Source organism: Ambystoma mexicanum, chromosome 6q (assembly GCF_040938575.1).
Source record: "Ambystoma mexicanum isolate Mex_15411 chromosome 6q, UKY_AmexF1_1, whole genome shotgun sequence".
Taxonomy (NCBI): Eukaryota; Metazoa; Chordata; class Amphibia; order Caudata; family Ambystomatidae; genus Ambystoma; species Ambystoma mexicanum.
In genome coordinates this window covers 1,616,177,875-1,616,249,963 of record NC_090937.1, presented here as the reverse complement: position 1 = coordinate 1,616,249,963, position 72,089 = coordinate 1,616,177,875, and the positions used below count along the sequence as shown (strand labels likewise).

Here is a 72,089-nt window from a genome sequence, read left to right as displayed (position 1 = left end):
GAGGAGAAAATAGGATATTCTCCTGCCATGCCTTCTGTTCGCCTACAGGGATGTGCCACAGCATGGAGTAGGGTTTAGCCACTTTGAGCTTCTGCTTGGACACCCTGTACGAGGCTCTCTCAGTCTAGTGAAGGCGGGATGGGAATGCACTTGTATTCCAATCTGTTCAGATCCCATATGGTGTACTAGAGGTTTGGGGTTGATTGATGGTTTAGAAACCGATATTCATCCCGGGACCACTGTTGCCCCGGAAGTTGATCCATCACAGCATCTAAGGGGCACATTCTGCCAGATATCAGCATGCTTTTCACAGCATCTTGAGGGCAGATATCATATCAGCAACAGCAACTCAGTGGCAGATACTACATATTTACAGCCTACATTGAACAGCATCTCAGGGGCAGAATCTGCATCACATCAAAAGGCTTTCCATCGTATATCAGGGGTCAGAATTGCATAATGTCAGCAGACTTTTCACAGCATCTGAAGGGCATCTCATGGGCAGATTCTGCATCATATCAGAAGGCTTAAAACAGCAACTGAGTGGCAGATACTACATATTTGCAAATAAGAAACCTGAAACAGGGAAAGTACCAAGACGTCTGCGTTATTAATATTAAGTATTAAGTGATTCCGTACAGGACACCTCACCAAATCTTTGACTCCAACGAGGGGGACGACTGGCTTTAGCATTGTCCATATCATGTAATACTTACTTCAAAGGAACGTTCCGATCTACTTATTGATAAACTATAGAAAAACAACATTTGGGTAACGCAGAGAGATACCCATTTGCCTTGAAATGACTTTTTAGTCGAAACACGTGTTGGCTGTTTCTGCTAACCTATACTGAAATACCAAGCAGTTGAAGACTTTGGGACACTTTGTATCTGGAAAATTATTGTGAACTTTACTGACTAAGCACGGAGCGTGAGTGACTTCATCACCTTTGACTACTACATATTTAGAGCCTACATTGAAAGGCATCTCAGGGGCAAATCCTGCAGCATATCTGCATGCTTGCCATAGTATCTGAGGGGCATATCCTGCATCATATCAGCATGCTTTCCACTCTATCTCAGTGTTAGATTCTGCATCATATCAGCATGCTTTCCACTGTATCTCAGGGGCAGATTCTGCAGCATATCAGCATGCTTTCCACAGCATCTCAGGGGCAGATTCTGCAGCATATCAGCATGCTTTCCACTGTATCTCAGGGGCAGATTCTGCAGCATATCAGCATGCTTTCCAGTGTATCACAGGGGCAGATTCTGCACTATATCAGCATGCCTTCCACAGCATCTCAGGGGTAGGTTCTGCAGCATATCTGCATGCTTTCCACAGCATCTCAGGTGCAGATTCTGCATCATATCAGCATGCTTTGCAAAACATCTGAGGGGCAGATTCTGCGTCGTATAAGCATCTTTTCTAGGGCATTTCATATTTTGAAGGTACATGGCACAGCTTCTCAGGGACAGATGCTACATCATCTGAGCCTACACTGTACAGAATCTTAGGGCCAGATTTTGCATCATCTCAACATACATTGCACCACATTTCAGGGGCAGTTTCTGCTTCATCGCAGCCTATATTGCACAGAATCTCAGGGGCTCTGCCACATATCACCAAGCTTTCCATGGCATCTCAGGGGCAAATACCTCATAATATCAGCATGCTTTCCACAGCATCTCATGGGCAGATTCTGCATATTGGCAACATACACTGTACTGCATCTCAGGGTCAGATCTCAGCATACATTGCACCACATTTCAGGGGGCAGGTTCTGCCTAATCTCAGCATGCGTTCCATAGCATCTTAGGGGCAGATTCTGCCTTAAATCAGTATACTTTCGACAGTATCCCAGGGGTTGGAATTGGATAATATCAGCAGGCTATCCACATCATATCAGGAGCAGATTCTGCATAATATCAGCATGCTTTCCGCAGCATATCAGGGGCAGGTTCTGCATCATATTAGCATACATTCCACAACATCTATGGGGAAGATTCTGCATCATATCAGAAAGCTTTGAACAGCAGCTGAGTGGCAATTTCTGCATCATATCAGCATGCTTTCCGCAGCATATCAGGGGCAGGTTCTGGATCATATTAGCATATATTCCACAACATCTCAGGGGCAGATTCTGTATCATATTAGCATACATTCCACAACATCTCAAGGGCTGATTCTGCATTATATCAGTATTCTTTCCACAGTATCTCAGGTGCAGATCCTGCATCAGATCTGAATGCTTTCATCTGTAAAAACAAGGAAATATCGGGGCTGAGTACCACAAAAGGAAATACACCAAACACGGGCTATAAAGATTCACAGATCTTTAATTCTACTGTACAGTTTACAAAGAAACATAGAAACAGATAGCTATCTGGCTCTCAACACCCCGCAATGAGTACGAGCACGTCAGAGAGTGGAGAGAGAGTGCTGGACACCTAGACATTCCCGTTTTTATACAATTACAACAATATTGTCCAGCCCCTCTACATGTTAATAATCTGCGGTCTAGAGTTTGTGCCGAGTTCACATACAGCTTATACAATAATTTGCAGAAGGATTACATGAGTTTGCATTTCCACCAAGTTACAATGGCGATATCCCAACACAATGTAGTTCAGCCTGTGTCCACGCTTGGCGTTTGTCATTCATTGGTGCCGATGTGTATTCATGGATGAGGCTTGTTAGCGCAGACAATACCGGGACAACAGTTCATACACAGTACAAGGTCTCATTACCTAGTCTAAACAGTCAGCCCTCGGACCGTCTAACCATTAACAGAACTCAAGGTTCGGGAGGCTTGGTTGCAAGTTAGAAACACAGTCCACCATTTTAGAACAGAGAATCAGACGAACAGAAATCAAAATGGTGGATGAATCTAAAATGGTGGCGAAGTCTATCCAAAATCGGAACTTTGCAACGCGGTTTTCTTCGCTGAGCAACTAGGCTTAGGCCAATATAAATCAAAAGGGGGCACAATATGATTTCCCGTTTAACAAACCCTCATTTTGGCCTAAGCCAAGTGCTAAACTACAACTAGTCACTTTACGAGTAACTCCACGTCTGAATGTCCATACAACCTGAATCACATTCATCAGATATGTCAATCGCCATAAGGTCTGCAACAGAAATTTCCTTCAACACAAATTCATTGGTCATTCTTTCCGGTGCGTGTACCTTTGATCCTAACGTTCCCCTAGTCTGTGCACAACATCCCCCTAACATTGAACATATGTCAGGAAGACATTGTATACAGCAACAACAGAACAACAGAATACCTAAAATAATAAGACTGAAAGAAGCTTCCATCCCCAAGATCATAAGAAGTCCCAGAACCAAGCACTAAGATCCCAATTCCACTCGGGAACATGCACTTCTGAACTAAGGACGTGCAGATTTTGTATTGCCTTAAAGATGGTTGGGGAGGAATCTGGTGAGAAGACGCAACAAGCGGACCCCACTAATTTGCATACTCCACCACGCTCAGCCAGGATGAAGTCTAATACCATCCGGTTTTGTAGCACCACTAATATGATTGCATTTTGATCTAGAGTCATGTTATAGAGTATGTCAGTGGTTCGGTTGATGGTTTTCTCCAGTACTCTCGCTAGTCTTCTGATATTCTCAGAATTAATAATTTGCCCCCAAAAAGGTACAAAGGATTTCGCTACGTCACCCAGAATTTGTGGAGGAGTATCGCCTCTCTCCCGCTTTGGACGAGCCCTAGAGATTTCAGTGGTACTAGCTATAAATACCCCTGTCAACAGAATTCCTAAATAACAGGTTCCCTGCCATAGGTAACCATGGGAAAGCATCATTTCCGCAAACAAAGTAGACAGGTTCGCCTACATACAAAGGTCTGTCCTCACTGGTCAAGTTTGCAACATTAGTGCAACCCTTGAAATCACCCATTGACTGAGTACCATTCTTTTGTATGCAAAAAGAAACTGAGTTGGGGCTCTGGTTAACAGTGTAAGAAGGTGGCGTGGCATCCCTATTGCCTATAAGAGCCATCTTGAAAGAGATCAAAGATTGAAAAGATTGGGACAATCTATCAGAAGGCCTAATAGAAGCAACATTAAGCTTGCTCCTATTTGCGAAGAGTGAGCATCCCAGAGGCGTTAGAACTCGCCTCTCAAACTCATTCAAATTCATTCCATCAAAGTTCCCCGAGAAGCTATCATTCCATCGACCAAAGAATAGTGCCCGTAGAGAAGCATAACATGCAGTAGTTAAAGGCAAAGGATGAAAATACCAGCCCAACCCTTTTTCCCCATGTTGAGGTAAATGAGAGCAAACCCAGCAGTTAGACCTGCTCAAAATGGCATGAGTTGCGTTCATTATAAGCACTAAGGTATTATTGTGATAACTCTGTCTTTGTTGAGAGTCGCTAGGAGATAGAGTGTGCAGGTGAACGAAAGGTGTAGATACAGTAGGAACATTCTCAGTAGGCAAGAATGTTTCGAGCGGACGTACTTCTTCCATATACCAAACTCCTAAAGCAACTACTATTGTGAAACCGGTTAACATATTTACAAAAAATAGTAATTATTTGATTGTGCATTGTCATTGTTGGCCACACAGTCACTTGTTTGTTCCGTACGAGTAGGGGCGATAACAGGCATTGTTCCTTTGAAACGAAAACTCCGCAGTCCGTTTGCTGGTGATCTCCTGATCACGCGTTTTCTTAGTCTTTCCCTATCCCCAGCCAACTACTTTCCTTCAGATGCAAAAGATGGGGCGAAGGACAAGCCCTATAGTAATTTTCCTTGTGGGCACAGCTGAACCGTGCAGTAAGTCTAGCTATGTGGATGCAGATTGTACCTTGTGACTCCTGGTACAGTGTGATCTGCGAACAGTGCGTCGTTGCTTCCTGATGGAAGTGATGAATTTACAGCAGAACAGAAAAGGATGCAAAAGGATCTACAGGAGAGTGTGGAGATGAAGCAGCTGTTTCCCAAGGCCCCACGGGCCCAGGGAGTGTCTCCAAAGCACTCTCAATACTGCTCAATGCTGAATGATCATTGGGAGCACAGCAAGTAAGTTTCTCCTTATCTTCTTCGTTGCGTGGCAAAGGGAAAGGTTTCCTCTTTACATGTGAAGCGTGGATCCAGTGTTTTTTCACAGCTACTCGTACTGCAGTCTGTGTGGCCAGGAGGACCTGGTAGGGCCCTCTCCACCTCGGTGCGAGACAGGATGCTCTCTCAAACGATTTAGCGAGTATCCACTCTCCAGGTCGGATGCTATGACCTGGCCCCTCGTATTTAGCTGGGAGGGCTTCTCGCACCTGTTGATGAATCAAATACAGATTTTTAGTTAACCGCTCACAATACTCAGAAAGAAGTAAATGCTCAAAACCCCCAATGCCCAAGGTTTCGGAAGATTCCAAATGTTAGCTGTCCTACCCATTACCACCTCATATGGGGAGAGCCCAGTCCTAGCCTGTGGGGTGGTGCGCATCGAAAGTAACACTATCGGTAAGGCGTCAGGCCATTTTAAATTGGTGCCGGCACACGTCTTAGCAAGCTTGTTCTTCAAGATTCCATTGTGTCTCTCCACCAATCCAGCACTCTGAGCATGTCTAGCAGAATGGAACCGTTTATCGATCTGTAATCCCGCACATATCTGTAGAATTACAGCAGCAATAAAATGTGGGCCATTGTCCGACCAGATGACCCTTGGCAAACCAAACCTAGGAAAATATTCCTTAAGCATGGTTTTCGCCGTTGTCATTGCTGTGGCATCTTTTATAGGAAAGGCTTCAACCCATTTACTAAAAGCGCAAATAACAACCAGGACGTATTCCAAATTGTTACAACGCTCCATTTCAATAAAGTCAAAGTGAATCACTTCGAAAGGGACAGAAGGTGGACCAAAACTACCCCTTGGTGTCGATGTGCCCTTCCCCATATTATGCTGTAGACAGACCATGCAACTCTGGACAAAACGCTCAGCAGTTTTCGGGATGTTAATATTTCTCCAGACAGTTTCTAACATTTTGCACATTTTCCTAGCACAGATGTGAGTGGGACCATGAGCCATTGAAACACCATAGTTTTTAAAAAAATGTTTATTATTAAAATGATTTAGTTTGTTACAAACTTTTCATTTTCAGAACTCAGTGATATAAAAAATTATAATATTTAACAGTTCAATTGGGTACAAAAAAAAGGAATATAAAGACAATAAGAAGATCTCTTGTTGTCACTTTCGGCATCAATGAGGCAAATCATCAGTATCTTCACGTGGCTTTCTTTTGAGCTCTGGGATGTAATCCTAAAGTATGTTGTTAAAATTAAACTATTGTGTAGATTAATTTGTTTTCACGTCCATTCAATAATAATGACCAATGCATTTCCGTGTCCATCTGTTGGGTCGATATTTTAAAAAAGTTACCAAAGCTCAGTCTCTTTAGCGTTAATTCTGGACAGATCATTACTAGATGATATATTGTTTCTGGTACTTCTCTATCTTTGCAGAAACGGCACTAGCTATCAGTTTTAGGGATTTGCCGTGTCATTGCCATGTTGTCTCTTGTAGGTAAGTTATTCAGACAAATCCCCATATACAATGTGCGGATCTTGTCATCAGAAAATTGTTCCATGCACTTCGGGATTTCGTTTAGGGCACGGATATCTGATTGGCTTTGAAGATTTCTTGAGTATAAAGTTTTGGCATGACATGTTCTGATCCAGTCATTATTTGCCAATTTACATTTTGCATGTTATGGTATGTTCATGAGGGTTTTGAGCGATATTTATTCTTTTTTTAATTGAAATAAATGTTCTTTCCATTTCCGTAGAAATGTATTGTGAAAAGCGGTTGGATTATTTTTCAGAATTGCTGTGGCCGGTGTTTCATCATTTGTCAGAAGTTTTCTTAAAAGGTTGAGCTGTTCCCATGTCACTATCGAAGATAGGGATTGGGTTTCGACTTCATAGCAAAATCTGGCCATCGGATATGAGTCTGGGAGCCTTAAGATCTTCCTCCAAAATATAGCTTCAAATTTCGCCCAATTGTTGGATTGTGAATGGATCATTGCATCGCTGCCATATGTAATTACCTGGATTACTTTCTATCTATAGAATGTAATGATGGGTTTAAATGAGAATTTTCTGTATTTCCTGTGTAGGCCACAACCTTGTCTGGCTAATGACTGAGTTTTCATTTCCACGTTGTTGAACCACTGTTTTTCTATTTTTGACTGATTTAGCATGATGCCGAGGTATTTGAAGGTCAATACTTCGTCTAGGGAGAAGTTATCGATAGAGAATTTTAATGCTGGATGTTTCTTGAATGGAAGTTTTATTAATGCCATGACTTTCGTCTTTGTCGTGTTGATCCTTAGATTGTTGGATTTCATGTAGATTCCCATGAGATGTAAACTCCATTGTAAACCCGAGATGGTTTTATCTAGTAGGATAATGTCGTCGGCATAGAACAGTGCTGGGATTGGGAGAGAGTTAAATTTTGGAGGATTCAGAGCCAAGTCATTGAGATGTTCTTCGCAGTCTGCTGTGTATAAATTATATAGAGTGGCTTCAAGGGGACAGCCCTGCTTTAGTCCTTTTGTTGTTTTTATCATGGGGTAGTTGTGCCATTCTTTGAAAGTCTCACAGCAATTGTTGTGTTGGAGTATAGTAATTTTATTGGCTCCAGGATCTCCGCTGGACAATTCCACGCCAACAATTTTTCCCATAGTTGTGTTCTTGGTATGGAGTCGAATGCCATATGTAGGTCCAAAAAAGAGCGTAGATCTGTGTTTTTTTTCTTTTGCTTCATACTTGACCAAGTTCATTATAAGGAGATTTACATTAGTACCAACGCCAGAAGTGAATCCTGCCTGTCTCGCTGCAAATTGCTTTGTCTTCTTGGCCCATTCCTTAGGTTTTTTAAGAAGCAATGTGGCGGAAATCTTGCCCAATGGGTCTAATAATGCGATTGGTCTAAAGTTCTGTGGATTGTCTCGCGCCCCTTGTTTGTATATGGGGACGATTATCGCTGTTCTCCATGATGGAGGAATTGTATTCTGTTTGTTGATGGTTTCTATGAGTTTCATCATGAAAAGAATCCACAGGTCCGCGTTTCATTTAGGATTGCATTGGACAGACCGTCAGGACCCAGGGCACGTGTGGTGTTCAGTTTGTCAAAGATCAGAATCAGGTCTTCCTTGTCATAATGAACATTCCATCATTTATTTACGGTCTGTGAGGCCAGCGGCGTGGTAATAGCAGAGTCATTATATATGTTTGCAAAGTGGTCTATCTGCTTTTGCTTAGTCAAGTTTGCTATCAAGTGTTGTTGGTTGCTTTCATTATTGTGTCAAGATTGCTAACGGCTAGGTCTCTCTCCCGTGACCCCTCCTCACCTGAAGTTCCTGGAGATGTGCTCAATGTTCGTGAGATCCCTCTACTTCCTCTAGTAGTAGCCGTCTGGGTCTTCTTTCCTTGGCCCTTTACCTTCTTATCGTGGAGGTAGGGACGGGCTCCACTGGAGGCCACTTTGGCAACTGAGGAACTCCCCGCCAAGAGGGACCCCCAGTAAGCCCGTCCGAGAATCCAGGGAAAAAGCTTCTGCGGCACCAAAAAACCCTGAAGCACACAGGCAGAACGTGGAGCTTGATCGGACCGGCGGTTGAGATACTGCAGACCGTAGAAATATCCGATTTCAGGGGGAAGCTCTGTGGAAGGTTTTTGTAAATAGGGAAAGGCAGAAAGAAGAGGAAGACAGAACAGAGTGAGGTATAAGGATGAACGCCTAGAGAGGCTATAGTGAGTGCAGAGGCACAGGAAAGGAAAGGAATCCTGCGACCCGAACAGAGATGAAACTGGGAGCCGGAGGCGAGCAGAAGGAGAGCACTCAACCGAAGCCGGGTGAGAGAGAGTGGGAGCGAGGGAAGAAGGCAAGGAAAGATGCCGGGCGAAGCGAGGAGGGGCGGAAGCCGGAGAAAACTCCCGCAAGCAGGGCCAGGACCAAGAGCGAGCAGCTGGCTACTCGAACAAGAGTACCGAAGCCAAAACAGGAAGTGGGAGCGATACAACGCACTGAACGTAGGTTTCAGTGCGTTGTTACAGAAACGCTGCCTGGAAGCGGCCATCTTGGAAGAAGACTAGACCGTACGTAAAGGGACCATCTATGCCAAACCTTCCATGGCCGGAACATAACATATTGTTCAGCAGGTTCCACAGTTGTCTTTGGTTGTGGTTATTGTAAGCCTTCATCATGGCGTCTGCATCGTTTTGTATCAGTGTTGCCTGATATGATTTCCTCCAGTTTGTGTATTTTTGTTTTATTTTTTTTCTTCTGTGCAGAAATTGGAATTCCATTTGTAGGTTTTAGGTTACGGATGTCCTTAAGCAACTGCTTTTTTTTTTTTTTGAGCGTTTGCAGTATTGTAATAATGGTTATGTAGTTTCATTTGGTTCTTCCTTGGCTTTAAGAAGGGAATCAAGAAGGCATCGTAATTGAGTTTGTCAATATCTGTCATTGTTGTTAGTTGTATTTGATCTGTGAGATCTCTTATTTGCTCTTGGGTTAGTTGGAGTTGGTAATTATTGCCAGTGACTTCTGTCTGTATACGGAAGTCGGTCTTTTTTGGCTGTGTGGGTCCAGAGCCGGTGACTATTAGTTGGTGATGATCACTTCTTGTTGATAGATTGATTTGAGTCTCTGTAATTGATTCCAGTAGATCTTTTGACAGATATACGTAATCTATTATCGCCGTCGTCTTGCCACTATCCCATGTAGGTACGGTTGTGCCCATGGTGTCTTTCGGTTGGTCAACTTGTTTCAGATTTCGAATCGAGGTTTCTTTGTGCCATTTTTTTGCACGCATTGACAAATCGATGTACTCCTCCGTTGGCCAAGTTTGTTATATAGATGTATATTTAGATCACCACATATAATGAATTCTACGTGCTGATCTTCTATGAGTGGTTGATCGATGGTTAGAAACACACCATCTAGGAATTTGTTATTGTTTAACAATGCTGGATTCCAATACAGGTTCATGATGGATATGAGACGGTCAGGATTGTTATAACCAGATACTTGTATTCGAATAATGGTATTTTGTATCCACGGATTTATGTTGTTAGTAGCGACGATTGTCCATTGTGGTAGAATTTGGATTAGTGTCAACAGGCCAGATGCTGGTCTACCAGAGAAGCCTTTTATTGCAGGATTCAAGAGAGTGATAAAACCGTCACAGCTTGGTAGGTTTGTTAGCCAAGTTTCTTGTAGGCAAACTATAGTTGTTAATTCAAATTCCAGTGCTTAGTGATTGAATAAATGGGCGTTTCCCCTTGTATTCCAACTGCATAATGACTAATGGAAGTCTTTAAGTATTAGTGGTTATGATACAGAGGATATGTCTTGAGTAGTGCCAAAATCTTCAGCGTAATCACGATGGAACGGGTAATTCTCGTTGCTTTGGTAAGAAGTATCTTCTGGTATCATTTCTTGGGATTCATAATGGTCAGGAAGCCTATAATAAGGATCATATCTTGTGTGAATTGGGAGTTCCCTCTCCAGGTTCCTAGTAGGTAGGAGCATTGTGTATTTGTTCCACTTTCGTGATGTGTCAGATGCTGTCTCAACTTACGTTTGGTTGCAGCTGAAGCCCAGAACAGCTAGGACTTCCGTATGTGCAAGTATTTTTTCCATTGTCACATGATCCCATAGCTCCAGTGACACTCTATCAAGTTGAATATGGTCTTGGAATGTTATAAATTTGATGTCTCGAGACGAGATCGTTTTGAGGTAAGGTATTGTCTTTAGCAGTATAATCATATTGGTTCAATTCAGTATCAAACGTTCATTTTTGATGGTTTGGTTTTCTATCTGCAGTATATATTGATATCGATCAGGGATTGGATTGATGAACTCTGGGCAGCTAATCTGGTTAGTTTTGCGCAGATTTTTTTTCTTCTCCATCATAGTGATGTACGTGTCTGGCAGCATCCATTTTCCCTCTAGGGTATCCACCCAACACCCATCATCATCATCAGCCAAGCCCTCAGCCCATTGCTTAGTTTCTTCTAAAGTGGCATCAGCTTGGATATATAGACTGAATTCCTTCATCTATGGTACAGACATTCATGACTTCCCTTGTAGTGTACATATCTGAATAGAGATCAGAAGCAGTTTGTTTGGCTATCTGGTCAGCGAAAGCGTTCCCTTTTCCTACATCATGTATGATTTTATGATGTGCCGCGCACTTCATAATTGCTAGCTGAGTGGGAAGTGCAAGCGCAGAGAGCAACCGAACTATCAAGATGCCATATTGAATCTTCCTTCCATGTGAGGTCAAGAAACCTCGTTCTGCCCAAAGTCTACCGAAGTTGTGAACTACCCCAAAAGCATATTGACTATCAGTATATATGTTTACTATAAGACCTTCGGAAAGTTCACAAGCTCGAGTCAATGCAATAATCTCTGTGGCCTGAGCGGAGTTATGTGAAAATTCTTTTGGTTTCCACAATCATGCTTAGTGAAGTGATGGCATAAGCAGCAGTGGATGTACCATCCGGAAGTTTGAAAAAGGAGCCATCGCAAAACAGCTCCCCTTGTGGATCGTTCAAAGGTGTATCTTTCAAATCAATCCTGCCTTTAGTTTCTTGTTCTGTGGTATAAAGTCAGTCATGTGACATTCGTCACTGCAATCAGTATCTTGCGGGAGAGGTAATAATTTAGCCGGATTCAATACACAACACCTCTGAATTTTTATATGAGGTGCAAACAAGATCAATTCATATCTGGTTAATCGTGCAGAGGTGAGATGATGATTTTGCGTTCTATTTAATAGAAAGTCTACAGAATGAGCTACCAACTAGGTTAAAGCAGGGCCTAGGACCATACCCTCGCTCTATTTTACAGACGCAGCAGCAGCAGCGACAGCTCTCAGACATCTCAGCAAAGCGCATGCGACAGGATCGAGGCTGGAAGAAAAGTAACATCCCGGCTTATTCTTCTCCCATGTTCCTGCGTTAATATACCTAAAGCACATCCATCACGTTCATGCACCTACAACTCGAAGGCCTTTTCATAATTTGGTGTGCCCAAAACTGGTGCTGAACACAGTGCAGTCTTGAGCAGGTCAAAAGCTTCTGGTGTTCTAAGTTCCATGGCAAGGGCAAAGAAATGCCCTTCTTTGTCAAAGCCAACATTGGTTTGATCACTAGTGAGAAGTTTGTGATCCACTGCCTACAGTAAGAAGCCATTCCTATCAAGGCTCTGACTTCCTTCTGTGTATTTGGGACAGACATGCTAGAAATGATTTAAATCCGTTCAGGCGTCAATCTTATTCCCTTCTTTGGCAGGAGATAGCCTAAATAGGCGACTTCCTGTTGACAAAACTGAAATTTTTTTAGTGAAGCTTTATGTCCATGCTTTTCTAGGTTAATAAGCAACAACACAGTGCCCTCCTTGCAGTGCCCTCCTCCGCAGCTAAAAGAAGATCATCAACATATTGAAGCAATGTACAAGTGACAGGCAACTCGAGTGTATCAAGCTGTTCTTTCAAAGTCCTACTGTAAATGCTCGGACTCTCCGTGTACCCTTGTGGTGCACGGGTGAATGTAAACGAGTAGCCCCCTAGGGTGAACGCAAACAGGTATCTGCCATCTTTGTGTATAGGAATGCTAAAGAAAGCATTCTTAAGATCTACACTAAAATGAGTAGCAGAAGCTGGAATCATAGTTAATATCATCGTTACATCAGGCACAATAGGAAATTGTGGATCAACAATCTTATTGATAGTGCGTAAATCAATAATAAAACGGAAGGGAATTGCATTATCTCCTTTCTTATACATCGGTAAAATTGGACTATTGCACAAACTGCCTGCAATTTCTTCAATTACACCACGGTGTACAAAATCGGAAACTATACACTTCAAAGCATGCTCACCATCAACCAAAATCTTATACTGAGGAATACGTGGCATCTTTACTCCAGGTTTCAAAATGATTTTAACAGGCTCAATTTGTGAAACACTGACATCATTGTCATCAATCGCCTATAAACACTCAGGAACGTCACTAAATTCCAGCAGCAAAGGTCTAGTCAGAAACTGTGAGGCAGAAAATTGCTGTGGTGAAATTGTCAAACGCACTCCATCCGAAGAACAATGAATTACCACATTTTATTCATTCAACAGATTCAGCCCCAACAAATTCTCACCACGGTTTGATGTCAAAAGAAATGGACAGTGATCCGTGAATGGACCCAGTGAAATCGGTACTTGCGAAGAAACCGGACTGACCACTGGCGTACCTGAAAACCCTAGTGAAACATTAGTTTTCTCAGACAGAGGGATATCAGGAACCCGTGAATGGTCAATGGGACACTTATCAAAAATAGATGTTTCCTATTTCCCACTATCATTTCAACGTAGCGACCTTTCTGATTAACGGGAATAGGCATTGGTTCCAAACCCTGCTTCGGGCAATCCTAGCGAAACAATATATCATCAAAGGGAAGGTCTTCAGAGAGATAAGCAGTAGAAGGATGATCAAAAATGTTTCTATCATCCACACTCAGTGACTGATTGTCTTGCGAAAAAGACTGTGAATTCTGGGAAAACTGGCTTCTACCAGGACCCCCTGCCCAGGGCGGCCTCTGGATCGACTACCGATGATACCAACTGTGTTATTCGACCTCTGCTGGAGTATCGGGCATTGTGCTCGCCAATGACCCTCTTGTCTGCAATAAGCACATTTGGTTCGCGTGTACAGGACCCATTGGCACATTACCCTGTGGAATATACTGTCCCCTAAACTGTGTACTACCCCCTCTAGGACCTCTAACAATCTGTTGCAACAACACCTTAGTTTTCAAGTCTCACTTTTTCTTTTCAATCCTTTCTTTCTCATTATTGACTCGGTGTTCATAATACTGAGCCATATGCAACACTTCAGACTGAGACTTAGCTTGCCAAGCTCTCTCAGAAGCCATAATTTGCGACTGGATGTGAGGTAACAATCCACGCACAAATGTATCTACACATAGTCGTTTTCCAGACTCTGTGCTTAAATCTTGTCCACTGAAATCTGAAAACACGTGTTCAAACCAATTAAAAAATTTGGTAGCACCCTCAGATTTTCCTTGGACACAAGCAGTAGGTTTGTCCCAGACAATCCTTCTCTCAGGAATTAAGGCTTTCAGTTTTGCCACTATTCTATCAGACAAAGTCAGTATTACCTGTGGTGGTCTCTCACCAGCTTTCCTTTCTCTATCTTGCCTAACCAAATTATCCCATGAGTCCCCTAACCCTGGTACATCATCTACTGTCCTAATCTGTTTCCACAAATCGGCAGGTAGGAGCACAGGAAATAACAAATCTATATCACCCAGAGTAAATACTGACGACTGCAAGACAGATTCCATTTCTTTATAGAACCCTGTCAGAGTCTTTCTAATATATGGGATAGATTGTCTGATGGTGTTCACTTCCTGTCTTGAGAACGGGATGTGAACAAACTGTGAAACATAATGTGCATTAATGTCATAGGCGGCTACACCCATTGCGGCATTAGCCGGAACCTCAACTTTAGGGACAAGTTGTTGGAGGAACCTCTCTCATAGGCAACGGAGAGGTAGGCAACTCTGAGCGCTTACTGAGCAACAGAGCTAAATCGAGCGCTAAAGCAGCTGAAGGAGTGTCAGACGAAAAAGCTCTCTTATAGATATTCAATAATTCTGCGGGACAACAAATCTTTCTTTTAATACATTCATCCTGCAGGTATTCTACCATAACCTGTATCACTTTCCTCTGCATTTCTGGTGTATACTGACTATACGTGTCATATACTTCTAAGGGAGTTATCGATATGTCTGAAATCCATCTAATTGCATCTATTGTGCAAATTCGTGTCTCTTCACTCATCGACTTACAAAGAGGAAGGAACCGTTTCTGTACAAAAATAGCGTCCAAACTATCACCATCTATTTCTTCATTCTGTAACTCTTCTAACTCCCTTTTATACTCAAAAACCCTCTCGACGTGCTCAAATACTTTCTCCACAGTATCTCTTGAATATGCTAAAACATTCAGATCCCTCAACCCTTGTGGGAGATCTACATCATTCAGTCTGTTCCACATTACAGATAAATGAATTCCCAGTCCTTCAATAAAAACATTTTTCTCAGGAAAACTTTCTAGATTAGAGAGTGTAGCAAAAACATCAGATTGTTCACCTTTCTCCATGCACTGTCTAGCCCATGCATTCAACTCACGCTTTCTCTCTTTAGACAATGTATTGCGAGTTACAATCTTTGATTCCGCTCCCTTATCAACTACAAGCGGAACAGAACCACTTGGAAGAGAAAGAGTAGACAAATCTTGTAAAATCGGTAACAAAGGTGCTATCACTGGTGCAGAAGACAAATCTACCGGACCCATAGCAGTAGGCAAAGGTGGAGGTACAGTTGGATAAACGATAACTGGAGGAAGAGGAGCAATAGGAGGAACGATAGTGGAGCAGGAATTGCTACGGGAGGAGGAACGACAGCAGGAAGAGGTAAATCACCAGGAATAGGAGGTGGCACAGTGGCACCTGGCCTTCGTTCTTTTAGAAGCTTGTCAATTAATTCATGAGACGCATGAACATTTTTTGGATGGGTATACCTTCTGAATGCCAAGTTGAAAAGCCCTATCCATGTGTCTAACTGACTCTGTCTGTTTTTGTTGATCATACAGTAACGCTTTCTTTGCGTTTGACATGTGTCGGCGCGCATGTTTCTCTCTACTTTTAAGTTGCTACACAGCTTCTTTTTTCCAATTTTGTAATACATCAAATGCTGCAGGTCTAGCTTTTTTCTTTAACAATATAGATTCTAAATATTCTATATGAGGAATCTCAAAGCTACCATTGATTGGCCACTGAACTTCGGAAGCATGCCTAGTTTGTCTGTGCCAAATATCATTAAAATACTATGCTACCAATGCCGTTCTTACAGTACATAGTACATGCCGGAGACCCCCCCCCTTTGGTGCCGGATGGCCAAATTGCAAAGATTGTCTCCGCGGAATAATGCCCTGAAACAGGCAGACAATTTCTCAGGCATATCAAATTTCTGGTGTTACCTGGTCAATAATTGTTCTCGCGAGGACAATGTGCCAAATCAAATATCAGGATACTTAGGAATCAGGGCACGACTCACCTGATCAAAGGACTAAGGGAGGTCCAATTGGATTACTAAGGACAACAAAGGACCCTCGTGGTTGGTGATTTTGGCAAAACTGCCCACCTCGATATATGGATCCTCATCAAGATGCCGTCTCAGACCGCGTGCTCACCGTCCAGGGATCGGGTCATGCAGTACTGTTGAGGTATCGCGTCTCATCCAAGATAGGGCCCCCTTTCTCACCGTCCGATCCCGGTCTGATAGCTGCGTCAACACTTCAACAAGATGGCATCAATCTTGAGGGTCCCTATTCGGGTGACAGCTGTAAAAACAAGGAAATATCGAGGCTGAGTACCACAAAAGGAAATACACCAAACACGGGCTATAAAGATTCACAGATCTTTAATTCTACTGTACAGTTTACAAAGAAACATAGAAACAGATAGCTATCTGGCTCTCAACGCCCCGCAATGAGTACCAGCCCATCAGAGAGAGGAGATAGAGTACTGGGCATCTAGACATTCGCATTTTTATACAATTCCAATAATATTGTCCAGCCCTTCTATATGTTAATAATCTGTGATCTAGAGTTTGTGCCGAGTTCACATACAGCTTATACAATAATATGCAGAAGGATTACATGAGTTTGCATTTCCACCAGTTACAATAGCGATGTATATTCTCGGATCCCACAGTAAGCCTTAGTCTATATCCCAACACATTGTAGTTCAGCCTGTGTCCATGCTTGGTGTTTGCCTTTCATTGTCGCCGATGTGTATTCGTGGATTAGGCTTGTTAGCGCAGACAATCCTTGGACAACAGTTCATACACAGTACAGGGTCTCATTACCTCGTCTAAACGGTCGGTCCTCGGACTGTCTAACCATTAACAGAACTCAAAGGTCAAGAGGCTTGGTTGCAAGTTAGAAACACAGTCCACCATTTTAGAACAGAGAATCATACGAATAGAAATCAAAACGGCGGATGATTCTAAAATGGCAGCGAAGTCGATCCAAAATCGGAACTTTGCAACCTGGTTTTATTCGCAGAGCGACTAGGCTTAGGCCAATATAAATCAAAAGGAGGCACAATATGATTTCCTGTTTAACACCACAATTGGAAGGCTTTTCACAGCATTTCAGGTGCATATTCTGAAACATATCAGCAGGCTTTCCACATCATATCAGGGGTCGATTCTGCATCATCTCAGCATGCTTTCCATAGTACCTGAGGGACAGATTCTGCCACACAGCAGCAGGCCTTCCACAGTATCTCAGGAGTAGATTCTGCAACATATCAGCAGGGTTTCCACAGTATCTCAGGGGCAGATTCTGCAACATATCAGCAGGGTTTCCACAGTATCTCAGGGGCAGATTCTGCAACATATCAGCAGGGTTTCCACAGTATCTCAGGGGCAGATTCTGCAACATATCAGCAGGCTTTCCACATTATTTCATGGGTAGGAATTGCATAATATCAGCAGCCTTTCTGCAGCATTTTCTGTATCATACCAGAAGGCATTGAACAGCAACTGAGTAGAAGGTGGTATATATTTCACAGCCTACATTCCCCAGCATCTAAGGGACAGATTCTGCCACGTGTCAGCATGCTTTCCACAGCATATAAGGGGTAGATTCTGCCACATATCACCAGGCTTACCACAGCATCTCATGGGCAGATTCTGCAGCACATCAGCAGTCTTTCCACGGTATCTCTTGGGAAAATTGCATTTTATGAGCATGCTTTCCACCGCGTTTCAGGGGCAGATTGTGCATAATATCAGCATGCTTGGCAAAACATCTGAGGGGCAGATTCTGCGTCGTATAAGCATATTTTCTAGGACATTTCATATTTTGAAGGTACATAGCACAGCATCTCAGGTGCATATTCTGAAACATATCAGCAGGCTTTCCACATCATATCAGGGGTCGATTCTGCATCATCTCAGCATGCTTTCCATAGTACCTGAGGGACAGATTCTGCCACGCAGCAGCAGGCTTTCCACAGTATATCAGGGGCAGATTCTGCAACATATCAGCAGGCTTTCCACAGTATATCAGGGGCAGATTCTGCAACATATCAGCAGGCTTTCCACAGTATATCAGGGGCAGATTCTGCAACATATCAGCAGGCTTTCCACATCATATCAGGGGACGATTCTGCATCATCTCAGCATGATTTCCATAGTATCTGAGGGCCAGATTCTGCAACACAGCAGCAGGCTTTCCACAGTATATCAGGGGCAGATTCTGCAACATATCAGCAGGCTTTCCACAGTATATCAGGGGCAGATTCTGCAACACAGCAGCAGGCTTTCCACAGTATATCAGGGGCAGATTCTGCAACACAGCAGCAGGCTTTCCACAGTATCTCAGGGGCAGATTCTGCAACATAGCAGAAGGCATTGAACAGCAACTGAGTGGCATGTGGTATATATTTCACAGCCTACATTCCTCAGCATCTCAGAGACAGATCAGATTCTGCCACTTATCAGCATGCTTTCCACAGCATATCAGGGTTAGATTCTGCCACATATCACCAAGGTTTCATGGTATCTCAGGGGCAAAGACGTCATAATATCAGCATGCTTTCCACAGCATCTCATGGGCAGATTCTGCATATTGGCACCATATACTGTACTACATCTCAGGGACAGATCTCAGCATACACTGCACAACATTTCAGGGGCAGTTTCTGCATAATATCAGCAGGCTTTCCACATTATATCAGGGGACGATTCTGCATCATCTCAGCATGCTTTCCACAGCATATAAAGGGCACGTTCTGCATAATATCAGCGTGCTTTCCGTAGCATATAAGGGGCAGGCTCTGCATTATATTAGCATACATTCCACAACATCTCAAGGGCTGATTCTGCATCATATAAGAACGCTTTCCACAGTATCTCAGGTGCAGATCCTGCATCAGATCAGAATGCTTTCCACAATTGGAAGGCTTTTCACAGCATTTCAGGTGCATATTCTTAAATATATCAGCATGCTTTCCACAGTATATCAGGGGCAGATTTTGCCTAATATCAGCATGTATCCAACCTCATCTCAGGGCAAATTCTGCAACATATCAGCAGGCTTTCCATAGCATCTGAGCGGCAGATTCTGCAACATTTCAGCAGGCTTTCCATTGCATCGGAGCTGGAAGATTTTGCAATATAACAGCAGGCTTTCCACAGTATCTCAGGGGTTGTAATTGCATAATATCAGCAGGCTTTCCACAGCATCTCAGGGGTAGATTCTGCAACATATCAGCAGGCTTTCCACTGTATCTCAGGGGTTGTAATTGCATAATGTCAGCAGGCTTTCCACAGCATCTCAGGAGCAGATTCTGCAACATATCAGCAGGATTTCCTCAATATCTCAGAGGTTGTAATTGCATAATATCAGCAGGCCTTCCACAGCATCTCAGGGGCAGATTTTGCAACATATCAGCAGGCTTTCCACAGCATATCAGGCGGAGATTTTGCAACATGTCAGCATACTTTCCACATCATCTCAAGGGCAGATAATGCAACATATCAGCATGCTTTCCGCATGTTTTCCACAGAATCTGAGGGGTAGATTCTGCAACATATCAGCGACCAGGGTATCTCCGGGACAGATTCTGCAACATATCCGCATGCTCTCCGCAGCATTTCAGTGGCAGATTCTGCATCATATCAGCACTCTTTGCACAGTATTTCAGAGGCAGATTGTGCAGCATATCATAATGCTTTGCAAAGCATAGCAGGGGAAGATTCTGCTTCATAATAGCATACATACATATCACAACATCACGTGGGAAGATTCTGCATCATATCAGAAGACTTTAATCAGAAACTGAGTGGCAGATACATATGTTCAGCCTAAATTGTACAGCATCTTAGTGTACGATTCTGCATCATCTCGTCATGCTTTCCACAGCACATCAGGGTAATGTTTCGAATCATATTAGCATGCTTTCTAGAGCATCTCAGGGGCAGATTCCTCATAATATCAGCTTGCTTTATACAGCTTCTCAGGGGCAGATTCTGCAACATATCAGCAGGCTTGCCACATCATCTCAGGGGCAGATTCCTCATAATATCAGCTTGCTTTATACAGCTTCTCAGGGGCAGATTCTGCAACATATCAGCAGGCTTGCCACATCATCTCAGGGGCAGATTCCTCATAATATCAGCATGCTTTCTACAGCATCTCAGGGGCAGATTCTGCAACATATCGGCAGGCTTGCCACATCATCTCAGGGGCAGATTCCTCATAATATCACCATGCTTTCTACAGCATCTCAGGGGCAGATTCTGCAACATATCAGCAGGCTTGCCACATCATCTCAGGGGCAGATTCCTCATAATATCAGCATGCTTTCTACAGCATCTCAGGGGCAGATTCTGCAACATATCAGCAGGCTTGCCACATCATCTCAGGGGCAGATTCCTCATAATATCAGCATGCTTTCTACAGCATCTCAGGGGCAGATTCTGCAACATATCAGCAGGCTTGCCACATCATCTCAGGGGCAGATTCCTCATAATATCAGCATGCTTTCTATAGCATCTCAGGGGCAGATTCTGCAACATATCAGCAGGCTTGCCACATCATCTCAGGGGCAGATTCCTCATAATATCAGCATGCTTTCTACAGCATCTCAGGGGCAGATTCTGCAACATAGCAGGCTTGCCACATCATCTCAGGGGCAGATTCCTCATAATATCAGCATGCTTTCTACAGCATCTCAGGGGCAGATTCTGCAACATATCAGCAGGCTTGCCACATCATCTCAGGGGCAGGTTCCTCATAATATCAGCATGCTTTCTACAGCATCTCAGGGGCAGATTCTGCAACATATCAGCAGGCTTGCCACATCATCTCAGGGGCAGATTCCTCATAATATCAGCATGCTTTCTACAGCATCTCAGGGGCAGATTCTGCAACATATCAGCAGGCTTGCCACATCATCTCAGGGGCAGATTCCACATAATATCAGCATGCTTTCTACAGCATCTCAGGGGCAGATTCTGCAACATATCAGCAGGCTTGCCACATCATCTCAGGGGCAGATTCCACATAATATCAGCATGCTTTCTACAGCATCTCAGGGGCAGATTCTGCAACATATCAGCAGGCTTGCCACATCATCTCAGGGGCAGATTCCTCATAATATCAGCATGCTTTCTACAGCATCTCAGGGGCAGATTCTGCAACATATCAGCAGGCTTGCCACATCATCTCAGGGGCAGATTCCACATAATATCAGCATGCTTTCTACAGCATCTCAGGGGCAGATTCTGCAACATATCAGCAGGCTTGCCACATCATCTCAGGGGCAGATTCCTCATAATATCAGCATGCTTTCTACAGCATCTCAGGGGCAGATTCTGCAACATATCAGCAGGCTTGCCACATCATCTCAGGGGCAGATTCCTCATAATATCAGCTTGCTTTCTACAGCATCTCAGGGGCAGATTCTGCAACATATCAGCAGGCTTGCCACATCATCTCAGGGGCAGATTCCTCATAATATCACCATGCTTTCTACAGCATCTCAGGGGCAGATTCTGCAACATATCAGCAGGCTTGCCACATCATCTCAGGGGCAGATTCCTCATAATATCAGCATGCTTTCTACAGCATCTCAGGGGCAGATTCTGCAACATATCAGCAGGCTTGCCACATCATCTCAGGGGCAGATTCCTCATAATATCAGCTTGCTTTCTACAGCATCTCAGGGGCAGATTCTGCAACCTATCAGCAGGCTTTGCACAGCATGGCAGGGAGCGATTCTGCATCATATTAGCATACATTCCACAACATCTCAGGGGCAGATTCTGCATCACATCAGCAGGCTTTGCACAGCAGCTGAGTGGCAGATACTACATATGTTCAGCCTGCACTGGCCAGCATCTCAGGGGCAGAGTGTGCTTCATTTCATCCTGCTTCGCACTGGATCTAAGGGGCAGATTCTGCAGCATTTAGTGGACATGTGCAGCATCTCGGGGGCAGATTCCACTGCATCTACGGATGCACCTTTTCGGATGCAGGTTCTGCTGCATCTCAGGGTGCATTCTGCCGGGCCTCAGGGGCAAGTGCTGCAGCATGAAAGGAATAGCGGAGGAAAATGTTGCAACAGCCCTTGATGTCAGCGCTGAACCCCTACAGTCAGCGGCGGGGGAGGGGGGAGTTTATTCCAGGTGAAAGGTGTGCCACCAGGCAGTGAACCCCTTCTTTTCATAGCAGACAGGAAGGCTTGGTTATCGACTTGACATCTGCATTATTGTTTGCGGGGGGAAGCGGTGGGAGGGGGAGGGGGTAGGGGGTCGATGTCCTCTCTCTCGTTGCAGGTGATATCGACTCGCATTCCCCGGTTCCCCAAGGACGCCCCCAGCTGCCGCTGCGCGATGGGAATTATAAATACAGCATCGGCTTCACCACACAATGCCTTGCATTTATAAGAAGAGATTCAGGAATCCGAGGATGAGGGCGTAATGCGACAGATTCGTCTGTAGAGTCTGGCAGAGGTTACATGAAACCTTCATATTTCAGACCCCAACGAGAGATCGTTTCAAAGAAAAAAATGAAAGGGCCTTTCAGCTTCAGAGGTGAATCCTCTTAAAATTGCAAAACGACACTGTGGCTTTTCCTTAAGCAGCGTTTCTCCGACATCTGTCGGCTTTATTTCATACATTCCAGGTCTGACTGCCATTGTCCCTACGGCGTCTGATTCTGCTGAGCATTGCTTTAAAATAAAAGCCATCTCAAATCAAACGCCTGAAATAAATTAGCCCTCGGCAAGATGGAATTCGCACGAATCAGGTCGTGGGGGGTGCAGAAAATCTGCCCTCTTCCTTCAATATCAGCAGTGGTTTCCTTCCGAGAAACATAGAACCAACCAGGCCTTCTCACTGCAGCAGGCGCTGATTGGTCCTCTCCGGGGTCAATGTGATTGATCTGAGCCCCCTAGGGGCGGGAGGAGGAAGCAGTATAAAATGGCCGTCACTGCACCATTCCTAGATCACCGCAGTATCCGAGAAGCATCTGTTCCGCAGCTCCTCAGCCGGTAAGAACACCCACTCCTCTGCCACCATGAGTTACGACCTTTTCAGCCACCGCAAGCCCTGGGACGAGTACCGGTGCGCACGCACTTCCAAGCCAGTCCACTCTAGCAGCTATGCCATGCACCGGTCGGCACCACCAGTCAAGCGGTCGGTGAGGATGAGCACAATGTCTTCTGCCCCCGACTACCTGGAGAAGTTTGACGCCTCTCAGGTCAGCACGCTGAACACGGAGCTCCTGGGTCTTCGCGCCCAGGAGAAAGAGCAGCTGATGAACCTCAATGACCGCTTCATTGGCTACATCGAGAAGGTCCATCATTTAGAGCAGCAGAACAAGCTGCTGATGGTGGAGCTGGAGGCTCTCCGGCACCGGCAGGCTGACCCCTCCAGGTTGCACATGGTGTACGAGCAGGAGCTGAGGAACCTCAGGGCCCAGCTCGACGCCGAGACCAACGAGAAGATGAGGATGGAGGGGGAGAAGGAAAACCTCAGCAACATCTGTGGCCAGATGAAAGAGAGGTATGATGAGGAGGTGCGCATGCGCGCCGAGGCCGAAGATGTCCTGCAGAAGGTGCGCGAGGAGGCGGACAAGGCATTGCTAGCCAACAGCGATGTCGAGGGTAGCATCAACTCCTTGGTCGATGAGATCGTCTTCCTGAAGAAGGCCTTCAACGAGGAGAATGCCGAACTCGTGGCCCAGATCCAGTCGGCTAACATCAGCGTTGAGGTGGAGGTGGCCAAGCCTGACCTCTCGCTAGCCCTGAAGGACGTGCGGTCACAGTATGAGAAGCTGGCCAACAAGAACATGCAGACGGCGGAGGACTGGTACCGCACCAAGTTTGCCTCTGTGGCCGAGCTGGCGAGCAAGAACAACGATGCTGTGAGGACCATCCGGGAAGAGACGGCTGAGTACCGGCGCCTCCTGCAGTCCAGGTCCCTAGAGATCGAGGCCCTCAGAAACATCATCGACTCCTTGAACAAGCAGCTGGAGAACATGGAGGACAAGCAGTCCAGAGAGGTGGCCAAGTACCAGGTAAAGGGGCCTAAAGGGGGCAGGCGCTCAACCTTAGCAAGTCTTAGTCATAAGCGAAGACGGGCTATGGGTGTCAAGCCTGCAGTAGAGAGGTGACTGTAGCCTGCAGGTAACAGGTAACAGTCCCGGCCGGGCCAAGATGTCTCACTGGATATCCCTCCTGTTAATTAGATGTGTATGTTTAACCTGCAGGGTATTTATTTATTTATTACATTTATAGCAGCACACAAATCCCTGAAGTATCTAGGCGCTAGTTACAGTACATAGTTTCCAATCACAGCAGGGGCAAGATGAGACGCCTGCAGGGTAAAGGATCCAGGCACAGCAGTGCCATCTCCTCCTTTCATCATTCTGAGATGGTTATAATGAGTACCATTGGCCTATGTAATGTTGTTAAGTGCATACACACCTTTGAGGTGTTCACTGTAGAAATGGCGAATAATAATATCATGTGACAGCTGTGTCACTCTTGGACCAATGAGGAGCTCTCTGCATGCAGCCAAAGCTTGGCTCGTCTCAGCTTTGCCTTTAGGTGGGTGGTCTTCTCACTGCCTGTACGGAGACCCGCCCCAGTCAAGTATTCATTCAGCTATCCACACAGCCAGATCCGGCAAATTAGCTGTCCGCAGGCGCACACACCGACTGAGCTGTCTCTGCATCAAGAATGCAGCGATCAACATCAGATATAATAATGATATTGATGTGTTATTTATATAGCGCCTTAACCCAAAGCACTAGATATGAGCACGCATTTTAGGCCCTCATTCGTGGAATGATTTGCGTGTAAAACGGGTATTTGCGTGCCAGTCTGCTCGCAAATCCCCATTCGTCAAACTGGGATTTGAGGGCAGAATGGCGCACAAATCCACGTTTTACACGCACATCATTCCATGATTCGGGGGAAATGGCGCTTTCAAGCAAAGCGTTGCAAGAAAGGACGGCGATCTGGGAAGGCCGCTTGCGGCTTCAGCGCATAGCATAGACCACTGCATACACGATACATGTACCTAGACCGCCCTCGGGTCGTGGAATGGCACACAGTGCTTCCAGGCAGCTGTCCACGGTGCCTGGTGCTGATCCACAGAGCCAGCGCACTCCACCTGGTGGTCATTGGTGGCAATCTCACCTCCCTAAAGAATTAACAGCTGGCTGGCGGATCCCCGGAAAGTGCACTACGCCCCCAGACTGGGCCCTGCAGTTTGACACTGACCGGCACCGCCTCTGCAGAAGTTCCTGCATCCCAGAAAGCACTGCCAGATCTGTCGCTACCCGCCTCCCGGCCGAGCCGCCAGCGGTGCCTTTTTAGACGTGCCGAGCAGTTAGTTCTCAGCTGTCCGATTCTGAAGTGCACCCTATATATACCACCGCTATTCGTGAACATTTTCGCAAGTCTCGTAATTACGAAAGCAACGTGTAAAAGAGAACTTGCATGGTGTGTCTCACTCTCCAGTGTGTGCATGAACCCACTACACTATCTCGCTTGCTAAAGCGTCTGCATTTTTGCTGTAGGGGTGCATGGTCACTCAATCACATGCCCCGTGCCGTTTCTAGGCGCAATGGTACCCAGCCATGGCCAACAACTAACCTACCCCCCTCCCCGTGGCGCTCGTTGCGTACCCCCTGCCTCACTACCACCCTAGCCTTTTATCCTTTTTTATGTAGTACATTTCTCACGCCACCTAGCTCCCTGCCTGTTTCTTTCTGTTTCCTTGTCTTTCCGCCACACCTCTCATGCATCACTCCCTTTGTGGGTGGCATCACAGATATTCTGCGCACTTAGCATTAGGGTCAGCATTGCCCAAGTACACACAGCACGTCCTTCCAATGCACGCGGGCACTATTTGCCCCCCAGTCTTAGCACTGTGGCATAATTCTACCGGGGCATAATGCACTGATGTTTATATGTTGCTGGCAGTGGGTCAACTTCTGCAACTGCGCTCTTTGCACCGATGCAGTGATTCTGCATAATGCCCCCCCCCCCCTTATTTCCTTTTGGAGCTGACGTGCACCCCCTCCCCCCCGCTTCACGTATTGCCACCTCCTTTTCGCTCTCTCTCTGTTTCTATGCACACTCCTTTCTTGGCCTCTTCTACTGCACGTTCCTGCCTTCTGCAGCGCTCTCTCCATCTTTTCTTCGGCAGCCCTCTCTCATTTTCTTCTACAGCCCCCTCTCCTCCTTTTCATCTGCAGCGCTCTCTTTTTTTCTACAGTGCTCCCTCCTTCTTTTCTTCTGTAATGCTCTCTCCTTTTCTTCTGCAGCCCATCTCCCTTTCTTCGGCAGCGTTATCTCCTTTTTTGTACAGTGCTCTCTCCTTTTCTTCTGCAGTGCTCTCTCCTTCTTTTCTTCTGCAGCTCTCTCCTTTTCTTCTGCAGCCCACCCTCCTCCTTTTCTTCGGCAGTACTCTCTCCTTCTTTTCGTTTGAAGCTCCCTCTCCCTCCATCTTTCTGTCCATCTTTTTTCTTAATTCCACTCTCGCATCCTATTGCTTTTTGTTCAATCCCCCTGCCTTACTTTGCTCTGATCTCCCTCTCCTTTCCTTATTATGTACCGGGAGGATAGCTCACGGGCAACGCGCTCGCCTTGGACGACGCAAAGCAACACAGGTTCGTTCTCCAGGTCCGCAGTTAGAAACCTCTGGGTATTAAGCGCGTAATAAATACCCAATTATAATCTGACACTTTTCTTGTTTCTCACTTGTATTCTGTTCCTATTGCTTTGCCCCACTTTCTCTATAACGTCTTCCTTTCTGCATGTCGCCCTGTTTTTATCTCGATAAACTGCTTCGGCCCCTGCACTCGCCGTCCCCGCCCCCCACCTCCGCCTCTTTCGACTTATTTGGCGTTTTAGTGACTCTCCCATCCCTGTCAAATCTCCCTGGGGGGCTATTTGTCAAAATTCACTAAAGCACAGCTAGGCCCAGTGCTTTAAGTAGGATAAGAAATCGAGGTGTGTGGGGGGGGGATTGGTTGCTGGGGGGAGGGGGTCGCTCTAATGTGTCATGGTGCAATATCTGGGGGCAGGCGTAAAAAGGGTCTCGTGCAGCCTCACATACTAAGCAGCTATTAAAGCTTTAAAAGAGGCGTGGCCTGCGCAATTAAAGGAGTGGCCTCACAGAGCCAATCAAGGACACATGTGTGTAATGAAAGGCAAACACATTCTGATTTAAAGAATGTATGAACATATGGTTAATGTGTGTACAAATGTTGACCAAAATAAATGTATCCAAATAAAGCAAAATGGGTCAGTACACCACGCAATCCCACACTTCTTGTGAAAGAAATCCATTATTCGTACATACTTAGTAAAATCCTCCTAATAATACTATTTTAATGCAATGGGTTGCAACAATATAACAATGTATTCTCTTATAATTTCCCTTTCGTGTTTGAAAGCAACCGAAATACGAATTGAACTGAGGTTGTGAGTCTAAACATTGCTGAAGGTGACATCTACTGGCAAAGAGCAGTATGTTAAAGAAATGTGCCCAGAGAGGTAAGTTCAGAGAGCCCTGGCAGAGCCCTGGCTCAAGGCCAATATTTGGAGACTGCCAGGTCTGAATCCTGTATAGACCTGGCCCACTTAAACCCCTGGCTAGGCTCCATCCAAGATAAGGTACATTTGGACTGACAATATGAACAAATGGCTGTGAACGTAGATGAATACAGATTATGCTGCCTGTCTCTGCGTTGGGGGTTGCGTGGGGGGATGGGGCATTGAAACAGGCCAGAAAAGGCGTCTCTCCTCTGCTACTGGCCCTGATTGGGATGTTAATTAGGTAAACGCATCAGTCCGGGCACTGATTCACACCTGCCCTTTCAGTGCACTTACCCACTCTGCCATCTGGGTAGCTTCCCATTTCGACCACCCCTGGAAACAACACTTACTGTGCTCGCAAATATGGCTGTCAACTTCCTTATTTTCGTTAAGGGGTCAGGAATTCTGAGGGGGCTATACCTATCCCAAGGGCGCATCTACTCACTTTACAGCACATTTTGTAGCAGAACGTGGAAAAAGACATATAATTTACAGACAGGACTACACATATAACATCTCAGAAACAGTTACCTAAACTACTGAGCTGTCCTTGCAGCATTCTGCTTTAGGATTCCTTGCTCACAAAACAGGTTTAGCCTGTCCTCCACTCAGCACCCCACGCCCCACACCCCGAAACGGCAAGGCTCAGGAGATAAATTGAGGAGGTGGCCTTCCCACTTTGAAGTGTGTGGCACTTCCTAATTGTGTAACATGCCTGCAAACTCTGCCCCAGGCCTGAGCCCAGCAGGAGAGGAACCAGCAGCAATGCTATTTAGAAGAGCACGGCTTTCAATCTGCATTCGTTTTTCGTTTTTAGTTGCATCATATAAATACAAGCAGAATCCCTACAGGGGCAATTAACACTCCTGCCCCTGTTGTTTAAGGAGTACCAGGTCAACAGCCCTGCTACCCCCATGTACTGAGTTCCTGAACTCGACAACACTTGGACACGCGCATATCCAGTTCCTTTAGATAGGATAACCACTGCCCCCTGCAGACATACTCCAGTTATACCCACTGAACAGCAATATCCCTTTAAAAGTCTTTGCAGCCCTGCAGAGAAGCGCCAGTGCTGTCACTTTGACAATCCTCCCAACCTTGCATAGGAGCACCAGTGCGGTCCCTTTGACAATCCGCCCAAACTTGCATATAAGCGCCAGTGCGGTCACTTTGACAATCCGCCCAACCTCTTCCCAACCTTGCATAGAAGCATCAATGCGGTCACTTTAACAATGTTCCAAACCTTGCATAGAAGCGCCAGTGCGGTCACTTTGACAATCCTCCCAACCTTGCACAGAAGCGCCAGTGCGGTCACTTTGACAATCCTCCCAACCTTGCACAGAAGCGCCAGTGTGGTCACTTTGACAATCCTTCCAATCTTGCATAGAAGCGGCAGTGCGGTCACTTTGACAATCCTCCCAACCTTGCACAGAAGCGCCAGTGTGGTCACTTTGACAATCCTTCCAACCTTGCATAGAAGCGCCAGAGCGGTCACTTTGACAATCCTCCCAACCTTGCACAGAAGCGCCAGTGTGGTCACTTTGACAATCCTCCCAACCTTGCACAGAAGCGCCAGTGCGGTCACTTTGACAATCCGCCCAAACTTGCATATAAGCGCCAGTGCGGTCACTTTGACAATCCGCCCAACCTTCTTCCCAACCTTGCATGGAAGCATCAATGCGGTCACTTTGACAATTCTCCCAACCTTGCACAGAAGCGCCAGTGCGGTCACTTTGACAATCCTCCCAACCTTGCATAGGGGCGCCAGTTCTGTCACTATGACAATCCTCCCAACCTTGCATAGAAGCGCCAGTGATGTCAATTTGACAATCCGCCCAACCTTCTTCCCAACCTTGCATAGAAGCATCAATGCGGTCACTTTAACAATGTTCCCAACCTTGCATAGAAGCGCCAGTGCGGTCAATTTGACAATCCGCCCAACCTTCTTCCCAACCTTGCATAGAAGCATCAATGCGGTCACTTTAACAATGTTCCCAACCTTGCATAGAAGCATCAATGCGCTCACTTTGACAATCCTCCCAACCTTGTGTAGAAGCGACAGTGCTGTCACTTTGACAATCCTCCTAAGCTTCCACCCAACCTTGCATAGAAGCGCCAGTTTGGTCACTTTGACAATCCTCCCAACCTTTCTCCCAACCTTGCATAGAAGCGTCAATGCAATCACATTGACAATCCTCCCAACCTTGCATAGGGGCGCCAGTTCTGTCACTATGACAATCCTCCCAACCTTGCATAGAAGCGCCAGTTTGGTCACTTTGACAATCCTCCCAACTTTACATAGAAGCACCAGTGCGGTCACTTTGACAATCCTCCCAACCTTCCACAGAATCTTGCAAAGAAGCACCAGTGGGGTCACTTTGATAATACTTCCAACCGTACAAAGAAGCGCCAGTGTGGTCACTTTGAGAATCCTCCCAATCTTGCATAGAAGAACCAGTGCGGTCACTTTGACAATCCTCTCAACCTTGCATAGAAGCGCCAGTGCGTTCACTTTGACAATACTCCCAACCTGGCATAGAAGCACCAGTGCGGTCACTTTGACAATCCTCCCAACCTTGCATAGAAGCGCCAGTGCGTTCACTTTGACAATACTCCCAACCTGGCATAGAAGCACCAGTGCGGTCTCTTTGACAATCCTCCCAAGCTTCCATAGAAGCGCCAGTGCGGTCACTTTGACAATCCTCCCAAACTTGTGTAGAAGCAACAGTGCTGTCACTTTGACAATCCTCCTAAGCTTCCACCCAACCTTCCATAGAAGCGTCAGTGCAGTCACTTTGACAATCCTCCCAACCTTGCATAGAAGGGCCAGTGCGGTCACTTTGACAATCCGCCCAACCTTCCTCCCAACCTTGCATAGAATTGACAGTGCTTTCACTTTGACAATCCTCCCATCATTCCATAGAAGCACCAGTGCGGTCACTTTGACAATCCTCCCAACCTTGAATAGAAGCACCAGTGCAGTCACTTTGACAATCCTCCCAACATTGCATAGAAGCGCCAGAGCTGTCACTTTGACAATCCTCCAAAACTTACATTGAATTACCAGGGCGGTCACTTTGACAATCCTCCCAGCCTTCCTCCCAACCTTGCATAGAAGTGCCAGTATGGTTACTTCGACAGTCCTCCCAACCTTGCATAGAAGAACCAGTGCGGTCACTTTGACAATCCTCCCAACCTTGCATAGAAGCACCAGTGCGGTCACTTTGACAATCCTCCCAACCTTGCACAGAAGCGCCAGTGCGGTCACTTTGACAATCCTCCCAACCTTGCACAGAAGCGCCAGTGCGGTCACTATGACAATCCTTCAGACCTTGCATAGAAGCGTCAATGCGGTCACTTTGACAATCCTCCCAACCTTGCATAGAAGCGCCAGGGCGGTCACTTTGACAATCCTCCCAAACTTGCATAGAAACGCAAGTGCTGTCACATTGACAATCCTCCCAACCTTGCATAGAAATGTCAATGCAGTCACTTTGACAGACCTCCCAACCTTGCATAGAAGCGCCAGTGCGGTCTCTTTGAACATCCTCCCAACCTTGCATAGAATCGCCAGTGCGGTCACTTTGACAAACCCCCCAACCTTCCTCCCAACCTTGCATAGAAGTGTCAATGTGGTGACTTTGACAATCCTCCCAACCTTGCACAGAAGCGCCAGTGCGGTCACTTTGACAATCCTCCCAACCTTGCACAGAAGCGCCAGTGTGGTCACTTTGACAATCCTCCCAACCTTGCACAGAAGCGCCAGTGCGGTCACTTTGACAATCCGCCCAAACTTGTATCTAAGCGCCAGTGCGGTCACTTTGACAATCCGCCCAACCTTCTTCCCAACCTTGCATAGAAGCATCAATGCGGTCACTTTGACAATTCTCCCAACCTTGCACAGAAGCGCCTGTGCGCTCACTTTGACAATCCTCCCAACCTTGCACAGAAGCACCAGTGCGGTCACTTTGACAATCCTCCCAACCTTGCATAGAAGCACCAGTGTGGTCACTTTGACAATGCTCCCAACCTTGCATATAAGCGCCAGTTCTGTCACTTTGACAATCCTCCCAACTTTGCATATAAGCGCCAGTGCGGTCACTTTGACAATCCTCCCAACCTTGCATAGAGGCGCCAGTTCTGTCCCTTTGACAATCCTCCCAACCTTGCATAGAAGCGCCAGTGAGGTCAATTTGACAATCCGCCCAACCTTCTTCCCAACCTTGCATAGAAGCATCAATGCGGTCACTTTAACAATGTTCCCAACCTTGCATAGAAGCGCCAGTGCGGTCAATTTGACAATCCCCCCAACCTTCTTCCCAACCTTGCATAGAAGCATCAATGCGGTCACTTTAACAATGTTCCCAACCTTGCATAGAAGCATCAATGCGCTCACTTTGACAATCCTCCCAACCTTGTGTAGAAGCAACAGTGCTGTCACTTTGACAATCCTCCTAAGCTTCCACCCAACCTTCCATAGAAGTGCCAGTACGGTCACTTTGACAATCCTCCCAACCTTTCTCCCAACCTTGCATAGAAGCGTCAATGCGGTCACATTGACAATCCTCCCAACCTTGCATTGATGTGCCAGTGCGTTCACTTTGACAATCCTCCCAACCTTGCATAGTAGCGCCAGTGTGGTCAATTTGACAATCCTCCCAACCTTGCATAGAAGCGCTAGTGCGGTCACTTTGACAATCCTCCCAACCTTGCATAGAATCACCAGTGCTGTCACTTTGACAAACTTCCAAACTTTAGATAGAAGCACCAGTGCGGTCACTTTGACAATCCTCCCAACCTTCCACAGAATCTTGCAAAGAAGCACCAGTGGGGTCACTATGATAATACTTCCAACCGTACAAAGAAGCGCCAGTGTGGTCACTTTGACAATCCTCCCAATCTTGCATAGAAGAACCAGTGCGGTCACTTTGACAATCCTCTCAACCTTGCATAGAAGCGCCAGTGCGTTCACTTTGACAATACTCCCAACCTGGCATAGAAGCACCAGTGCGGTCACTTTGACAATCCTCCCAAGCTTCCATAAAAGCGCCAGTGCGGTCACTTTGACAATCCTCCCAACCTTGTGTAGAAGCAACAGTGCTGTCACTTTGACAATCCTCCTAAGCTTCCACCCAACCTTCCATAGAAGCGTCAGTGCAGTCACTTTGACAATCCTCCCAACCTTGCATAGAAGGGCCAGTGCGGTCACTTTGACAATCCGCCCAACCTTCCCCCCAACCTTGCATAGAAGCGACAGTGCTTTCACTTTGAGAATCCTCCCATCATTCCATAGAAGCACCAGTGCGGTCACTTTGACAATCCTCCCAACCTTGAATAGAAGCGCCAGTGCAGTCACTTTGACAATCCTCCCAACATTGCATAGAAGCGCCAGAGCTGTCACTTTGACAATCCTCCAAAACTTACATTGAATTACCAGGGCGGTCACTTTGACAATCCTCCCAGCCTTCCTCCCAACCTTGCATACAAGTGCCAGTATGGTTACTTCGACAGTCCTCCCAACCTTGCATAGAAGAACCAGTGCGGTCACTTTGACAATCCTCCCAACCTTGCATAGAAGCACCAGTGCGGTCACTTTGACAATCCTCCCAACCTTGCACAGAAGCGCCAGTGCGGTCACTATGACAATCCTTCAGACCTTGCATAGAAGCGTCAATGCGGTCACTTTGACAATCCTCCCAACCTTGCATAGAAGCGCCAGGGCGGTCACTTTGATAATCCTCCCAAACTTGCATACAAACGCCAGTGCTGTCACATTGACAATCCTCCCAACCTTGCATAGAAATGTCAATGCAGTCACTTTGACAGTCCTCCCAACCTTGCATAGAAGCGCGAGTGCGGTCTCTTTGAACATCCTCCCAACCTTGCATAGAATCGCCAGTGCGGTCACTTTGACAAACCCCCCAACCTTCCTCCCAACCTTGCATAGAAGTGTCAATGTGGTGACTTTGACAATCCTCCCAACCTTGCACAGAAGCGCCACTGCGGTCACTTTGACAAACCCCCCAACCTTCCTCCCAACCTTGCATAGAAGTGTCAATGTGGTGACTCTGACAATCCTCCCAACCTTGCACAGAAGCGCCAGGGCGGTCACTTTGACAGTCCTCCCAACCTTGCACAGAAGCACCAGGGCGGTCACTTTGAACATCCTCCCAACCTTGCATAGAAGCGCCAGTGCGGTCTCTTTGAACATCCTCCCAACCTTGCACAGAAGCGCCAGGGCGGTCACTTTAGAAGTAATCTCAGCCTGGTGGGAAGTGCCAGTGCTGTCATTTCTATGAGAGGCCGCGGTGAGTGTTGTTAGAGTGATAACACAGGTATTTCTGTGCAGGGCTGCTTTGCCACTTTTATCGTCCTTTGACGACTCCTCACTGCATTCAGGCTTTGTGAAAGGACCTCAGCGGTGCGAGCGACCCCTTTCTTTTGAAATGGGTCTCCTGGTGCCCTCTGCTGGTGGCACCCTAGGCAACCTCCTAGAATATTACAGTGCGCGCTCTTCCCATGCTGACCTCAACACACAATGCAGTGTAACCTTCAGTGGAACTGCTCTGCCCCCGCCCAAAAGAGGAGACACCAGAGCAAGAAATGCGGGTACCGACGTCAGGGCCATACGTTGCTCCCCTCGTGGCCCACCCAATTTAAAGTACTAACTCCATTACACAAAGACCTACAATCTTCTTGCCCACAGAACCCTGCTGTGTGTACAAAGTGCACACATCCCTGTGTGCAGGGTGTGCATTATCTATTGAGTACCACGTACAGGGTATGTAGGAAGGTGTGCAGGTATTTCCAGGGCACCCGGCCGGATGCCATCAGGTGGCCTGCCGGGTGAAGACTGGCCCTTAGAATGGGTAACTACATTGCACACAGCAAGGACTCTCAAACGGTTTGATTGGTACGTTTTAGGTCCACTGCACGGTGTAATCAGGGCTTTAAATGGGCCAGGGCTTGCCAGGGCTCAGCCCTGGCAGATTCCAACTACTGCCCTTGAGCAAGGGCTCTGCCAGGGCTCTCCGAACTGATGTATCTTTAAAAATATGAATGGCAATACTATTCTTTGCCAGTAGATGTCCCTATCAGTAATGTTTAGAATCAAAACATTATTTAAAGACTTGAGAAAATTGGTACTTTTCAAACAGGAAAAGGACATTTTAAGAGAATGTATTGTTTGGTTTTTGCCACACATTACATGAAAGTATTATCATTAGAAAGTCTTTAATTCGCATGTACAAATAATGGATTTCTTTCAAATGAACTGTGGTATTACATGGTGTTCTGACCCCTTTTGATTTGATGTTCTGTTTCATATTTGAATATATTTATTTTGGTCGTAATATTTACACACATTAACCATATTTAAACGAGAGTGTTTGCCCTTTCTTTGAACATACGTAACTCGATTGGCTCTGTTAGGCCACCCCTTTTAATTGCACAGTTCACCCCTCTCTCAGAGCTTGATAAGCTACTTGGGACTGGATGCTTTGTGAGAACCTTTTCAGGCCGGCCCTCAAATATTTAATCACGATCACGACGCATTAGAGCCCCCTCTCGATTTCGTATCCCACTTAAAGCACCGTGTGTCATTGATAGTAACCTAATGCATATGCAGGACTGGGCTGCGTGGCGTGCACCCTGCCACACCGTGGTACTCACGATTGGCATCCTGGCACATTATACTAAATAATTGGCCGCGCACTCGCAGTAACATACATTTTGTACTGGCCTAAAGTGTGCAAATCACGGCCAGGTGTATTTTGTGAAGAAATCTCCCGTGCAACTAACAGCCACATAAACAATACAAGAACGACTGGACTGTGTAACCCACATTCATTCATTGTATAGGGGACTGGACTCTCTGTCTAAGCGATACACAGTGTGAATAGCTGTGATGTGCGCCTGACTGTAACATACACGGGGTGTGACTGACTGGGATGCGTAACTAGCTGCTACAAATGATGTTTGGGGGACTGGCCTGTGTAACCCACATGGATACATTGTAGAGAGGACTGGAATCTACGTCTAAGCGATACACAGTGTGAATGGATGTGATGTGTGCCTGACGGTAACATACACGGGGTGTGACTGACTGGGATGCGTAACCAGCTGCTACAAAGAATGTTTGGGGGACTGGCCTGTGTAACCAACATGGATACATTGTAGAGAGGACTGGAATCTACGTCTAAGCGATACACAGTGTGAATGGATGTGATGTGTGCCTGACTGTAACATACACGGGGTGTGACTGACTGGGATGCGTAACCAGCTGCTACAAATAATGTTTGGGGGACTGGCCTGTGTAACCAACATGGATACTTTATAGAGGGGACTGGAATCTACGCCTAAGCGATGCACAGTGTGAATGGATGTGATGTGTGCCTGACTGTAATATACACGCGGTGTGACTGACTGGGATGCGTAACCAGCTGCTACAAAGAATGTTTGGGGGACTGGCCTGTGTAACCAACATGGATATTTTATAGAGGGGACTGGAATCTACGTCTAAACGATGCACAGTGTAAATGGCTGTGATGTGTGCCTGACTGTAACATACACGCAGTGTGACTGACTGGGATGGGTAACTAGCTGCTATATAGCATGTTTGGGGGACTGGCCTGTGGAACTGACAATCAGATACATTATATAAAAGGATATTACGAGGCACTGGGCTGTGAATTTGCAGCACTTACATCATCTGAATGGCTAAAATGTATAACGTTTAGTCACACGTACGGCTTGAAGGACCGGGCTGTGCAATAGCCAGTCCGATTAATTGTATAAAATGACGGATTTATGACAATCACGCGCATTTTACTGAGCTGTGATACTAGACTCGGGGTAGATTGCTTGGGTGACTGCACTCTGTCTGGATGCTCCTTAGCAGGCGCTGTTAGCATTCCTAAGACCACCGTGGCTTCCAGTGTATCCAGTCACCACCAGCGGCGGTGCAGTGCTCCAATCCGCCATCAGGGCCGGTGCTGGCAGTCACCATCATTGCCAGGGCGCAGTCAGCATAAGTGCCAGTTCTTCCCGCCACTAAAGCTCATAGTCACCACCAGTGCCTCTGTGCCCAGCCACTGCAAGTGGCACGCTTCCAGCCCCTGCCCGCTCTAGTGCTTCCAGCCACCATTAGTGACAGTACTTGCAGTCACTATAAGTGCCAGTGCTTCAGTCCCCATCAGTCTCAGTGCTTCCAGAGGCTTTGGGGACCGTGTCTTAGTAAGTAAGAAATAATAAGTGCCATTGCTGCCAGTTGCCATTGCTGCTGGTGTGCCCAGTCTATCCCACTCCCAGTCAGTTCCAGTGCTGCCAGCTATCATCAAAGCCAACACCGGTAGTCACCATCAGTGCCAGTGCGTCCACTAACCATCTGTGCATGCCACCACCAGGGTAAGGGCTTCTAGCCGCCATCAATGCTAGTGCTTACAATCACCACCAGTGTCGGCACTGACAGAGACCATTATTGCCAGTGCCCCCAGATATTATGAGCGACATTGCTTCCAGTCAAAGTAAGAGGGAATGCTCAGAGGAACATTAATGCCAGTTCTCCAGTCAACATCAGTGCCAGTGCTTTCATTTACCACCAATGCCAGTGCCTTGACCACGATACGTCATTGGCTGATTTACAACGCATGCACATTGTAACAGTTACTATCAATTCCATTTCTTCCAGTCACCACCAGAGTCGGGGCACCCAGAAACCATCGGTGCCAGTGCGCTAGTCACCATTATTATTGCCAGTGTCCCCAGATATTATGAGTGACATTGCTTCCAGTCACTATAAGAGGGAACAATACTCCATTAATGCCAGTTCCCCAGTCAGCATTAGTGCCCCAGACAACATCAGTGCCAGCGCTTTCATTTACCAATGCCAGCACCTTGACTCCCATATACCATTGGCTGATTTACAATGCCTACACATTGTTACAGTTACTATCAATTTTCCAGTTATCACCAGTGTCGGGGCACCCATACACCATCGGTGCCAGTGCTGTAGTCGCCATCAGTGACAGTGCCCCTAGTTACCTTCAGAGCCAATGTTTAGTTTACAAAATGTTGCAGAATTTCAAGACACCCAATGTGCCTTTGCTCATCATCAACAGTGCCAGTGCCCGCACTTACAATCAGCACCAACACATCCATTCAGCATCAGTGCCAGTGCCCGCACTAACAATCAGCACCAGCACATCCATTCAGCATCAGTGCCAGTGCCTTAGTAACATCCAATGCCAGTTCTACCAATCAATAAATTCATCAAATTCCCCCCACACTGCCAATCTCACAGCTACAACCAGGGTACCCACTTATCAAAAGTTTCGGTGCTTTCATGTTCCATCAGTGCCAGTGCTCATCCATACCACCCACCAGAAATTCCAATGGCCCAAAAACCAACAGGGTGCGAATCATGGAATTATTTGCACGGAAAATAGGGTACTTGTGTTCCAAACTGCACGCAAAATCGCATTTGTTGATTCATGGAATTGAATGTGTGGCACTTCTCCAAGACTTGCGTGGAGTTTGTGGTGGCTCGGCACGTCTGTGTGAGCTGTTGAGGGCCTTGCGTGAGACTCCACGCAGAGGGTGGGCATGGATTGGCCATGCACAGGGGCGTTGCTAGGGGGGGGCTAAGGGGGCTATAGCCCCTGATCTTTTGGTTGTAGCCCCGGATAGAATCTCAGGAGCTACAGCCAAAAGACTAGGTAGCCCCCAGTCCCAACAGTTCCGACATCAGCTTAGCCCCGGGTCTTCTCCAGACCTAGCAACTCCCCTGGCCATGCAAGTCCTTCATTCGATCCACCACGCGTAGGCAAGCGCAAGTACACTTGCACGTAGGGTTTGCTGCACGGAGGTGTAGTTGCATGTCAGATTTCGGGGTGCTTTTATGCAACCAGGGTTCCAAACTTACTTAGGGGTGCGCCTAAACTGTGTAGTGGGGTGCAGGAACGGTTTACGGGGTTCTCAGGCAGATTTTCTGAGTTCAGACCGAGTTATGATTTTTCATATGCAGGTTGTCAGGGTGCCAGGAACAGTTACAGGGAACCCTGCGCAGGGTCCCCGAGATGCAAGTCTGCTTGTGGGGGACCCTACAGACTGATTGGAGGGTGCGTGTATTTGTGCCTGGGTGAGCGCCCAAATGTGGCTGAACTAGCTGTTTATGATTTGCGTGTGGGCGGTGTTCCAGCCATGACTTGCGAATACGGTTATTTTGCGCAAGCAATAGGCGTGGCACGCATTTTTTAATCTGCGCGCAGCCTCACTCAGTGTCCTTCTAGGTGCGTAGCCCTTGCAGGAGTTCTGCGCATATTTCCATGAATCGGGCCCACATTGTCAATACTCACAGTCATAATGAGTGCCGGTGCTCCCAGCCATATTATGTGCATTGCATCATCAGTGCCGCCAGTGTTATCTCTCTGTCAGAGTTAGCACCAGTGACCAGTCACCACTAGTCCCAACGGCTCAGTCAACACCATCCGCCCACTAAGGCAAGTCATCATCATCAGTATCATTGTTCCATCTGCATTGGTACAACCAGGCATGGCTGGATCGAGCACCGTAATTACAGTCAATGCCAGTGCTCAGTTGCCATCAGAGCCAGTGCTTCAAGCCACCATCGGAACTAGTGATCTGGGGGGCCATCATTGCCAATTGCCCCAGCTACAAGCCTGACTGAATCCCTATAACTGTCGGAGCACCAGTAAACCTTAGTGTCAGGTCCCTAGTCACAGAGTCACTCATCATCATCACTGCCAGTGCCCACACTCACCATTTAGCTCCCTACTCTATGCACTCATCTTTTCTTCTAGATCTATCGGCTGTCTTTGACACTGTGGATCACTCTTTACTTCTGGCGTCACTTTCCTATTTCAGTCTTACAGGTCCTGTTCTGTCTTGGTTTAACTCTTATCCGTCTAATCATACTGTTTTCTGTCTTCTGGGCGGACAAGTCCTCTAGGTCTTTCTTGCTCGCCCATGGGGTACCTCAAGGGTTGGATTTAGGCCCTTCTCTCTTTTCTTTGTACACATCACACCTTGCAGCTATTATTTCCTCCTTTGGTCTATCTCATCACTTCTACGCCAACGACACTCAACTCTTTCTGTCCTTTTATTCCTTCTCTCATGAAATTCATCACACTCTTTCAGCTTGCCTAGTTGCTATTAAATCTTGGATGTCTTTCCACTTTCTTACTCTATAGACTGAAGTACTGCTCTTTCCTGAAAACACTCTTCCTCCCCCATCTTCCACCTTCTTTCATATCCTTTCCTCCTACTAAGCTCCCAATCTCATCTACAGCTCGTAATCTTGGTTTCTACTTCGACTCAAACCTCTCTTTTTCCCATCACATTTCTCTAACCTCTTGTTCTTGTTGTTTACATCTTCACAACAACCGTAAGGCCCGCCCGTTTCTCACATTTGAAACATCTAAACTTTTAATGTACTCTTTAATCTTTTCTCACTTTTTCCACTGTTCTACTGCTCTGTTTGGACTCCCCAATTCTCGTCTTGCTCCTCTTAGCTCAGTCTTTAATTCTTCTATCTGCCTACTGTACCTTCTCAATAATCAGCACTCTATTTCTTTCTCTATCGCAGCACTTGCCTGGCTGCCCTTTTAGTCTCAAATAAAATGTTCTCTGTCTTGTCTTCAAATCTCTCCATGGCCTAGCCCCTAGCTAACTTACAGAACTCATATCCTTTTACACTCCCATTCGCTCTATTCGCTCTTCTTCTCAGTCCACATATTTGCCTCCTCGTCCCCCATGTGCTCAGTCTTGTTTTCGTTCTTTTGAACGTCTTGACCCCCCTTCATTGGAATGCTCTGCCACTTTCCCCCATTCTATCACTGTCTACTCTCTCTTTCGTGGTTCATTAAAATCTCATCTACTACAACATTCCTGAGTGATTGTTTCCTGTACCTAACTGCTTATTCACTTGTATTGTACCGAGTCTCATTTTTATGTTCAGCACTTTGGCTTAAGGCGCTTAATAAAAGACAAATAAAATACGGTTCACCAGGAAATCTAAATGCCATTGCTCAATGTCACCACCAGTGCCGGTGCTTCCTGACACTTCCTTAGCAGTGATTCCAGCATCAGTCAATGCTTCGAGGCTCCATCAGTGCCGGTGCTTCCTGACACTCCTGTAGCAGTGATTCCAGCATCACTCAATGCTTCGAGCCTCCATCAGTGCCGGTGATTCCTGACACTCCCGTAGCAGTGATTCCAGCATCAGTCAATGCTTCGAGCCTCCTTCAGTGCCGGTGCTTCCTGACACTCCCGTAGCACTGATTCCAGCATCAGCCAATGCTTCGAGCCTCCATCAGTGCCGGTCCTTCCTGACACTCCCGTAGCACTGATTCCAGCATCAGTCAATGCTTCCAGCCTCCATCAGTGCCGGTGCTTCCTGACACTTCCGTAGCAGTGATTCCAGCATCAGTCAATGCTTCCAGCCTCCATCAGTGCCGGTGCTTCCTGACACTCCCGTAGCAGTGATTCCAGCATCAGTCAATGCTTCCAGCCTCCATCAGTGCCGGTGCTTCCTGACACTCCCGTAGCAGTGATTCCAGCATCAGTCAATGCTTCCAGCCTCCATCAGTGCCGGTGATTCCTGACACTCCCGTAGCAGTGATTCCAGCATCAGTCAATGCTTCCAGCCTCCATCAGTGCCGGTGATTCCTGACACTTCCGTAGCAGTGATTCCAGCATCAGTCAATGCTTCCAGCCTCCATCAGTGCCGGTGCTTCCTGACACTTCCGTAGCAGTGATTCCAGCATCAGTCAATGCTTCCAGCCTCCATCAGTGCCGGTGCTTCCTGACACTTCCGTAGCAGTGATTCCAGAATCAGTCAATGCTTCCAGCCTCCATCAGTGCCGGTTATTCCTGACACTCCCGTAGCACTGATTCCAGCATCAGTCAATGCTTCCAGCCTCCATCAGTGCCGGTGCTTCCTGCAACTTCCCTAGCACTGATTCCAGCATCAGTCAATGCTTCCAGCCTCCATCAGTGCCGGTGCTTCCCGACACTCCCGTAGCACTGATTCCAGCATCAGTCAATGCTTCCAGCCTCCATCAGTGCCGGTGCTTCCCGACACTCCCGTAGCACTGATTCCAGCATCAGTCAATGCTTCCAGCCTCCATCAGTGCCGGTGCTTCCTCACACTCCCGTAGCACTGATTCCAGCATCATTCAATGCTTCCAGCCTCCATCAGTGCCGGTGCTTCCTGACACTCCCGTAGCAGTGATTCCAGCATCAGTCAATGCTTCCAGCCTCCATCAGTGCCGGTGCTTCCTGACACTTCCGTAGCAGTGATTCCAGCATCAGGCCTCCATCAGTGCCGGTGCTTCCTGACACTTCCGTAGCAGTGATTCCAGCATCAGTCAATGCTTCCAGCCTCCATCAGTGCCGGTGCTTCCTGACACTTCCGTAGCAGTGATTCCAGCATCAGTCAATGCCTCGAGCCTCCATCAGTGCCAGTGCTCCAGTCACCATCAATTGTGAGGCCCAGTCACTCTTAATGCCAGTGCCTAAGTCACCATCAGTGCCTATGGTTCCCATCACCGTCATTGCCAGTACTCCACCCACCACGAGTGACAATGTTCCCAGATGTCATTAATGCCAGTGACTCTGATGTTGATGTCATAGACAGAGGCTTTATCGTCCATGGGGCTGCTTTTGAATCCTGGACAAACTGCCTGAAAGGAGTCGCTATTGTTCGAGTCCCTGTTTGAACTCAAATTGGCTAAAGATGACCCGGCATCATTATTGATGGTTTCTTAACATGCACGAGGTTAGGCCACCGAGTGTGTACCCCATCTTTCTATCGTTTCCCTCACCCGCGGCCATGATATGCGTGCACCATTTGAGAAATGGTTGAAGCTATTTCTCGCAGGGCTGTCAGGGGTTTGCATGCCCTCCTGCCATCCCCAGCCCTAGGCCCAGCAAACAGTGCTTTGCTGTCGACGCTCATCGTGCGAAGCCCGATCACCGCGGTCTGTTTACATAGAAGACGCAACGAGCACTCAACATGGCCACCGGAACACTGTGTTGTTTCCCCTCCTTTGAGAACACCACTTTCAATCTGTGTCTACACCGCCGCCAATCGGTCAGTTCCGGTACTACAGCCTCCATCAATGCTCGTGCTCCCGGAAAGCACGAATGCCCCAGGTCACCCCTATACGAATAGTGTAGGAAATGAACAGGAACAAGGCGGAACACAGCTACAGCAACGTTTGTCTTGCTGGAGAGCTGGCAGAACTAGGCTCAGAAATGAGGGTAGACTCGGCAGCACACGGTAACGCCTGAAGGAAGTCTCACATCACTTCATAAGATGTCAAACATTGACAGACATATTTCTGATAGGGTGATTGTTGTGACCAAAAAATAACACAGAGAACAACTTCTCTCACTCAGTCAAATGGTTGTTTGCTGAATTACTAGCACAGACCTATTTAAAATAATAAACATGCGAGCTTTCTTTTGGTCCCAAAATGCTCTTTGCTTTTATGCAAATTCCCAGTATTGGATTGCACGAACAGATTACCACAATCCTTACCCCTACCCCACCCCTCCTCACAAGGAGAAGGGCGTTCCCAGAGTATTATTTTCCATTTCCAGCTCTGTTTACCATGGAGCCGCTCATCATCAGTCACCATCAGTGTCCCTCCCACTTATGATAAGAGGCAGCATGCCCTCCCCCATTCCCCCCCCCCCCCCGCATCAATTGCCCTGCAGTGCCAGCACACAGAGCTCTCCTTGCCAGTCCAGACTTTGGCGCTCTAATGTCATTTCTACTCATAAACTGATACCTTTTCCTACAGATTGCTTATGTTTCAAACTGCTTCAGTCGCTCTTGATCCATGCATTTTTAAACAGACTCCACTTTACAGAGGGCGACAGCGAGAGAGAGAAAGAGAGTGAGAGAGAGAGAGTGTGAGGATGGTGTACACTGAGAACCCAACCATGGGACATTGCAAGTGGAGTGGCAGATAACTGCATCCTGGGAACCCATAGGTAGGTCAATGCGGAGAGACAGAGTAGGGCATAGAGACAGACACAGACCGAGAGAATGAGAGAGAGAGAGCGTGCTGTACACTGAGAACCCAACGGTAGGACATAGAGAGAGGCTTGCCGTTGTTTCTTCTTCCTCAGGCCACTGTACAGGGAGAGAGAGAGAGAGAGAGAGAGAGACAGAGAGAGAGAGAGCGAAAGAGAGGGAGTAAGGGAGAGGGAGAGAGAGAGGCATACAGCTGTGATCTCCTCCTCAAGTCACTGTACAGAGAGAAGCAGGTCCCTTTATACCAGTGGTATTCAAACTGTGGGGCGCGCCCCCGCAGCGTGCTACGTCCGCATTCCTGGTGGGCCGTGAGAGCCCAGCATGAAATGCATTTTAAAAAAAAACTCTTATTTTTCTTTTTAGATTGGAAGAAATGGCCAAGGGCCGCTCACATGGTCGGGCTCAAGCATGAAACTGTGTCAAGCACGAATGAAAAAGTGGCCCTCAGTAGTAAATGGATATTCATTCCTTTAGTCACAGACTGTTTGAATAGTACCCAAGGGGGTGCTTTATGTTAAAATGTAAATACATTGTAATATTTAAATAATATTTATTCAGCAACAACGGTCAAAATTACTAACTGCATAGTGAAGTAACTCATCAAACCGGCCCACATTGGGCAAAAAGGTGGCCTATTTTGATTGGCCAACATTAACATTTTGCATTTTTGGTACAGGCATTGCCCTACTGCCCTATGCGCCAGTCCGAGCCTGGCAGCTCATCCATAATGGCGAGGGGGCGCCCACCCAGTGGCCCCTCACCCATTATGGAGGAGCTAAGGAGCCAGCCAAGTGAAACAATGAGCACTCCCTCAGCTGCTTTTTCCAGCTGAGGGAGCGCTCCTGGGCTGGCTGAACTGTCAAAGGGAAACACTATTTCCCTTTGACTTTGACAGTTCAGTTTAGTTCCCCAGCCGCACATGCTCACTGAGCCATGCAAGGCTGGGGGCGTTTTGCTTCGTCAGCATTGCATAGCTCATTGGAAATGCTGGCTGGGGCACTGAATGTCCGTATGTGTGAGGGGAAGCTCCTGCGCCTCCTCGCTCATACGGACAGAGCAGCCTGGAACAGTGCGTTTCAACACCCACACGCAGGCCAATGCAGAAGCTACGTTTATGTTCATTTTTATTTTATTTAAACATGTGTATGCATGTGTTATGAGTGAGTGTATGGTGATGGATGCTCGTGCGAATGATAGAGTGATTGCTGTATGAATGTGTGTGTTAGTTTGTTTTGGTCCCTTGAGCTGATTTTGGCAAGTGGTGGATAGAGGTGGGGGGAAGGAGGTACAACAAAGGCATTTTAAAAATGCCTAAATGCCTTTGTTGCACAATCCCACTACCCACCTGCCAAAATCAGCTCCTCTTCTGAGGCGCTGTGGAGCCCAGGGGACAGGGATGGTATATTTTTTACTAGATTTCTATTAAAGATGTCCAGTCAAAAATGCCATGCTTTCCCTCTTGGCACTCCAGCGCCTTGCATACATCCATAATCATGTTGATTGTGTTAGGGCCATTGGGGCCCAGGGCACAGGGATTGTATATTTATACTGGACATCTACCATAGATGTCCAGAAAAAAATGTCATGCCTGCCTTCTGAGCCCCCCAGCACCAATTGCAAGCTGTTTGGCTATTTACCCATTTTATTTTTAAAGTATGCTCTACAATGCAACATTTTAATGCATTATTTTAAAAAATAAAATCACGGGGAAAACCCACGAATCCCCCTTGATTGGTTTGGGCTCCCTCACTGCGCTTGGTCGCTATGGTATTTTTGGGGGAAATAGTTATGCGCCTCCACTTAAAAAATTCACCAGCCGCCACTGGCCTTCGGACTGTGTTTGGAACGGGATGGGGGGAGCCCAGTGACTGTGGTGGGAGCAGGATTTGTGGGAACCATGGGGTAGTGGTGGGCACAGGCTAAGTAGATCCCAGAGTGTGTAATGGGAGCAGGTGAAGGCGCACAATACATACTGTCCATTTGGTATTTTTCGGGGGGCCCGGCCTGCCCAAATTGTGCTTGGGGGGCCCAGGCCAAAAAAGTTTAAGACCACTGATTTATACTGATAGCTCACATCCACTGCTGTTGTGAGGTAGCACCAACAGCTGTGTAGCGCATCTCATTCCTTCCAACGCTTTAGCCACCAAGCCTCACACTGGAGCCCTGTGGTGTGAGTAGAAGCATCCCCATTCTAATGCCTTTATGCCTTTCTATGCTCTTGCTTCACAGGAGAAAATTAACGAACTTGAGAATGACATCTCAGATGCAAAGCAGGAGATGTCGCGCTACCTGCGAGAGTACCAGGAACTACTCAACGTCAAGATGGCACTAGACATTGAGATCGCGGCATACAGGTAAGAGAGAATGATGGGCCAATAAATAGGCTGACAGGAGACCTCACAGCTTTCAGCAAAGGGAGAGGGAAACAATGAGGATGATGATGATGATGGTGATGAAAGTGATGATGATAATAATGAGAAAAAGAAGACATGTCAAAGAAGAGATGGGTAATTCAAGCTATTTAAACAGAAAGGCGTCTGGGAGTGAGATTCAGTACAAGAGACTGATTGGTCAAAAGAGAATCAGTACCTTTCCTGATCTCTCTTTAAAATGGTATTGGGGCAGAGTCACAAGACTCCAGCTATTGGAAGTAAGAGAGAGGAATTACTTGCTTGAACTGTAGAATAATTAACTGAGGAGGTGAGATCACCAAACACAAATGGGGAAATCCATCAGATGTTACATTTACCATAGAGGACATCACAGAGTACTAAACATTGACTAGAAGGGACAGGGAGACATTCCCTTAACCAGAGAGTAATAACCACTGACAGGGAGAGACAGGGAGATACTACCTTAACCAGAGAGTAATAATCACTGAAAGGGAGGGACAGGGAGATATTAACCTTTACTATACAGGACTGAACACTGGCGGGATAAGCTAGGGAGGTATTACCTTCCCCAGAGAATACTAAATTCTGACAGGGAGGGACAGAGAGATTATCTTCACCAGAAAGTCCTACATACTGACAATGAAGGACATTGATATATTACCTTTACCAAAGAGGGCTGAGTACTGATAGGACAAACTAGAGAGATATTACCTTCACCAGAGTGTACGGAACACTGACAGGGAGCTATTACATTCACAAGAGAGTGCTAAACCCTGACAGGTAGGCAAAGGGAGAAACTACCTTCACCAGAGAGCACTAAACACTGACAGGGAGGGACAGAGTGGTATTACCTTCGCCAGAGAGTACTACACACTGACAGGGAGAGACAGGGATATGTAACCTTCTCCAGAGAGTATTACCCACTGACAGGGTGGGACATGGAGATATTACCTTTACTAAAAGAAGACTGAGCACTGATGGGACGCGCTAGTTAGATATTACCTTCACCACAGAGTACTAAACACTGACAGGGAGGGACAGGGAGATATTATTACCTTCACCAGAGAGTAATAACCACTGACAGCAAGGGACACGGAGATATTAACCTTTACTATACAGGACTGACCACTGGCTGGATACGCTGGGGAGTTATTACCTTCAACAGAGAATAGTAAACTTTGATAGGGAGGGACAGGGAGATATTACCTTCATCAGAGCGTACTAAACATGGACAGGGAGATATTAACCTTTACTATACAGGACTGAACACTGGCTGGATAAGCTGGGGAGTTATTACCTTCAACAGAGAATACTAAACTCTGACAGGGAGGGACAGGGAGATATTACCTTCATCAGAGCGTACTAAACATGGACAGGGAGATATTACCTTTAATAAAGAGGACTGCACACTGATGGGACAAGCCAGGGAGATATTAACTACACCATATAGTACTGAGGATTTGCAGGGATATATTACCTTCATCAGAGCGTACTAAACCCAGACAGCGAGATATTGTCTTTACTAAAGAGAACTGAGCCCTGATGGGACAAGGACAGGGCGATATTACCTTCACCAGAAAGCACTAAAAATGTACAGGTAAGGACTGGGAGATATTACATTTACTGAAGAGGACTGAGCACTAATGGGACTGGTTTGGGAGATATAACCTTCACCAGAAAGTACTAACGTTTGACAGGGAAGGACATGGAGATATTACATTCAGCAGAACGTACTAAACACTGACAAGTATGGACAGGGAGATATTACCTTTACTAAAAAGGGGTGAGCACTGATGGGACACGCTAGGGAGATATTACTTTCACCAGAGAGTACTACACATTCATTTGGGGGGGGGACAGGTAAATACTACCTTCACCAGGGAGTACTCAGTGCTCAAAGGGTGGGACAGGGCGATATTACCTTTACTAAAGAGGACTTAGCAGAGCACTGGTGGGGCAAGCTACAGAGATATTACATTCACCATAGAGTGCACAATACTGGTAGGAAGGGGCACAGAGATATTACAATTACTAAAGAGGGCTGTGAATGGGTGGGACAAGACCTGTACTAAACACTCAATGGGAGGTACATTTAAATAGTGCCAATACTATAGAGGACTGATCTCTGATGGACTACAATAGATATGATATGATATGGCATTTATAACACAACTATAAAAAAGTGTTTCAAGGTGCAACGAGACAAGGGAGGTGGAAGAGAGGGAAGACAGAGACACCAATCTTACTAGGCCAGGTGACATTGAGATCGCGCAAGGGGAGGGGGGATTGCAGGGAGGGGGATTGGACAGTGCAATACATAGGATCAACAGTAAAACATAAATACAATAAATAAAAACAGTAGGTAAAAGTGTGGCCAGCTAGTGGTAAGTGCTGGGGTAAGTGCAGACACATGTCAAGAGCTGGGGGACAGTAGGGATACAGAAACATCCCCTAAGTGCATGTGTTGCCCTGGAGGCAGTGCAGGAGTGCAGCTGGCAGGGGAGGGGACTTGGGCCCGAGATCAGAGTGTAGCCAGGTGACCAGTGCAGTTTCAGTCAGGAGTTCATCAGGGGAGAGGAGGAGAGAAAGCAGATGCAAAGAGGAACATCTTGAGGTACATCCGGAACCAGAGATGGCTCTCCTCAAGTTTCAGGGGGGCAGGGAGGCTGTTCCAGAGGGAGTCCCCAGCCGACGAAAGAGATCTACCACCAACTCGCTGCTTGGATAAGCAACTGACCCTGAGGGAGTTGGAGGCGGATGAGCGAAGAGCTCGAGAAGGAAGATATTTAGGAAGAGAGAGTTGAAGGTATTGCAGCCCCAGGCCCCAGAAGGCCTTGTGGACAATGCAGATGATTGTGAACGTAATCCCTCGCCGCCACTTGGAGCCAGTGCAGAGATTTCAGTCCTGGAGAGATACGATCCCTGGGCTTGAGGCCAAGGACAAGTCTCGGAGTCCTGTTCTAGATGAGTTGCAGACGGTGGGGAGTAGAAGCAGGCAGATTTAGAAAGAGGCTGTTGACGTAGTCCAGCCTAGATAGAACCAGAGCTCTGGAGACAGTGAGCTTCTGGGGGGAGGAGAGATATCTCCTGTACCAGATCATATTAAACATGGATGAGGAGATATTACCTTTAATAAAGAGGACTGCACACTGAAGGGACACGCCAGGGAGACATTAACTTCACCAGAGAGTACTGAGCCCTGGTAGGAAGATATTACATTCACCAAAGAATACTAAAAACAGATAGGGAGATATTTCCTTTGCTAACGAGGACTGAACACTAATGGGACAAGCAAGGGAGCTATTACCTTCAACAGAGAGTACTGAGACCTGGCAGGAAGATTTTACATTCACCAAAGAATACTAAAAACAGATAGGGAGATATTTCATTTGCTAACGAGGACTGAACACTAATGGGACAAGAAAGGGAGATATTACCTTCAACAGAGAGTACTGAGACCTGACTTGTCGATATTATCTTGACATTAAAATATAAAACCCTGACATGTAGGGAGAGTGAGAGATTACCTTCACCAGTGAGTACTAAATGCTGACATGGAGGGACTTTTTATTAAAAAGCACTGAGCACTGGTACGACATGCTAGAGAGATATTACCTTCACCCAAGAGTGCTAAACACAGAGAGGGAGGGACAGGGGCATTTACCTTCACCAGGGAATACTAAACATTGACAGGGAATGACAGGGATATATTACTTTCACTAGAGCGTTTTAAACACTGACTGGGAGGGACAGAGAGATATAATCTTTGCTAAAGAGGACTGAGCACTGGTGGGGCACGCTAGAGAGATATTACCTCCCCCAGAAAATGCTAAATACTGACTGGGAGAAAGATAGAGATATTACCTTAATTAAAGATGACTGAGATAGAGCGGGATAAAACATGCAGATATTACCTTGTCCGGAGAACACTAAACACTGATTGGGAAGGATTTGGAGATATTACCTTTACTAAAGAAGACTTAGCACTGATGGGGCAAGCTATGGAAATATTACCTTCACCAGAGAGTAATAAACATTGACAGGGAGGGACAGGCAGATATAACCTTCCCCAGAGACATTCACAGGGAGGGACAGGGAGATATTACTTTCACCAGAGAGTACCAAACCCTCAAAGGTTAAACAGGGAGATATTCAATTTACTGAAGAGCACTGAGCACTGGTGGGACAAGCTACAGAGATATTACATTCACCATAGAGTGCACAATACTGCTAGGAAGGGGCACAGAAATATTACTTTTACTAAAGAAGACCGAGCACTGATGGGACAAGCTACAGAGATATTACATTCACCATAGAGTACACAATACTGCTAGGAAGGGGCACAGAGATATTACTTATACTAAAGAAGACAGAGCACTGGTGGGACAAGCTACAGAGATATTACATTCACCATAGAGTACACAATACTGCTAGGAAGGGGCACAGAGATATTACTTATACTAAAGAAGACCGAGCACTGATGGGACAAGCTACAGAGATATTACATTCACGATAGAGTGCACAATACTGCTAGGAAGGGGCACAGACATATTACTTTTACTAAAGAAGACCGAGCACTGATGGGACAAGCTACAGAGATATTACATTCACCAAACTGTACAAAATAAAGTCAGGAAGGGACAGGGAGATGTTACTTTTACTCAAGGTGGCTCAGCATGAATGCGATAGAACCTGCAGATATTACCCTCTCCAGAGAGTACTAAACACTGACTGGGAGGGACGGGGTTATAGCAGCTTCACTATAGAGGACTGATCATTGATGGAATATGGTAGCAAAATATGACCTGCACCAGAGAGTGCTAAACTCTTCCCGTGAGGGTCAGGGAAATATTACCTTAGCTAAAGAGGATTGGGAATGAGTGAGATAAGACATGAAGATATTGCCTTCTCCAGAGTGAAGTAACCATTTATTGGGAAGGACAGGAAGAGAATCTCTCTTTTAAAGAGGAGTGAGCGCTGATTGAAAAGGATAGCATTCACTAGAGAGAATTAAACAATGATTGGGAATGGCAGGGAGATATTATATGTACTAAAGAAGACTGAAACAGTTGGGATCGGATAGGGTGAGGGAGATATTATATGTACTAAAGAAGACTGAAACAGATCGGATAGGATAGGGCGGAGGGAGACATTATTGTCACCAGAGTGTACTAAACACTAACTAGGAGGGACAGAGAGATTTTATTTTTTCTAAAGCAGACTTAGCACTGGAGGGACAATGTAGGGAGATATTAAATTCACCAGAGGGTACTTAACACTCAGAGGGTGGGACAGGGAGATATTACCTTCACCAGAGAGCACTAAACATTCACTGGGAGGAACAACGTAATATTACCTTCACCAGAGAGTACTAAACACTCAGAGGGTGGGACAGGGATATATTAACTTCACCCAGGAGCACTAAACATTCACTGGGAGGAACAAGTTAATATTACCTTCAACATGGAGTACTAAACCCTCAAAGGGTGGGACAGGGAGATATTACCTTTACTAAAGAGGACTGAGCCCTCCTTGGACAAGCTACAGAGGTATTACATTAACCAGAGAGTACACAATAATGGCACAAAGATATTACCTCTACTATAGAGGGCTAAGAATGGGAGGGATAGGACCTGCAGATACCCTCTCCGGAGAGTTCTAAACACTTACTGGGAGGGACACAGAGACAGTACCTTTTCTATAGAGGACTGATCTCTGATGGACTAGAATAGGGAGAATTTTCCTGCACCGGAGCATACCCAACATGGACAGGAAGACCTGTAATGAAGAGGACTGGACACTGAATGCACAAGCCAGGGAGATATTAACTTCAGCAGAGAGTACTGAGCCCTGGTAGGGAGATATTAGTTTCACCAGAGAGTACTGAAACCTGGTACCAGGTAGTGACAGTGAGATTATACCCCGACAGACTAAATGCTGACAAGGAGGGACCTTTTACTAAAAGCATTGAGAACTGGAAGGACACGCTAGAGAGATATTACCTTCACCAGAGAGTACCAAACATTGAGAAGGGTATGCACGTTTACTGGAGCAATGTGCGGGACATGAAGATATCGCCTTCTCCAGAGAGAACTAACCATTGACTTGGAAGGACAGGGAGGTAATCCCTTTATTAAAGATGAGTGAGCACTGATGGAAAAGGATAGAGTGATAATACATTAACTAGAGAAAATTAAAGTTGGATTGGCAAGGGCAGGGAGATATTACATTTACTAAAGTAAGACTGAAACTTTTGGGATAGGATGGGGAGATATTAACTTCACCAGAGAATAAGAAGCACTGATTGGGGGGAAGAGGTAGATATTACTGTCACAAGAGTGTACTCAACACTTACTGGGAGGAACAGAGAGATATTACCTTCACCAGAGAATGTGAAACGCTGACTGGGGGAAGAAGTAGATATTACTGTCACAAGAGTGTACTAAACACTGACAGGTAGGGACAGAGAGATATTATCTTTACTAAAGAGGAGTGAGCACTGGTGCGGCACGCGAGGCAGATATTACCCTAACCAGAAAATACAAAACGCTGACTGGAAGTAACAGGGAGATATTACCTTAATTAAAGATGGCTGCGAAAGAGCGGACTAAGACATGTGAATATTACCTTGTCCCGAGAGTACCAAACAAGGACAGAGAGAGATTACCTTTACTAAAGATGAATGAGCACTGACATTAAAGGCTAGAGAGATATTACATTCAATAGCTAGAATTAAAGAATGATTGGGAAGGGCAGCGAGATATTACATATACCAAAGAAGATAGAGGATTTTTGGAATATGATTTGAGGATACTACCGTCACCAGATAATATATATATATAACTGACTGGGAGAAGAGGGAGATATTACTTTCACTTGATAGTTCGAACACTGACTCAGAAGGACAGGGACATATCACCTTTCCCAAAGTGGTGGTAACATTGATGTGGAAAACCTTTACCAGAGAGAAAGTTATGGTCACTGGGAGGAAGAGCGAGATATTACATGGTACAAAGATGTACAGACTGAATCCTCATAGCACATGTCAATACTTCTAATGTCGATTGTGTAATATGTGTGTCTGTAATCAATGTTGGTCTGTGCCATCCCCACTTGCTGCCACAATGCCCGCTACACACCTGTATCACACTTGGCATCGCATTGTCAACTGTAAAACCACCCCTCTTGGGATTTCCCGCGTATTCTGGAGCCCCAGAACCCAATGTCTCAGACTCAGTTTGATTATGATGTGGTGTTTTGGCAACTTTATTATTTTGCCAGAAAGTTGTAATGGAAGAAGAAGCAGCAACAGTGTGGAATGGCCACGCCCCTGTGGATCCCAGGCCTCCTCATGGTAATTCATGGGACTGATGACCGGTGCAGGCGTGGTAGTGATAGTTTCATGAGCAGCAATGGAAGGTGACACTACTGGGCACTCCTATTTGTCATACTCCCTCAATGCTCTAGGGAACCTGTAGCCCCTTCCTGCAGCCCCTCTACTCTCATTACCAGCAAGATCATTCCTTCAGAAGTGATTCTGCCTGACTTTTTCCAACTATTTACCATAGGAGGAAAGCACGATTGCCCTGATTTCTGTGTCTAGATGGTCAGTAAGTTCCACTTGCTGACCATTGTATCATGATGATGTGTTCAAAGAAGCACTTCAACACACTACCAGTGTGTTAGGTTCATTGATATTTGTAAATCACCTGCACGTGTTGTAGCGTTAAGCCCAAATACGTTGACACTGTGGGGAACAGATGTGGTTGCTGGTAACTATGGCAGTGAGCTAACACATAGGTGTGCTAACAAATATTTGGGCCCTGGCACTTTTTTAAAACAATTTAAGGACTGGTCACTTTTCAGGAGCTACCCATCCACCCATGTGCTGGTTGTAATTGGTAGGATTTTATCAGTATCCCTGATGAAGCAATGAAGACTGTAAGTAGGAGGGTGCCTTTACCACTCCTGAGATAAGTAAACACTAAAGGGAACATGGCTCTGTAAGGGGAAAGACAGGCAACGTGTAACGAGGATCTTGGGTCTTCTATTTGTTGAAGGTACCAACAAGTATTTAGAGGTAAAGGTTGTTTTCTGTCTTTTTATTGGATTTGACCTAAGCACATTCAAGGAAGCATCGTTTCATATGCAGCCGAAACGCACCTTAACACACTGTGAAAGTAAAAGCAATCGAACAATTCTTGCAAACGCTTTTGTTGTTTCTTTTTGTTTTTCAGGAAACTTCTGGAAGGAGAAGAGATTCGATTGAGTTACACCTCTTTCCCTGGGTTCAGCTAGAGGCTGAAGACCTCGATGAACCGAATTCCCCCTCATCTCCACCACGGTCCCCTCCGTCTCACACTTACGCATCCTCCCCATTCACACTTTGCCCCTCTCCCCCGTATGGACTCGCCCCGCCGTGTTGAGAAACCTGCTTGTGCCGGATGTGGTGCCTGAGCAGTTATCTCACTTAACTTGCTCAGGCTGTTCAACATGTTATCCTCTTACACTGGTGCTATGAGCTGACTGTGCTGCCGATCACCTACGTAGACTCCGCCAGCGTGGTCATTGGTTTCTAGGTGTTCATCACACGTAGGTGTGTCATCTGCCGGAACAGTATTTCATGTCCTACAGTGTTTCCCCAACACAATCCATGTATGGCCTTTCCCCAACATGCCTCACTGCATAGGATCACCAGTACAGATCAGTTTCCACTCAATAGTTTATTGGTCATTATTCCTCTCACTTACAATTGCATTCACGTCTATTCGTCAATGTGCTATGTTTCAGTCATGACCATCAGTAACATTCAACAGGATCTGGGACAAACAATAGATTGAGAACCCTTCATTAAATCATTCATTCATCACACATCCTATTTCTCATGTGAATTAGGATGAATATCAGTCAGTACTAGCATTAGAGTGTGGCACAATCCAGAATGGGTGCCATTAAGGTTCTTCATCTCGATTGTTTCATGTTTTCCTTTTCTATTGATTCGTGGCTGGGTACTTTCATTCCATCGCAGTTGGGCCATTTTCAGATGATTACACTTCTTCCTAGTGTTCAATTAATCCCATCTTCATGGGATCATCAGCATCTGAATGTGTTATGATCTGTTATCAAACTTGGCCCCGATGTTTAGTTTATTACATTGTATTTAAATAAAACCTCTCTGTTCTGGGAGGTTTTATTTAAAAATCCAAAATAGTATCTTTTGTTGGCCTCGGGATCCATGTTCTCATTCAGAGCCTGTGAAAAGATGTGTGCCACTGTGGGCAAAGTGGCAAGTTGGTATTTTCCCGCTTTATCACTAGGGTCATATTTGTTGGCAGCATGGCCAACCTGGCACCACCATATCAGAAACATCCCGAATAGAGGCCCTGACCTGTTCTCTTTGTTGTATTGGTTAATCCTTTTGAGATTTCAAATCCTTTAGTTCATAGGCCCTTTATTTGTCTTTGCTCTATTATCGTATGTTATTAGGGGGCTCATACCCATTCTTGGGTCTTCGATTCATGCTCTTTATCTTCCATTGGCTGGCTGCCCCAGTACATGGTCACATCATCCCTACTTTCAATTGCTCAATATTTGAGAGGTTTTGATGCAGTTGGTCTACGGTCTCTATGTTCTATTTTGTTCTATTCTCTGAGGGTTGATCACTTTTGAGTTGTGGTGGTTGATAGAGTCCATATTTCCTGAATTCTCTTATTTCATGATTAATAGGGTTTGCGTCTCTTGTTGTTGGACGGCCTTTGAGATCTTTTTGTCCTATTGTAAAAAGAATGAGTGGTATTCATTATCTTGTGAATCTATGACCTTCATGTTCAATATGTTCTATTATCTCCTGATTTATTGGTTTTGGGCCTCTTACTGGATGATGTTCTCGCTGCTCTGTATGTTGGGTTCTCTTATAATGCAGAGGTTTTGAGTGGCTTATGGGTCAATGGTCTTAATGTTTGATATGTTCTATTCTCTCCTGATTGATAGGCTTTGAGTCTCTTTTTTGTTGACTGTCTCCATGCTCTGTATGTTGTTCTCTCAAAATGGAGAAGTTTTGAGTCTCTTGTTGCTCGATGATCTCCATGTTTGGTATGTTCTATTTTCTCCTGATTGATTCGTTTGACTCCATTTGGTCAATGGTCTCCATGTTCTGTATATTCTATGGTCTTACGATTGATAGATTTTAAGTCTTATTTAGTCAATAGCCTCCATGTTCTATTGTCTCATGAGTGAGAGCATTTTTATTATTTTCGGTCGATTGTCTCCAAGTTCAGTATGTAGTGTTGTTTCATGAGGTTTACCACCCTAGTTGGCTGATCATCTCCATTTTCTATATGTAATATTGTCTCGTGATTGAGATGTTTTAAAGCTCTTGTGGGTCGAAGGTGTGCATGTTCAATATGTTCTAGTGGTGCCTGAGTGAATGTTTTTGGTCTTTGAACTCCATGTTCTATGTTTTTGACTGTCTCATGTTGAGAGGTGTTGAGTCCCTTGACGATCAATGGGCTCCATGTTTTGTATGTTCTACACTTTCACAATTGTGACTTTTTGACTCTTTATGATTTCTGCCCTCTATGTTATATATTTCTGATGTCTCATGATTGAGAGACTCTGAGTCACTTGTTGCTCGATGACCTCCTTATTCTGTATGTTCTATTGTCTCAGGATTGAAAGGATTTTGACTCTCTTGTCGGAGGAAAACTTCTTTGTTCTGTTTGTTCAATTGCCTCATTATTATGAGGTTTTCTGTCTTTATTTTGGTTGATGCCCTCCATGCTCTGTATGTTATACTGTCGTATGATTGAGAGGTGTCTGACTCTTTTGTGGATTGATAATCTCCATGTTCTGTTTTTTAATTGTCTTATTATTGAGGGATTTTGTGTGTCTTGTTGGTCGATGTCCTCTATTTTATGTTTGCTCACTTGCCTCATTATTGCAAATCTTTGTGTCTCTTATTGGTCGATGACTTCCATATCCTGCCTGTTCAATTACCTCATTATTGAGAGGTTTCGGGTCTCATATTGGTGTTGGCCACCATGTTCTTCATGGTCAATTGTCCTCTGATTGAGAGGTATTGAGTCTCTTGTGGGTCAGTGGCCACAATAGTGAGTATGTTTGACTCAGATTGAAAGGTTTTGACTCTTTTTGGCCAGTGATCTTCTATATATTATTCTGTATGTTCTATAGTTTCATGGGTGAGTGGCATTGAGTCTCTTGTTGGCGGATGACCTCCATGTCCTTCCTGTATTATTGTCTCATGAATGAGAAAAATGGTCTACATTTACTTATCCGTCAATGACCTCCATGTCCAATATGTGTTCTATTGTCTTCTGATTGAGAAGTTGTGATTGTTATTGGTTGATGGTCCACATGTTCTATACATTCAATTGTCTCACGATTGAGAGGTTTTGAGTCTTGTTGAATGATTGCCTCCATGTTCATTATGTTTTATTGTTTTCTGATTGAGAAGTTTTGATTCTGATTGGGTTAATGCTCTCCATCTTCATCATGTTTTATTGTCTCCTGATTGAGAAGTTTTGGGTCACTTTTAGGTTAATCACCCCCTTGTACTAGTTTTTCTATTGTCTATGATTGAGAGGTTAAGATTTACTGTTTGTCGATGGCCTCCATTATGGATATGTTCAATTAACTCTGATAGAGAAATGTTGGCTCCTATTACTTGAGTGCCTCAATGTTCTGTATGCTCTATTGTCACATGGTTGAGAGGCTTTAAGTGTCTTGTGGGAAGATGGCCTCCCTTCTCTGGTTGTTTTATTGTCTCCTGATTGAGATTTTTTTGACATTTTGGGGTCAATGATCTCAATTTTCTGTTTGTTCTACTGGCTCCTGACTGAGAGGTTTTGAGTCTCTTATTGGTCGATGAACCGCATTTTCTACATGTTCTCATGAGTGAGCGGTTTTGAAGTATTTATTGTTAGCCTCCATATTCTGTATGTTCTAATGTCTCCTAACTGAAAGGTTTTGAGTCTCTTGTTGGTTGATGGCCGCCATGTTCTGTTGTTCTATTGTCTCATGGATGAGAGGTTTTGAGTCTCTTGTTTGTTGATGTCCTCTGTGGTCTGTAGGTTGTAAATACCTCATGAATGAGAGAGGTTGAGTCTCTTGATGGTGGATGGCCCAATGTTCTCTTTGTTCTGTTATCTCATGAATGAGTGGTTTTGATTCTCTTTTTGATCGTCGACATCCATGTTCTCATTGATCTATTGTCTCCTGATAGAGAAGTATTTCTCCAATTAGCCTATGGCCTTCATTTTCTGTATGTTTTATTGTCTCATGAGCGAGAGACTTTGAGTCTTTTCTAGGTCAATGGCATCCTTGCTCAATATGTTCTATTGCCATCGAAATGAGAGGTTTCTACTGTTTTTGGTCAATGCTGTCCATTTTCCGTATGTTCTCAAGTCTCCTGATTGGGAGGTTTTCCATGTCATGTTGGTGGGAGGCCCCCATATTCTGTATGTCCTATTGTCTCATGCTTGAGAGGATTTAAGTCTCTTCTTGGTTGACGCCCCATGCCCCCATTGTCTATTGTCTCATAAATGAGTAGTGTGGATTCTCTTTTTGGTCAGTTGTCTCCCTATACTGTATGTTCTATTGCCTCATGCTTCAGAGGATTTGAGTCTCTTATTGGATGTTCTGTTGTCTCATTATTAAGTGGTTTTAAATCTCTGATTTGTTGATGTCCTCCTTATTTTGTATGATGTACTGCATTATGGCAGAGAGGATTTGAGTCTCTTGTTGGTTGATTCCCCTGTGGTTGCGTTATTCTATGGTCTCATGAATGAGTAGTTTTGATTTCATTTTTTTCTGTGGCCCCATATATTCTGTATGTCCTATTGTTTCATTTATGAGATGTTTTCGGTCTCTTGTTGGTTGATGGCCCCATGTTCTCATTGTTCTATTGTCTCATGAATGAGTAGTTTGTTTTCTCATTTTGGCTGGTGGCCTCCATATTCTGTATGTTCTATTGTCTCAGGCTTGAGAGGATTTGTGCCTCTTATTGGATGTTCTGTTGTCTCATTATTAAGTGGTTTTGAGTCTCTGATGTGTTGATGTCCTCCTTATTTTGTATGTTGTATGGTCTTATGGCTGAGTGGTTTTGAGTCTGTTGTTGGTTGATGGTCTCCATGTTCTTGATATTCCTTTGTTTCATGGTCGTGATTTCTGTCTCTCCTTGTTTTCTGTACTCTACTGTCCATTTATTGAGAAATTATGTGTGTAGTGCTGGTTCATGACACATGTTTATTTGTGGTTTCAATATTGTTGATTACTGGCACATATATTCTATTGCCTATTTGTTTTCATGTGCTACTTGTCCATTGTCCTGTGTTATGAATGTATAATTGCTTATTGAGCAAGACAATTTCAATCTGCTCTTGCAGCATTATATCTATGTTCTGTTTTGTTGTCTCTCTTATAATGTAGGGTTTATGACTCTTTTGTTGGTGTATGTCCCCTTATTCTGTGTGTTCTATTGGTTTATATTATCATTGAGAGATTTTCTTTATTCTATGGTTTTATCACTGAGATGTTTTGTGTGGGTTGTTTGTCCAAGGTCCTGATGTTCTCTCCATTCCAGTGGTCTGCAAACTTTACCTCTCCAGATGTTCTGGACTACAAATCCCACCAGCCCTAAACAGCATAGTCAATGATGAGGAATCATGGGAGTCATAGTCCATAACACCTGGAAAGGCACAGGTTGCAGACCTTGGCACTATTCTATTGTGTGTTTATTGTTATGTTCTGAGCCTGTTCTTGGTCGGTGGATCCCTTGCTCAATAATTGGTTTAATTGTCTGATGATTGACAGGCTTTGTGTATGATCAAAGTATTTGGACAAGTCGAACCTGCATATCACATTAGAGAGGCATCACATGGCCATGACAGTTTGTAAGTGACTTTTCTCTCTCACACTTGTGTGTATATATTGATATACTCATGGCTAATAGAAGACAGATCATGATTTAGTAAGACGTGCTGTAAAATGGCCCAATAAATGCCCACCCCAGTGCATTTTGAATCTTAGACAGGGAAATATGATTTCATTGCAATAATACATAATGGGGCGAAGAAGCTAGTGTTACCAAAATATATCTGATCTGATGTTGCATGGCAACACAAATGGAAACATTTGATGTCAGAGGTACACACCTATGAAGTTCAGCATCAGATTACAAATTAACCCTACAGATTAAACCCTATACTGCACAGGAACCGAAACATTGAGGGGAGAGGAGAGAGAGAATACTCAGTGAAAGGAAGATGGCCCTAAGGATTAGATTGTTTATAAACACCTATGTCTTTGTGTAGTACAGGCTCACATCTCTTGCATCAGGACACCCTCATGTGTACCTGAGAATGGTGAGCATAGATGCAGAAAGAGAGGCTGTCGTTTTTGATGATGGAAATGCTCCACTATATTATAGAGAGTGGAGATAAACCACATGGTCGTAAGGACACCTGCACGTGGCAGCGAGCCAATCTCAGCCTCTATTCCAGAATGTACAGTAATGATGAATACTGCACAATTATACCAAATTAGATAGCCCAAATGCAGAAGCTGGTCTAGACAATGTATTGATATCATCTTTTGTGCTAAAAGCAGCCGGATGGTCGAAGAGGGACATGCTTGCTATTATCCCATTGCTTTCTAAGTTGAGCGGATGAAAATGGTCATCAACCAGTGACCACACAAAAGCTCCACCTCGAAGCAGTGAGAGCATGCCATGCTCACATTAGGCACTTGGCAGTAAGGAAGTAAGATTTAGAAGACAGCCAAAAGCAGTCACTTTTGACAAAATACACAGGCATCTCTGCAGGCTGTCACTCTGGAATCCAGTAGAGCAAGCCCTCCGAGGTAATGTTTTAATAGCTGCAGTGTAACAGCTACCTAACAAAGGGCAAGGCTACTATAAGAACCAGAAAGAGGCCAGTTTTGGGAGGGATAGTAAGGAATATTTGATGTGGGTATTTTAGAGCCATTTAATATATTCCGCTGGAGCACACGTTACACGCTCGCTGGAGGATCCTTAATGTGTGGGAAGGTAGAAAATTAGGGAACAGCTCATGGTCACATAGGGCCTCTAGCAGGGGAGGAGAAAGGGTAACAGGCAGATAGGATGCCACCTGTTGCCATTTCTGTTCTTGCTCCCTTAGTTTCGCTTGCAGTTACCATATTGTGTTTCCATTGTATGGATTCGAAGCCTCACGTACCCTTAACCTATTTGGTTAAGCGTACGTGAGCTGAAGGTCACATAGGGCCTTTAGCAGGGGAGGAGAGAGATTAGCAGGCAGATAGGATGCCAGCTGTTGTCATTTCTGTTCTTGCTCCCTTAGTTACTCTTGCAGTCAGCATATTGTTTTTCCATTGTATGGATTTGAAGCCTCACGTACCCTTAACCTGTTTGGTTATTTAGGGCGTGCTATACAATTAGCTGAACTCTGTCAATCATTCATTTTTCACTCATGCATTGACACCCATTATCTGCATTGGCCATGGTGGCATATATAGTCCATCTCTACTGACCACCATAATTTCCTAGAGAGTAGAGGAATCTGTCATGTCATTTATCTGCCGGCACCCATGATGCTCTTGAAGATATTTCTGAACAGCCCTATTCAACGCCCATGTTTCTCATTCCCGGGATGAAGTAGGAAACTGAAGACATGAGATACAAGGTCTTCAATGGTGAGGACACTACAGAAGAACAGCCTTTCCACCATACCCAAGCATTCAATCCAGAACACCTTCCACGCACCCCAACGCTCTCAATGACAATTTACGCAGCACATGCACAAATATTCTTCCGCTGTTTGACACACAGGTTTCTCAACAGTGACGGTGCTCAAGTAGCACCCATCACCATCTACAAAGGCTCACAACCTCTTCGGAGAAATCCAGCAGGATCAAAGACTTGACTGGGGAAATCCGACCAAGAAAGGGGCGGATGTTGCTGAGCTGACGATGTAATACCTCATATCCAGTAGTGAAGCAATCTGTCCAGGTGAATGGAGGCCACTGTTGGCGGCCGGATTCGTAGGTTGGCAGATTTACGACTCATTGAATGTATGCCATTAAAGTTGCACATGATCCCAGCAAATGGTTCATCATCAAACATCAGCATATCTGTAATGTGAAACATGCACCTCATTAAATTGATGATGGCATTAACTTGGGGGTCTTGTCTTATTTTGCTGGGGGAGACTCTGTGTGACCACTGCACGAAGAGCGAAGCCATCAACATTGGTCCATTTCTTGCTGGTTCCTGTAAGAAGAAAAGTTGTCCAGTCATTTGGTCCACAAACAATTGGTCGAATTTTGGTAGAAAGACAAATGGTCGAATTTTCTTTTTTATTTATATATATATTTTTCAGGTTTTTGTTTAGGAAAAAAAAGGGTTTTTTAGCAAAAAAAGGGGCTGCGGGGGGGACCCCCCCCCAAAAAAAAAAAATGTGAAAATACAAAAAAATTTAAATTCGACCATTTGTCTTTCGAACAAATTGCGTCGACCATTTGTCCTGTCGACCATTTTTTTTCGACCATTCGACCTGTAAACAGAAGAAAAGTGTTCTTCTTAAATTCCAAAACGCGCAGCACTACTTCTCAGTTCTCTAGCCCTCAACATAGTCTCCTTCTAGGTCCTTTTTTATTGAGAACTGAGAGAGTAAAAAATTTACAGTATCCGGTAAGTATTGGGCATCCTGGTCTTCTGTAAACTATGGAAGTGGCTGAGGACGCAGGAGTTGGCATGACCGCACAGGGGACCTCCTCTTTTCTTAAGGCTCAGTACAAAGAAAGAGTCCATCGAAGCATTCACCCAGTAAGTGCCCCTTATTACATGGCACCTCAAGCCAATTTCACTCGATTGAAGAATATGCAGACGAATGGCGGAAGGCATAACTACATGTCAGATGGCACGTTTTACCACTTAAACCAAACAAAGACAGGGCATGCGTTCACCTCCAAACCAGGGCTTTTTAAGGAAGCTTATATAAAAGGCAAGCACTTTAATAATTGTCACCCCTACTCTTGCTTCTTAAAAGCCATTCACTCTGTAGCGATTTGTTTTGGCAATGAAGAGCAACTGGTCTGACATGCTTTCTATATCACATAGTTATGAAAACTCCTCGCTAGGCTGCTATAGACTGATATGCACTCACCCTGCAATTGAACCTCCCATTTGACCCTATAGACTGATATGCACCCACCCTGGAGCAATTGAACCCCCCAGTGGACCCTATAGATAGACTGATATGCACTCACCCTGCAATTGAACCTCCCCGTTGACCCTATAGACTGATATGCACTCACCCTGCAATTGAAACTCCCAGTTGACCTTATAGACTGATATGCACTCACCCTGCAATTGAACCTCCCAGTTGACCCTATAGACTGATATGCACTCACCCTGCAATTGAACCTCCCCGTTGACCCTATAGACTGATATGCACTCACCCTGCAATTGAACCTCCCAGTTGACCCTATAGACTGATATGCACTCACCCTGCAATTGAACCTCCTAGTTGACCCTATAGACTGATATGCACTCACCCCGCAATTGAACCTCCCAGTGGATCCTATAGATAGACTGATATGCACTCACCCTGCAATTGAACCTCGCAGTTGACCCTATAGACTGATATGGACTCACCCAGCAACTGAACCTCCCCATTGACCCTATAGACTGATATGCACTCACCCTGCAATTGAACCTCCCCATTGACCCTATAGACTGATATGCACTCACCCTGCAATTGAACCTCCCCATTGACCCTATAGACTGATATGCACTCACCCTGCAATTGAACCTCCCAGTTGACCCTATAGACTGATATGCACTCACCCTGCAATTGAACCTCCCCATTGACCCTATAGACTGATATGCACTCACCCTGCAATTGAACCTCCCCATTGACCCTATAGACTGATATGCACTCACCCTGCAATTGAACCTCCCAGTTGACCCTATAGACTGATATGCACTCACCCTGCAATTGAACCTCCCAGTTGACCCTATAGACTGATATGCACTCACCCTGCAATTGAGCCTCCGAGTTGACCCTATAGACTGATATGCACTCACCCTGCAATTGAACCTCCGAGTTGACCCTATAGACTGATATGCACTCACCCTGCAATTGAACCTCCCAGTTGACCCTATAGACTGATATGCACTCACCCTGCAATTGAACCTCCCAGTTGACCCTATAGACCGAGATGCACTCGCCCTGCAATTGAACCTCCCAGTTGACCCTATAGACCGAGATGCACTCGCCCTGCAATTGAACCTCCCAGTTGACCCTATACCCTGTGTTACTTTACACAGCTATGATCTTATCTCAGTACTTTAGCTTTTATTAACTAATATTACTACTTCATAGGCTCAGTCATTTAGCATCACATCATTCCATTAACTATCATTGATAGCAGTCACTAAAGGAAACCTACTCAATAAAAATGCATGATATTTTTTTTTTATACTAGAAGAGAAATATAAGTTTTAAAGAGACCTATATTTATATATAATGTGTATAACTCAACGTGTCCAAGGAATGCATATCAGTTTTTCATTTGTCTTTTTTTATATTTCCATTTCTTCTTATTCACTGGAAGAATAAACAATTCAATAACATATCAGTTGCTAAAAAACATAAATTAATACCACTTCATAAATCATCATAATTAGTAATAAATAGCATGCATAAAGGTATCTTAGACAGGTTCTACAAATGCATTACCATAATCAACCATCTGGACAAATGCAAACATACAAAAACAGGATCTTAAAAACAAAAGTAATGAAATAATATGTGTCATGAACAGAACAAAAGAATGGGAAATCTTTATCTCAGAGGCATGGACCGATTTGATGGTTAATTGGTATATATTGTAGCCTTCACCAAGGCAGGAAACTACATTAATAATCCGGTTTAAGTAAGGATACATGTGAGTAACACACAGATGTGTCAGAAAAGTCCATGTGACACTTAATTCCAACAACTAGAAATGTGTAGACAAATCTAATTAATCTTTCAGATGCATTGTTCAATGTTTTTCTCAGAGGATCTGTTATTAAATATCATTACATTGATCATACAATCTTTGTCTCATGCCATACCGACCACAAATAATTACCACAGCAACCTGTACTCCCTTCAGAAAGCCAGCATTTGCTGTTTGGGGTTTAGCAAACTTAGCCAACCAGTGCCCATACATGGTGGGAGTAGTAGTCATTTATAGAGCACCCATTCCCATCATTATGGTCTCAACACACTTGTGGGGGGAATGCCCTCAGGGACCGAAGTCCAGGTAGGGGAAAATTCTCAAAAGGCCTAGAATGTGGATGTGTATTTAGCCAAGATTAGATGTGCTGGCTTAGCAACCCAAGAGGTCTGGTATGTGGGTGGGTGCTGAGGAGGGTCACAAGTGCGTGTGAGTGCAAGAGACTCGTTATGTTTCCAGCTCAACCACATTTTGCCATATGATATAATATATGATTGGTTATTAATAACGCGCTTAATACCCAGAGGTTTCTAAGCGCGGACCCGGGGATCGAACCTGTGTTGCTCTGTGTTGTCTTGCTTCCAAGGAGAGCGCGTTGCTACTGAGCTATCCTCCCGAGACGGGAGGTTGTCGCTGTATCCTAGTGGCAGAGTTGTTGAGGCAAGTCTGGAGTGAGTAGGCTTAAAAACGTCAAGTGTGCAGCTAGGCCGAATTTTGTTGTAAGTCGTAGCTGCATTCTAATGTGTGTGGATGGAAAGCCGTGCCTTTGGCAGAGGCCCACCGAAGTAGAACATTTATACGTACCTGGAGCTCCAATATAGCTTTAACTTTTGATGCTGCTGTGCCATCAAAACATGTGTGGGAACAAAAACAACTACCCTCGTAGACTCTTCTAGGCACTATGAGCAGGCTACCCTCAGGTCTACTAAGCGCAATGCACTGGCTGTCCCAGTACATCAAAGCATAAAGGAACACAGACAGTGCTTCTGAAAACACACAATGGACCAGATTTACAAAAGTGTTTTTCAATGTCCCATAACACACAATGGGCCTCATTACGACCCAGGCGGTAAATTACCGCCTGGGTCGTACCTTTACCACCATGGCGTAAACTATGTTTACGCCATGGTGGTTGGCGGACTTACCGCCCCATTCCGAGGTGAGTGGGGTGGTAAGTCCCCATTAACCCATTTACCCTTCCCCATTCCCATTTTTGCCCCATAGGGCATAATGGGAGTGGGGAAGGCGTTAATTACGCCACCGTAAATTACGGTGGCGTAATTAACAACAAGGTCCCTTAGCGCCATGGATTTTAACACCTGCTAAAAGCAGGTGTTAAAACCTCCATGGCGCTAAGGGACCTCGGAATCAGGCGGTAAGGGTCGGCGCTGTTTACGCCGCCGTAAACCCCTTACCGCCTGGGTCCTAATGAGGCCCAATATCTCCTGAACGTTGCATGTTGGTGAATAAGCGGCCTTACCCCTGCGTGCATCCCAAGCCTGGCATCGGATGGCAGTGGGCCAATCAAACTTGCCAGAGTGAGATCAAAAACACAAAGGGACTTCTCACCCCTTCATAAACCCTGGGCGACCCCTGCTCATCACTGTGTCACCCTCCCCCCAGAACTCTTTATGGGCAGCCTAGGTCGCTTCCGGATTAGTTTTATTTGTATGGGCCATAGAATTTCATTTCAGAAAAAAGCGCAACATTTTCTTGCCCAATGCTTGAAATACGAAGTTGTCAGTAAGTGAATAACTTAATAAATTGACGAGAACCATCAAGGCTGGTCTAGTACATGCCTCATAAGTCCCAAATTTAGTTTTAGTCAACACCACAAAATATGAATTTACCTAAAGTTACTATCACATAGTCACTTAAGTGGGTTCCCTACAGCGATTTCTAGCAGCACAAATTAAATCATGTTCTCATACATTTAGGAGAAATAGCGGGACCCTGTGGAATTTGCAGCTGTTTCTGAGAAAATTGCAGCTGTCCCTGAGGAAATTGCAGCTGTCCCTGAGGAAATTGCAACTACCCCTGAGGAAATTGTAGCTGCCCCTGAGGAAATTGCAGCTGTCCCTGAGGAAATTGCAACTGTCCCTGAAGAAATTGCAGCTGTCCCTGAGGAATTTGCAGCTGCCCCTGAGGAAATTGCAGCTGCCCCTGAGGAAATTATAGCTACCCCTGAGGAAATTGCAGCAGCCCCTGAGGAAATTGCAGCTGTCCCTGAGGAAATTTTAGCTGTCCCTGAAGAAATTGCAGATGTGTCTGAGGAATTTGCAGCTGCCCCTGAGGAAATTGTAGCTGCCCCTGAGGAGATTGCAGCTGCCCCTGAGGTAATTGCAAATGTCCCTGAGGAAATTGCAGCTACCCCTGAGGAAATTGCAGCTGCCCCTGAGGAAATTGCAGCTGTCCCTGAGGAAATTGCAGCTGTCCCTGAAGAAATTGCAGCTGTCCCTGAGGAATTTGCAGCTGCCCCTGAGGAAATTGTAGCTGCCCCTGAGGAAATTGCAGCTGTCCCTGAGGAAATTGCAGCTGTCACTGAGGAAATTGCAGCTGCCCCTGAGGAAATTGCAGCAGCCCCTGAGGAAATTGCAGCTCTTCCTGAGGAAATTGCAGGTGCCCCTGAGGAAATTGTAGCTGCCCCTGAGGAAATTGCAGCTGTCCCTGAGGAAATTGCAGCTGCCCCTGAGGAAATTGCAGCTGCCCCTGAGGAAATTGCGGCTGCCCCTGAGGAAATTGCAGCTGTCCCTGAGGAAATTACAGTTGCCCCTGAGGAAATTGCAGGTGTGCCTGAGGAAATTTCAGCTTTCCCTTAGGAAATTGCAGCTGCCCCTGAGAAAATTGCAGATCTCCCTGAGACCTTGAGGTGTGCTTGAGAGTGAGGCATTTGAATACAATTATTGGGTGCGATTTGGTCTGTTCGACAACGGATCTATACTGGATCTTTCACGTTGTTCCATGTCAAATGGGTGCGGGTTACTCCTTTCTGTTTAAATCTTCACATTCTGGTATTGCAGTTCGGCATTTGTAGCGGAAAAGAAAAACTGCAATAGCACAATACAAAGGAAGAACACAGGGCTGAATAAGCTACTTATACCAGACAATAGTTGTGAGTTACTTTGCACCCCAAAAACAGCCTGCTTGCTCTCAGAATATAGCTTACTAAAATGCATGACAAATGTGCACAGATCCCCAAAACAATCTGTTACTCCTGGCAGCGTCTTTCTCAAAGTTCCATTCTTCAAAGGCATTTATTTTTATTTTTTTATATTATTGTTATAGTTGTGTTTATTTCCAAATAACCTTTACAACTGATGCCATTTCATATTCATTATCACTAAACAAATGCATTCAAACAAACTATCACTTAATCAATCTATGATTATACATCTATATTCAGTGTGTGGTCCTCACAATACATACAAACATTTACTATTCTTTTACAATTCATTTTCATTAATTCATATGTAAAATCCTAAACCCATACTGACAATTACACAATTCCAATTCCAATGTATCAACAGACTTATCAACAAACTCCAATAAACAAAATCACTAAAGTGAAATGTGCTTAGGGAACACTACTAATTTAAACTCTTTTCACAGTTTCAAATAGGATCTCAGCTGTCACCGATACCTTATACAAGGCAATGTGCATAGCTTCAGTCAGGGTATTTAAACAGTAATGCCAGAAATGCACTGAAGAGATAGTTTCAGGTTGAGGTACAAATCGTTCATATTCCCGAATATATACTGTAGATAAATCGGGACACTCAGTTAGAATATGCCTAACTTGTCTCTAGATTTCCTAATAGTTTCCAAATCCGGCATTGTCGTTGGCTTTTGTCCAATTGCCATTGAGTACCTTATGTTGATCTCTGACTGGCAGTTGATTAGTACTCATCAATAATCGAAATCTCAAACATCAAGATCAGGGCAACGAATTAAGTACAACTGGGGACAATGATATGTATAGACAATACCATCTAAATATTTGAAATTACTGAGTCTACTCATATGGGTAAAGTTGCTTTCCCAGTCTTTTATCTCAACACTTTGTTAAAAAGCAGATTTACTAGCACTATACTGGCTACAGCGTGATCGAACGAATGACCAGTTTAATTCTGTATACAGTTCCCTGCATATATCATCATATTTCTTAGATCTATCAATTTTATTCAATTGGATTATGTTTTCGCCTAGGATGGAGAGCATATGGCTCAATGGATGACAAATGGCTTTCAGAGGAAGAAGCCCTCTTTGTTGTAAAATAAGGGCCTTTAAGGATACCATTCCAAATTCAGCTCTGATATACTGTATTGGGCAAGAGGGCGGAAGATCAAGCATATTACGCCACAAATAGCCCTCAATTTTATCCAACCATTGAAGGTTTCCAATGGTGAGAGCTACTAACCGATAAGCAATATCTGGTCCAAGTCACTGCTTATATAACATCAGTATTCCCTTTGAAGAGCATCCTGCATAGTTTTTAACAAAACAATGGACTAGTTTCGTTATTTGTTGAGCTTGTTGCATTTTCTTTTCGATTATAGCCTGATAACCAATCCTACTGTCCAAATGTACTTGTGACAATCTGTATATACAATTGCTCCTCAATTTAGTTCCATTTTTGGTCTATTAATCTTTTTTGACGCAAACAGCTTTATTTGAGATTTTCTTAAGTTAATGTGTAATATGTGTTCAGTTGTAAAGCGACCCTGTTCTTCCAGAATCATCTTCATTCCTTTTAGGGTATTATCTACAATGACAAGGTCATCAGAATATAATAACGCTGAGTCCCTAGTCTTTTCAAACATAATAGGGCAATGGGCATGCTTTTCAAGTCATCTTGTGTTATTCAAAGATTAAATAACAAGGCGACCAGAAAGCAACCTTGCTTGACGCCTTTAATAATCCTGATTGGTCGTGCTAGACGTTGTCAAGACGTACTTACACTGTGTTATTAGAGTGAAGCTTGATTAATATATCTAACAACCAATTAGGACACTTCATTTCAGACAGTATCACGCAAAGCTTGTTACGGTCGACACTATCGAAAGCACAGCTGAAGTAAATAAACGTGACATATACTGAAGGTTTAGTTCTGTGTTTAGCTCTAGAGATGATGGCATCAAGAAAACGAATGTCGTACATAGTGCTGGAACCAGCTCTGAAACCAGATTGAAATGGGTGCAATAGCTGGTTGACATTGGACCAGCTTTGCAAATGATCCAGTACGATGGCGGTAAATACTTTACTGGTCGTATGAAGTATGGACAATAGCCGGTAATTTTCAGGGGCAGTTCTTGGGCCAGCCTTATAGACAGGAAAGGCATTTTCCTGAAGTTGTCATTGATTCAACGTGCAAAGTATTTTTCCTGTTGATTTTCTCTAGTGCTTTTCAGCTCTCACCTTTTAAAAATATTGGTTTTAACATCTTACTCCCAACTTTTCAGTCTCCACTGCCAACCTTTCACCCCTAACCTTCATTTCTAATTATTTACCTTTCCCCCACACTTCACACATAATCATTTAGTCATGACCCTTCACATCTTTCACCATAACTTACCACTGACCATCCACCCCCAACCATTCACCTACCCCTTCAGCACTAGCCCTATTCCCCTAGTCATTAATCTCCGTCCCTTTACTCTTTACCCATCACAGCAAGCATTCCACTCCTACCCTTCACAACTAATATTTCACCCCTAATCTTCATCTGTAACCCTTCACCCCCCCCCTTCATCGGTCACTCCTAAACAGTCACTGCTCCCACTTCTCTCCCGCTACTTAACCACAGAACTGCACCCCAGCATTCACTCCTTATCACTAACTCACTCTAATAAAATGTTACTGTAGCACGGACCCCTTTCACCAAACATGAACACTAGCCTCTCATCCCTAACCGTTAAACCCTGCGTACTAAACCTTAATCCTAGCCTCTGACCCTACACCCCAAAAGAGTTACCCTTCCACTTGTAACACTCCAATATGAAATTCATTAGCTCTCAATCCTTACCCTTCACCCATAGCCCTTTAACCATGACCCTTCATTTCTCAATGCCCACTGTTTCCCTGGCCCTGCACCCCAACACTTTGCCCCTATATTTTCACCACTACCCTTCACCCCTTACCCTTCCCCGCCTGCCATTCACCACATAGGTTTTACACCTACCCATAACCATTCTCCCTTAACCTCTCACCCATGATACACCACTGACTCCTACCTGTCCACTCCTACAATTCAGCCCTAGCTCTTCACCCATAAACTATAACCCATCACCTATTAAAGCTTTCAGTTCTAACCAATCACACTCACCCCAAACATTTCACCCTTAACCATTACCCATCCTGTCACCCCAAGCTCTTAACCACTAGTGATATTACCTGTCGCTGCTAATCCTATATCCCCATACCTGACACATGACCCTTACCCTTTGACCCCACCCATAAACTTTCACTCTTCACTGCTAAATCTTCATCCTTGCCTTTCACATTCTGTGAATTTATTTTGATGAAAATACTTTCTAAGGAAAATGGGACTCAAATAAAACAGAAGCTCAAGGAGAACTGTGGAATCCCGCCAGAACAGTTTGCAGCATGTTTAATAACCTAGAAAGAGGAAGTGACGGCAGAAAATTCAAAATTGCGCCGCCAACTTTTTTTCGGAGGGCGGTCGACGTCCTTCCCTTGTGTTTTCAATTAATTACATTTACATTTTTTAAAAGTGTTATTGCCGTTTGATAAAGATGAAGACCCGTGTCAGGGATTCAAACCCAGGTCGTGGAGCTGTTCAGTAAGAAGCCTATCTGCGCGATTACTCATCTGTATCTGTATAGAGTGCTGAAGAGACAT

The 72,089-nt window shown here is 45.1% G+C and overlaps 2 protein-coding genes across 2 annotated transcripts; both read left to right on the top strand.

Moving 5' to 3' along the window:
- Nucleotides 1-23,128: 23,128 nt before the first annotated feature.
- On the top strand, nucleotides 23,129-62,399 carry LOC138516911 (neurofilament light polypeptide-like). Its single transcript, XM_069632368.1, has 3 exons — nucleotides 23,129-24,217; nucleotides 46,045-46,169; nucleotides 54,446-62,399. The coding sequence occupies exons 1-3, from the start codon at nucleotides 23,216-23,218 to the stop codon at nucleotides 54,504-54,506; spliced, it is 1,188 nt and encodes a 395-aa protein (XP_069488469.1). The 5' UTR covers nucleotides 23,129-23,215; the 3' UTR covers nucleotides 54,507-62,399.
- A 547-nt stretch (nucleotides 62,400-62,946) lies between these two features.
- LOC138515387 (uncharacterized) lies at nucleotides 62,947-68,050 on the top strand. Its single transcript, XM_069630248.1, has 2 exons — nucleotides 62,947-63,048; nucleotides 67,178-68,050. Exons 1-2 carry the CDS (start codon nucleotides 62,947-62,949, stop codon nucleotides 68,048-68,050), a joined length of 975 nt encoding a protein of 324 aa, XP_069486349.1.
- Nucleotides 68,051-72,089: the final 4,039 nt, after the last annotated feature.

Coding starts and splice junctions, on each gene's coding strand:
- LOC138516911 (XM_069632368.1), top strand. CDS start 23,216: ATGAGTTACGACCTTTTCAGCCACCGCAAGCCCTGGGACGAGTACCGG. Junction 24,218..46,044: donor GAGAGGTGGCCAAGTACCAG/GTAAAGGGGCCT, acceptor CTTGCTTCACAG/GAGAAAATTAACGAACTTGA. Junction 46,170..54,445: donor ATTGAGATCGCGGCATACAG/GTAAGAGAGAAT, acceptor TTTGTTTTTCAG/GAAACTTCTGGAAGGAGAAG.
- LOC138515387 (XM_069630248.1), top strand. CDS start 62,947: ATGGAAGTGGCTGAGGACGCAGGAGTTGGCATGACCGCACAGGGGACC. Junction 63,049..67,177: donor TCCATCGAAGCATTCACCCA/GTAAGTGCCCCT, acceptor TAGGAGAAATAG/CGGGACCCTGTGGAATTTGC.